Source organism: Leucopleurus acutus (genome assembly GCF_964270905.1).
Source record: "Leucopleurus acutus genome assembly, chromosome: X".
In the NCBI taxonomy this organism is placed as follows: Eukaryota; Metazoa; Chordata; class Mammalia; order Artiodactyla; family Delphinidae; genus Leucopleurus; species Leucopleurus acutus.
This window is the reverse complement of record NC_139148.1, coordinates 4,090,027-4,162,115: the sequence shown is the minus strand read 5'-3', so window position 1 is coordinate 4,162,115 and position 72,089 is coordinate 4,090,027.

Here is a 72,089-nt window from a genome sequence, read left to right as displayed (position 1 = left end):
GCCTTTACCAAACGGGAAGGATATCGTGTTGGTACGACGACCCCAAACGTTGTCTGTTTTCACATGAGTAGGCAAAGCCATGCAGTTCCTCGTGATAGGAGATGTTCCAGCCAGGCAAGAGAGAGTGCAGCGAAGTTAAGGTTTTTGATAAATTTGTGGTCGATAGCGCATTTATACATGTCGATAGGAGCCGAGTTTGGGGCTCCATCTTACCCTTTTAACAGCAAACTTGCTTTCTCACAAAATGTCTCGAAGTGTCTTTTTCTGACCAAAACCGAACTCCAGGATGCCGTTTCCCCCGTGTTGCTCTATTAAGGAGAGCAGCCTACAGTTCTTGGTTTCTACTGGGCAGCTCTTCACTGTCATGCTAAACAGCTCTTCCTTAGTGCTTAGGATTCCTGGAGGTCCTCTGAAGCTTGTTCAGAGACTCACTCGTGTACGTACTGTAAGACAAGACAGTTCCTGCTGCCTGAGGGGATCCTTCATAGGGTCTCAATAACAACAGCTCCTTTTGGGGTACGAATAGGGTTAAGTCTGAGCATTTCCCATAACGCTGTGAGGTGAGCTGCCAGGTACCACAGCTGTTCACTGCATGAGCTCCTGCCTTACTCCTGGTGACAGTGGAGACATAGGGAATGTTTTCTGGGGAAATTCGGTGCTCATTGCTTCATTCCTCAGGAGTAGACTTGGACTGGAGCTTTGCTTGGTGTCTAAGACGTTGTTGATCAGACATAAGCTTACCCTCCCTCTAGAGATTTTTTTCTCAAAGCGTCAGGGATGTTTCTTCCTGTTCACTGCACCGTTGACCCAGGTTTCGGGTATGCAAAACGTAGAGTACAGTTCACCAAAAATATTATTTTCACATCTATTTTGTCCAGTGATACGTGTACTTTACAAAGGAGAAAAACGGTATTTCAGTGTTTTCAGGGAACTAATCAGTGCCACGTGTGTAGGTGTTAAGAAGCAGCAGAGCAGCGGGATGTGGGCAAACTCTTGTGGCCTTAAATTGCATATCATGCTCTCGCACCGTCTCTGCTGTCTGGATTGGATGTGACGTAATAAAGTGATGCTGCTCAGCGCAAGGTGCGGAAGTGGTGTCTGCAAACGCTTTAGTTCTTTAGCAGAGTTGACCCTGGCGATGCCTCGCTCAGAATTGGAGCCACAAGAATCCCTACAAGCCATCTTTTGCTTGTTTCATTGTATATCTCATTTAACTCTATCAAACAAGTACATTGCTTCAAGGGTATGCCAATGGCTGCATATTTCCATAAAAGGTCATCCCCAAACTCTTGACATAAGATTAAAAATGTTTACTCCTTTATTATTGGGTAGAAACATTAGGTAATATTGAAAGTATTTCTGTTTAAAATGTTTTCAGGGTTTTTCTCACAGTTCTTCTTTCCCTCAAAAACTCTCTCCGCTCTAAAATTTGGGATATTTTTGAAACTCTAAACCTTGAGGAACATTTTCGCTTCAAAAGTGAAAGCTTAGCTGATACTTATTTTCAGTGCAATATGATTCCTAAATCCCATTCAGTATAGTACCTCTGTATTTTTCCATCTTCAAAGAGAGTACGTTTATAGGTAAATGCATTCTTCTCTGGGTAAATTTAAATGGGGTCAATAAAATGTATTAGCAGTGTCTAATTTCATAACATAAATAACTTCTAAGGGAAAGTGAAAAATATGAAAACAGTGTAAATTTCTACATATAGTTCAACAAAGAGTCCAATCGATAGTTTACGTTGACCTAGTATAAGAAAATTTTTTATGAGAATAGCATAACTAGAAAATACAAAATTGGTTGTATGGTATTATACATTTTTAGTAGTCAGTCTTGTTAATATTATATGCCTGTGGGAGAAAAATGAGTTTATGTGGATCACATTAAATGGTGACTAGTTAAAAGATGAATTCAACGTGAAATGAAAAAATAAACATAATACGATTTTCTCTTCCATATAAATCAACATTCAAAATCTAGTGTAAGAGGCGGTGTAGTGTTGCCATGGACACATAACTGTTTTTGCCATAAAGATAACACCAACGTCATTGCTTTATAATGATGATTTGAGAATGTTTTGAATATTACTGAACTATCCACTCTTCTCAAACAGTGAATTTATTAACCAGCGATGGTCAATTAAGAAAGAATTACTAAAGTTCAAAAGGAGGCTTCATTTAGATTTACGAAGATGGGGAAAATACCATTTTCTGGAAAGTACACAATATAGGAAGCTTGAGTGAGTTGATCTATAGCATCTCATTGAAGTACATGCAAAGCCTTGCAGTGGTACGCTCAAAGAATGACTGAAATAAAAACAAAGGGAGGGAATTTCACAATTCACCTGGGATCTTTCCTGAATTATTTAGATATGTACACTGGGTAGCGTAAAACTGCAATGACTGTGCCCATAAAAGGTTTTTTTTTTCAGAAATAATCAAAATATCCTTGTCAGTGAACAGCTTAACTTGTTAATCAGAATATCACAGGTTTAAGTCGCAGGGACTCTCTAGGTGAGAGGGATACAGGACCATTTAGAACGCAAATGTCAGATACCAGCTCAATTTTTTAGCTGTATCATTTTGAGATAGCCATTTATCCTCTCTAAAACTCAATGCATTCAACTGTAAAATGAGAGGGAAAAAAAGATAGAAATGCCCACAATATGGATGTTACGAACAAATAGGGTTAAACACGTAAAATATTTAGTGTAGCATCTGGCATGTCTTCATTCATGAGAGGTGTTATCATCAAGGACTAACCACATGAGCTGGCCAGTGAACAGCATTGTTCTGTGAAGTACATGCTGCTTAAAAGAGTTTCCTCCTGCCAGGGGGAAGAACCAGCAAGCCAAGAGGAGCTTTGTGTGGAAATGTTCATGGGAGGTCTGCCCTATAGACAGACAGGAGATTAAACAAAAGGGGATACTCTTGCTGTTTCCCCTAGACTGTGTGTGTGTGTGTGTGTATGTGTGTGTGTGCGCGCGCGCGCGAGCGAGCGAGAGAGAGAGAGAGAGAGAGAGAGAGAGAGAGAGGGAGGAAAAGAGAGATTAGGAAGCGGTATTGTCAATGCAAGTTTCCTGTAATCAGATCAAATTGCAGTGATTGGGGAGCATATAGAACCCAGGTGAGCAAACGGTGTTGATCTCCAAAAATCCATCCTTGCCCACACCGAGTGAGGGCCTTCAGTGCTTGCAGGGAGGACAGGGTGTCTGGTTGTAATCATCTGTGGATAAGCAGTGGAAATGGCATCAGGTTCTGTCTTAGTCCTTTCGAGCTGCTCTAACAAAATACCGTAGGCTGGGTGGGTTATAAAAGACATACAAGTATTTTTCTCAGTTCTGGAGGTTGCAAATCCAAGGTCAAGACTAAGGCAGGTTCAGTGTCTGGTGAGATCCCTTCTCCTGGTTCACAGACAGCTGTCTTCTCACCGTGTCCTCATGTGCTGGAAGGGGTGAGGGAGCTCTCTGGGGTTTCTTTTATGAAGACACTAATCCCATTCATATGGGCTCCACCCTCATGACCTTATCACCCCCGAAGACCCCACCTCCTAATACCATCTCATTGAGGATTAGAGTTCAACATGAGTTTTGGAAAAACACAAACATGCAGTCTGCAGCAGATTTGGAGACAGGGGTGCATGTTTCACTGTACAGAGAGAGCAGACAGGACTCGATGCCCAGATATAGTACAGCTGCCAATCATGTTGGAGAACTGGGTCGTCTGTACAAAGATGGGGGTCTGATGCTGAGCCTTTGCTCTAAGCAAGGCAGGGCTCTTTGCTTATGGTAGCAGATAACAAAGTCCAAGAAAACCAGTTAGCTTGAGGATACTGTCCATCCCTAAAATAAAAGGATAGTATAATACAGGTAGTTATTCATTTCCAAGACTCATCACAGTAATGGGATGGCCATGGAAGGACGCAAGGGCAATTGGGAAAACATAATGCTTCCAGCTTTTTATTGAAAGGCACTTTTCTGTTGTTTTTAATTGTGAGCAGTGGATTTCTTTTTTCTTTCTTCCTTTATAAATTATAGACTTGCTAAATTTTCCCTAGAATCTGACCTACAGTAACAATGGCCCTCCATTGAAAACATGAATGACGTTTAAAGGAAATTATTTGATATTTGAAAAAAAGGAATGTTGCGGTTGATGAATAGGTTGATGGTTTAACTATATCAGGCACTTGGGGTAAATATCTTGAAACATAAAATTGCAAAACAAGGTCTCCTGTCTTTGAGAACCTTCAAAGATCAAGGCTTATAAATACCGTCCACAGTGGAAAATAGCTTAATGTGAAGATGCAAAGCACCTTCTTAGCGTTATTAATAATAAACTCAGAGGCGTAAGTCGTGTTGCAGAGGGTTGTATAAGATCACTGGGAAAGAAACGAGAGAGAACAATGAAGACCTAGGAAAAATGCTCTAGTACAGGGCTGTAGGGAATGAATACCAAAACACACACCAGTGTGTGCGCTTCACAGGAAAAATAAATCAAAAGCGTGAGACTAAACTTAGCACTCCTTACAGAGTTTTAGCCTTCATAAATATCCACCTGGCCTTTGTGTTTGCTGATAAAATTATGAATCGTGATTCTCAGTTCTGCCTGGAACACTAGACGTGTGAGCCCCTCTTTCCGAGGGGTAGTCTGGTTTGATATGGACCACACAGGCACATTCAGTTGATCCCCATGAGTCACGATAAGTTCATGGAGAAATACGACTTGGTTCCAGGATTATGAGAGAGTTGAAAAAACCTGCGTTTTAACAAGGTGACTGGATTCAATTGTAACTCAAAGGTGAAGTTTCCATGTGTGCTGCCTCTGCTTTTCCCAAAGTGTCAGGGGCCACATAGACTTCAGAGGAAAGGACTCTACATATGTTTACAAGGCTTCGTGGTTTCCCATCCAGAAAATTTTACTTTTGGTCTCAAATATGCAGATGATCCATTTTAAAAAACGTTTATGGTTTTAACAAATGTTTTAACTTGCCTCCGATCCTGAAAGTTTTGTGGACATTGTTGTGGTATTTTTTTTTAATGAACTGTGTATTCTTTAGTTACATTATGAATTGGTGATGTAATAATTGTCCAGTTCCAGGGTAGGGTAAAGCCTCTGGTGTGTATCAGTACATACTTACAGAGAATGCAGCAGATAGAGGATGTTATGTAGTAGAAAAAGAATGAAACAAGGTGTTATCTGGTCCTCCTTAGGTTGACGCACAACCTCTTTGAGAAAGGAGAAGACACACTTAGGAAGTTGCATAACCACAGAATGGCAAGGGCTGTGTGCTAAAGAGCAGTGCAGTCCTGGGGTGTGAAGTTTAGGGAAGCAAGCAGAATTTTGAAGGAAGGCTTGGAACAGCATGTGGAATTTGAGCTTGTTCCACTACCTCAAAGTTTCATTCTCCTATTTCTGTTTTTCCTTACAATATTTTTGAAGTATACTTGTACAATATTCTGTAAGTTGCTGGTGTACAATATAGTGATTCACGGTTTTTAAAATTTTTACTTCACTTAAAGTTATTATAAAATATTGGCATATTCTGAGTGCAATACAGTATACCCTTTTAGCTTATTTTATACCTAGTGGTTTGTACCTCTTACTCCCCTCCCCCTATCTTGCCCCTCCCTCCTTCCCTCTCCCCACTGGTAAGCACTAGTTTGTTCCCTGTATCTGTAAGTCTGCTTCTTTTCTGTTACATTTAATAGTTTGTTGCATTTTTTAGATTCCACATATAAGTGATACAGTATTTGTTTCTCTGTCTGACTTATTTCACTTAGCATAATGTCTTCCATGTCCATCCATGTTGCTGCAAGTGGAAATTTTCAGTCTTTTTATGGCTGAGTGATATTCCACTGTGTTATATATATAAATTGTAAATAGTGCTGTTATGAACTTTGGGGTGCATGTATCTTTTAGAATTTGTGCTTTTGTTTTTTTCAGATATATATACCCAGTAGTGGGATTGCTGGGTCGTATGGCAGTTCCATTTTTAGTTTTTTGAGAAACCTCCATACTGTTCTCCATAGTGGTTGCATCAGTTTACATCCCTGGCAAGAGTGTACGAGGGTTCCCTTTTCTCCACACCCTCACCAACATTTGTTATTTGTGTTCTTTTTGATGATAACCATTCTGACAGGTGTGAGATGATATCTGATTGTGGTTTTCACTTGCATTTTCCTGATGATTAGTGATGTTGTGCATCTTTTCATGTGCCTGTTGGCCATCTGCATGTCTTCTTTCAAAAAATGTCTTTTCAGGTCTTCCCCCCATTTTTTTTTTTTTTTTTTTTTTTTGTGGTACGCGGGCCTCTCACCGCTGTGGCCTCTCCCGTTGCGGAGCACAGTCTCCAGATGCGCAGGCTCAGCGGCCATGGCTCACGGGCCCAGCCGCTCCGCGGCATGTGGGATCCTCCCAGCCCGGGGCACGAACCTGCGTCCCCTGCATCGGCAGGCGGACTCCCAACCACTGTGCCACCAGGGAAACCCCCACCCAATTTTTAATTGGGTTGTTTGTTATTTTGATGTTGAGTTGTGTGAGCTGTTTATATATGTTGAATCACTTATCAGTCATATCATTTCCAAACTTTTTCTCACATTGAGTAGGTTGTCTTTTCATTTTATCGATGGTTTCCTTTGCTGTGCAAAAGCTTTTAAGTTTAAGTCCCACTTGCTTATTTTTGCTTTTATTTCCTTTACTTTAGGAGACGGATCCAAAAAAACACTGCTGCAATTTATGTCAAAAAGTGTCCTGCCTATGTTTTCCTCTAGGAGGTTTATAGTATCCGGTCTTACTTTTAGGTCTTTAATCCATTTTGAGTTTATTCTTGTATATGGTGTTAGAGAATGTTCTAAGAATGAAATTAGAATATTCTCCTATTTCTTTTGACCAGAACAGTGGTGGGCTTTCTATTAGAATTTTAGCTGACGTGTTCATTGTGACATGCTCTTAGGCTAAAATTTGCAAGAATGGAAATCTCATCTTGGGGTTTGTTTATTCCAAGTGCCAACTCCTCTCCAGAATCAGCGTGCTTATATTTATCCTTGTCTAACTTCAGGTAGTTCATTGGCATTTATTCTTGTTATCTGGACACTTGTTGGTTCAGTAGGGTCTTAACTGGCTACACTGATGTGAAATTCTTGAGCTGGACTTCTACGAAGTTGAAGACTTGTTAGATACAAGAGAAGCAGAGGGTGATACATTACATGCCAGAGAAGTAAGTCTATCAGAGATTCTGGGGCTGATGGGAGTGCACTCCATGTGTAGGGAAAGAAATAACGGCGGTCTCCTTTGGTTTAAGAGAAGTGGGAAACTAGATGTTAAGGCTGTAAGCAGAGCATGCTCTTAAGAAGCTGGGTGTGAGTGGCTGTGTTGGGCCTGATCGTAAAGGCTGAAAATGAGCGATTCAGGGTAAGACAAGGTGAAGATGAATCTGTACAGCCACCTGTCGTGGTCCTAGAGGACAAACCCCAGAATTGTACCAGAGCAAGGGGGGCATGGGGATTGAGACAGAGAAATATGATGGAACAGATCTTTTTTTGAAATTTATTTTAATGAAGTATAGTTGATTTACAATGTTGTCTTAATTTCTGCTGTAAAGTGATTCAGTTATACACATATATATTCTTTTTCATATTCTTTTCCATGCTGGTTATCACAGGATTGAATATAGTTCCCTGTGCTATACAGTAGGACCTTGTTGTTTATCCATCCTATATATTGGATTGGCCAAAAAGTTCGTTTGGACTTTTCCGAAACATCTTACGGAAAAATGCAAACGAACTTTTTTTCCTGTTTCAGTTTTTCACCACAAGCCTTCAGGCATTGCCTTATCCATGGGGTTTTCTGGAAAACTCCTCAGTTACTTTAGAAAACAGAAGAAAAGGTTTATTTTCCAATTGAAGAAATCTGAGGTACTCAGATGGGGCATCCCTCTGTGTAAAAGAAGCTGCAGCCTCTCTTATGTGAAGGGTCCTTCCGCCTTACAGATGGAACAAAGCAGGAAGCGAAAGTGAAGGAAGAGGAAAAGATGGGTCAGACTTAAATGAGGGGGTGAAAGATAAGTCAAGCCAGCCTTCAGTAATCATTACCCCATAGCAAGTGCAGACATGGAGGACTAAAGATAGAACGTGAGTAACATTGTGTTTTATTTGCAGAGATAGTATATTTTGCAGAATAGCTAATAATTACATTCTTCCCCAGATTCGCACTCAACCTTGCAGTTTTTGAAAGTAACTTGTTACCTCCTGTAAATTTGTAATAGTGCTGGTTATATTGGTCACAAATCCCTACACTTATCCATTCATACCTTTAATCTCAAACGAGTGCATACTACCGGGTTTGTTTTTCTAAAATTATTCCATCATCGTGAAGGATTTTGCCTCTAGTAACATTTGGTTCTAATGACATTTAATCTGTTTCTGACCTACTATTACATCCTTCAGTGGTTATCCACCCTAAAGATTTCTCCCTTTAATTCTGTGTTTAAAAAAATCAGGAGCGGTGGGGGTAGAAGCTTGTCATTATGCAATCACTGAACCTCTGTGTACCAATTAATGGTTAAATATGTAGCTACAGGATTTAGTGACATATTAGCAGCAAGAAGTCAGTTTAAATTATAATATCCATATTCTACCACCGTTACTGTAGGACCACTAACTCTCCCTAACTCAGTTCCTGACTAAAGATAAAAGAGCAGGACGAATAAAAATACTACTTATCAATACTTTACACTGTGGAGGCCAGCAACATAAATGACATTTTTAAAACTACAGTGTTTGAATCTCCTTTTATACACTAGTTCCAGATGTGTATGGCAATGCTTAGGTTGCTTTTTCTGTGTGGTGCTTAAGCTCCAACCAGGACACCATCTGATGGTGATCAAACAGTCCAACTCTTGTTGTTCCAGAAATTGAGAAAATTGGAATTGGTCATGATGACTTTCCCCCGACCATGCTTAGAAACAGACCTCAATAGGCGAGCGCATCTCTGGTAAAGAAGTCAGCCAGTCGGTGAGCTCAGCTTTGGGTTTTTTTTTTTTTTGCGTTACGCGGGCCTCTCACTGTTGTGGCCTCTCCCGTTGCGGAGCACAGGCTCCGGACGCGCAGGCTCAGCAGCCATGGCTCACGGGCCCAGCCGCTCCGCGGCATGTGGGATCTTCCCGGACCGGGGCACGAACCCGTGTCCCCTGCATCGGCAGGCGGACTCTCAACCACTGCGCCACCAGGGAAGCCCGTCAGCTTTGGTTTTGAATGTAGGGTGACTGCTTGGTGGTGGTCAGCCTCATCCATCTCGTCATAACCAGCGGCATCACTGCCAGCATCAGCGTCAGCATCAACATCGGTGCAGCCTTCACTGGGTACCACGTCTTTCCCTGGGTTCCCTTACTGGATGTGAATGTCATGGCTCTAATTTCTGTCTGCAAGACATTGTCAGTAAAATTGATGTAGAAGTTGAGACGGACAAACAAGCAAGAAATGGGAGTGAAGTGATGACTAACTACAATTTATATTTTTTTCCGTGATTTTTTAAATTTTATTTTTGTTTTTTTATATCTTTATTGGAGTATAGTTGCTTTACAATGTTGTGTTAGTTTCTGCTCTATAGCAAAGTGAATCAGCTATATGTGTACATATATCCCCATATCCCCTCCCTCTTGCATCTTCCTCCCACCCTCCCTATCCCACCCCTCTAGGTGGTCACAAAGCATCGAGCTGATCTCCCTGTGCTATGAGGCTGCTTCCCACTAGCTATCTATTTTACATTTGGTAGTGTATCTATGTCCATGCCACTCTCTCACTTCGTCCCAGCTTACCCTCCCCCCCCCACCCCATGTCCTCAAGTCCGTTCTCTATGTCTGCGTCTTTAAAACATAATTCAAAAAGATACGTGTACCGCAATGTTCATTGCGACACTATTTACAATAGCCAGGATGTGGAAACAACCTAAATGTCCATCGACAGATGAATGGATAAACAAGATGTGGCACATATATACAATGGAATATTACTCAGCCATAAAAAGAAACAAAATTGAGTTATTTGTAGTGAGGTGGATGGACCTAGAGTCTGTCATGCAGAGTGAAGTAAGTCAGAAAGAGAAAAACAAATACCGTATGCTAACACATATATATGGAATCTAAAACAACAGTACGGATGAACCTAGTGGCAGGGCAGGAATAACTACAATATATTAAGATTCAGCGTGAGGTAGGTACAGTGCTTTTGCGTTGGAGAAAAATCTTGAAGCGTCGGAAGCAAACTTCTTAGAGAAGGAGAATGCTGAAATGTATTCACTGATTCAGAAAACGTTTGTTGGCCAGTTGTTTTTTCCCAGGTTGTAGGCTCCCCGTAAGGGGACACACAGGTGTGTGAAATAAAAGCTTCATCCTCAGTGTGATGGTTAATTTCATGTGTCAGTTTGTCTATAATTAGCAGATTACTTTCACAAATGCTGCCTTTGATTATGTGTATCCTGTGAACTAAATGCTAAGGTACTATAATTTCTGTTTGCAGATCGATCAAATGGGAGTCAAGTAATATTTTTATTAAAATACTACAAGTAGTAATTAAGTATTTTTCCCCATCTTCGGACTCTTAGTCCAGTTTTCTTTCTGATGCTAAAATATCTATTAGTAGAGTTGATTGGCAGCTGTGTAAACTTCAGAAAAGTGCCCAAGAGAGATGCTGACCAATTCTGGAGAGGTTTTTTTTTTTTGTTTGTTTGTTTTTGTTTTGTTTTTGTAATGGCTTTAATCCCAGATCTCAATACAAGAGAGAGGAATTGTAAGTTAGGATAAGATTTGTCACCTATGAATTTAAAGAGCCCTTTGTAATTAAACTTTATATACAGTGAAATAGAAGTATAAAAATTTCATTGATATTATAGATGCAGGATTATGATAGTCTCATTTAAAACAAACACAAAAATAGTTCAAGGTAATCCTTAGAGAATGTATATCCTAGTTAAATTACATGTTTTTTCTTATTGACCAAACTTGTATTCTACAAGTATTTGACTTCATTTCTCTCTCCCATGCATCATAAGCTTTCAAAGGGGTTCTGTCTTGGGACTTCCTTGGTGGCGCAGGGGTTAAGACTCCACGCTCGCAATGCAGGGGGCCCGGGTTTGATCCCTGGTCGGGGAATTGGATCCCACATGCATGCCGCAACTAAGAGTTCGCATGTCACAACTAAGGAGCCCATGTGCTGCAACTAAGGAGCCCATGTGCTGCAACTAAGGAGCCTGCCTGCCACAACTAAGACCCAGCACAACCAAATAAATAAATAAATATTAAAAAGCAAAAAAAGGGAGGGTTTCTGTCTTGCTCATAGATGCACAATCTTTTCCCCTGTGTTTTTGTATACAGCAGGTACTTATTAAATGTTTACCACAGTTATTTTTATGAAATCCCTAATATTGTCATGCTCTACAATTTGGGGTATGGTTAGGCGTTCATGCCCACTAGGCACACCTGGGTTCATAACCCATTTCCTTGCCTTATGTTTGAATTCCAAGCAGTTATTTGACACCTCTATGGCTCAGTTCCTTATTTGCAAAGCAGAGATAATTGTTGCAGTCCTTTGGCATGGGGGCTGTGAGGATGCAGCACATAAAAATTCCAAGAGTAGGCTGGTCATCATCGTGGTTATTCTGCTAAATTTGTGTCAGTGTTTAGGTGATAGCTTTCTGTATTTGGTGGGTCTAGCTAATAGTCTCTTTAATGCAGTCGTATAAAAAACTAGGATTAGGCTATTTATTCCCCATCTATTTATTTTAGCAACTAGCATGTTGAATACCAGCATTTCAAGAGAAGGGGCTTACGGCTTTTGACACCCTACCGAGAAAGTAGAGTGGAGAATTTCTCTGTTGCTCATTCCATCAGGAAAATGTTCCTTTGGCTGGTACAATCATTTTAAATATTCATGCAGCCTCCATTTAAATATAGTTAAAGAGGCATTTCCTCACCAGCAAATAAAGCATAAATTCCAGAGAAAGCAATTGGAATGTTCGCTGTAGAGATGAAGTATTACCTCCTACCCATGTGTGCCTGTACAAATGGGTCTTCTCATAGTGTTCTGATTTCCTGTCTCTGACATTCAGACAGATATTCCAAGGTGGTATTAATGAAACCCTTGAAAATATTACAGGTGGCTGGCTGTGTGCACTGAGGAACATATACGGCATCAACAATCTACGGAGTAGATTTAGCAGAGTTTAGTTGTCAGTATGAAGATCTGCACCTCTGCAGGCCAGCACGGTATATAGTTGGCTCCTGTTTAATGGCAACAGATGAACTGCCTGGGTCCCATTTAGAGTAACTCATCTCTAATGGAGATGGCCCGCAAATCTTAAACTGAAGAGCAGGTGAAATCCCAGTACCTCCTTGGAGAAGAGCATTTATAGGCATTATGATTTCATTGTGCAAGGCTTGTTGAAACATATTTGGTATTTGGAGGGGAAACTTAATACAACTTACACAAAGGATGAAAAATTGATTTCAACCTTGCAGGTGAACAATGCTAAAACTGACTGAATGAATAACACATCTCCAGGTCTCCTTCCAGGAAAACAGGCATATGCTTTGGATGTGAGCATTCCAGCAGGTCTGAAGGCATATGCTTGGTACCTGATACGCTTGTTCAGATGATTTACGTTGCTTTCCCACCCCCAGAAACTGAATTATTTGGAGAAGCATTACCTGTCACTTTTAGAAAAATAGCTAAACGGGTTAGACTCATTCAGAGACCCATTTGGCGCACAAAACTGGAGACATGTTATGGTCTTTTTCAAAGGGATGCTAGCTCTTAACAAGAAATTATCTAGTCTGTTTCCTGAGCTCATTCGTTTTATTTGATTAGGAACGTAACTGCTTTACCCACTAACGCAGGGTATACCGTTTGTGTGGCTCCTGAGTAAAGCAATGACCGTACGTACGCAGAGGAGCTGCAGGAACCCAGCAGGGACAAAAGCACAGAGTGGGCAGGGAGATGGACAGCATAGCAGGAAGAATTGCTGCAGGGAAAGAGAGAGAGGAAGGCCGCCTGTGAACCACAGGCCTCCCGCGTGGCAGAAACTCCGCAGGAGGCTGCTACATTATTACCACACACATTTCCCCCCATTTTGCCTTTGTCATTAAAGAAAAATACATGAACCAAAATCACATTTGGACTTTTGCTTTGCCTGTTCAGTAAGGGAGATAAGACAGAGCTTTTGTAGCTTATGGATAACAGTGGCATCCCATTTTGGGGAGCATTCACATAATCAAAATATAAATTTCACCTCTTCTCAATATGATACAACGGCATTTGGGAGGGGCTGGATTTTTTTTTTTTTTTTTAAGTAGAAAGCATTTGCTTCCAATTCCTTGTTTTCCCCTCCCGGCCAATTGCAGTAACTACCTGCTGAAGTTGTGTTGTGTTCTAAAAAGTGCCTCTCCTTTGGAAAGACGTTCACCCTGGATGTAAGGATACACAAATTTTGGGCGAAGCAGCATCCCTTCTGTCTCCAAAACATGTCCATTTGGTGTGGTCCATTTAGTTGATCTCTGCCGAGCTGACTTCCGTGACTAAGCCATTGGTAGCCAGTTGCTGTGGTTTACAAATGTCAAATTAAGGTCATTCCTGTTTTCGTCAAAGTCCCAGAAGGAAATGCCTCCCCCTTGATGGTGCCTGCCAGCCCCTTACTACAGAGCCACGTAAGCACTTGCACCCAAAGTCAAGGACACGTGGAGGACTGAGCTGGGCCCCCCGAGGATTTCCTCCAAGAGAGCCAGTGTGGCAAGGTCCCTTTCACACCTGTGCGCTTTATGCTTCTTGGCACATGCATTTCTCATCTAGAAAGAAATCTGGCCACCTGAGCAAAGAGCAGGCAGTGAGGCCCTGGTCCTGAGGCCCTGATTAGCTTTGCACCATAAGTAACTCCCACCGGGGAAGCAAACCATCATTCGTCGTCTTTGGGAGCAGCGTAGAGAATCTAGTCATCCATTATTTGTGGTTCAATATATTTTTTCTGCATTGGACCATGGAGAAGCCCAGTATGTTTCTCTGCAGTCGGGTTGCACGTCTTGGTCCTGCCTTGTGGACAAGCAGATGCTGCAGTGCTTGACATCCAGTTGGATGCCTTTTAACTGCTCACGCCTCCAAGAGGGGAACGTAGGTGTGCCTTTCAGCTTCCTTGAAACATTTTCATTACCATTTGGCATAAGGAACTTACTCATGTTTTTTTTTTAAGTCTCTGGTGTGAGCCTTCCTAACAGACAGATCTATTCTAGAGACAGTTGGACCAGTGACTTGTACTTAGGTGTGCAAGTTGACAGAGAGACATCTGCAGGTGTACTACATCTATTACAGTTTTTTAACTTTGCAGGTCGTGTGGTTTCTGTGTCAGATGCTTGACTCTGCCAGTGTAGCTCAAAAGCAGCCACAGGTGATGTGTACACGAATCACTGTGATTACATCCCAATTAAACTTCATTTACAGACACTGATATTTGAGTTTCATATAGTTTTTCTCTTAATTTTTATTGGCGTACAGTTGCTTTACAGTGTTGTGTTTCTACTGTACAGCAAAGTGAATCAGCTATACGTACACGTATATCCCTCTTTTTTGGATTTCCTTCCCATTTAGGTCACCACAGAGCACTGAGTAGAGTTCCCTGTGCTATACGGTAGGTTCTCATTAGTTATCTATTTTATACATAGTATCGATCATGTATATATGTCAATCCCAATCTCCCAATTCCTCCCATCCCACCCCTTTCCCCCTTGGTATCCATAATTTGTTCTTTACGTCTGTGTCTCTCTTTCTGCTTTGCAGATCAGATCATCTCTACCATTTTTCTAGACTCCACAGATATGCATTAATATATGATATTTGTTTTTCTCTTTCTGACTTACTTCACTCTGTATGACAGTCTGTAAGTCCATATATACAATGGAATATTACTCAGCTATAAAAAAGGAAAGAAATTAGGTCATTTGCAGAGATATGGATGGATCATACAGTTTTTGTTTTGTTTTTATAAGTTTATTTTATTTATTTATTTTTGGCTGTGTTGGGTCTTCATTGCTGTGTGTGGGCTTTCTCTAGTTGTGGTGAGCGGGGGCTACTCTTCTTTGTTGTGGTGTGAGGGCTTCTCATTGCGGTGGCTTCTCTCGTTGCAGAGCACGGGCTCTAGGCATGCAGGCTTCAGTCGTTGAGGCATGTGGGCTCACTGGTTGTGGCTCATGGGCTCTAGAGTGCAGGCTCAGTAGTGGCGGCACACGGGCTCGGTAGTTGTGGCTCACGGGCTTAGTTGCTCCGCGGCATGTGGGATCTTCCCAGGCCGGGGCTCGAACCCATGTCCCCTGTGTTGGCAGGCGGAGTCTTAACCACCGTGCCACCAGGGAAGCCCCGATCATACAGTTTTTAATAGCCACTTTTCAGAGAGTGTTTAGATTCACAGCAGAATTGAATGGAAGGTGTAGAGGTTTTTTGTACACCCCCTGCCGTCACACGTGCACAGCCTCCCCCATTATCAGCATCTCCCATCAGGTGGTACATTTGTTAGAATTAATGAACCTTCATTGACACATCATCACCCAAGGCCCGTAGTTTACATTAGGGTTCATTCTTGGTGTCATTTATTCTGTGGGTTTGGACAAGTGTAGGATCACATGTATCCAACCTTATAACATCGTGCAGAGTAGTTTCACTGCCCTAAAAATCTCCTGTGCCCCACCTGTTCATCCCTCCCCCCCAGCCCCTGACAATCACTGATCTTTCCCTGTCTCCATAGTTTTGCCTTTTCCAGAATGTCATAGAGTTGGAATCATATACATTGTGCAGCCTTTTGAGATTTTCTTTCACTTCCTGATACTACGCATTTAGATTCCTCCATGTCTTTTCATGGCTTGATGGCTCATTTCTTTTTAGTGCTGAGTAATATTCCATTGTCTGGATGTTCCACTTTATCCATTCATCTACTGAAGGACATCTGCATTGCTTTCATGTTTTGGCAATTATGAATAAATTTGCTGTAAACATCCATGTACAGTTTTTTGTGTGTGTGTGTGGACTTAAGTTTTCACCGCCTTTGAGTAAATACCAGATTATGATTGCAGATTGTGTCGTGAGAGTAGAGTTTCATATAATTTTCACATGTCACAAAACTATTTTTCTTTCAGTCTTTTTCAAACTATTAAAAATATTTTAAGTACAAGTCTTTTACCTCCTTAGGTAGGTTTATTCCTAAGTACATTATTCTTTTTGATGTAATGTTTCTCTTTCTGATAGTTCGTTGTTAATCTATAGAAATGCAACAGATTTCTGTGCATTAATTTTGTCTCCTGCAACTTTACTGAATTCACTTATGAGTTCTAGTAGTTTTCTGGTAGCATCTTGAGGATTTTCTATGTACAGTATCATGTCATCTGCAAACAGTGACAGTTTTACTTCTTCCTTTCCAATTTGGATTAATTTTATTTCTTTTTCTTCTCTGATTGCTATGGCTAGAACTTCCAAAACTATGTTGAGTAATAGTGGCAATAGTGGGCATCCTTGTCTTGTACCTCATGTTACAGGAAATGCTTCCAGCTTTTCATCGTTGAGTATGATGCTGGCTGTAGGTTTGTCATACATGTCCTTTATTATGTTGAGTTATATTCCCTCTCCAGAAGGAGAGTTTTTATCGTAAATGGATGCTGAATTTAATCAAAAGCTTCTTCTGCATCTATTGAGATGATTATATGGTTATTCTTCAATTTATTAATGTGGTGTGTCACATTGATTGGTGTGGAGATACAGAAAAATCCTTGCATCCCTGGGATAAATCCCACTTGATCATGGTGTATGATTCTTTTAATGTACTGTTGGATTTGGTTTGCTAATATTTTGTTGAGGATTTTTGCATCTATGTTTATCAGTGATATTGCCTTGTAATTTTCTTTTTTTGTGATATCATTGTCTGGTTTTGGTATCAGGCTGATGCTGGCCTCATAGAATGAGTTCAGTAGAGTTCCCTGCCATGCAATTTTTTTGGAATACTTTGAGATGGATAGGTGTTAATTCTTTAAATGTTTGGTAGAATTCATCTGTGAAGCCATCTGGTCCTGGACTTTTGTTTCTTGCAAGTTTTTAAATTACTGATTCTTGGGACTTCCCGGCGGTCCAGTGGTTTGGACTCTGTGCTTCCACTGCAGGGAGCACAGGTTCAATCCCTGGTTGGTGGGACTAAGATCCTGCAAGCTGTGCAGTGCTGCTAAAAAAATGAAAAATAAATTATTGATTCAATTTCGTTACTGTTAATTGGTCTGTTCATATTTTCTGATTCTTCCTGGTTCAGTTTTGGGAGATTGTACCTTTCTAAGAATTTTTCCATTTCTTCTAGATTGTCCATTTTTTGGTATATAGTTGTTCATAGTAGTCTCTTATGATCCTTTATATTTCTGTGGTGTCGGTTGTAACTTCTCCATTTTCATGTCTGATTTTATTGATTTGGGCCCTTTCCCTTTTTTTCTTGATGAGGCTGGCTAAAAGTTTATCAACATTATCTTCTCAAAGAACCAGGTTTTAGTTTCAAAAATTCTTACCTTACAGGCCATACAAAACAGGTTGCAGGCTGAATGTGGCCTGCAGGCCACAGCCTGCGGATCCCTGGTCTAAACCATACTGTGTAAATATTTCTTAGTGTGTTTCCCATCTCTGTCTTTAAGCCTCTTGAGGATAAGGGTTTCGGTAATATTCGTCTCCATATCATGAGCGTCTGGCGTCGTATAAAGAATAAAACTTTGAATAAAAATCCACATTCTCATCAGTGAGAACTAATCACAATGACCTTGAACATCCACACATTTGTCGTACAACAAAGTCGAAAAGAAATTTCTGCACCACCACACGTCAAGTGTATCCACAGCGTAAAATAAATATCTTCAAGGGGTATTCGGTACTGGATTCTGGATCCCTCCCAGTGACAAATAAATGTTTCAATGAAGCATTAAAGTCCACTGTGTCAAAAGATTTGGTGTACGGATTGCCGAACTGAAGCCATCTAGCAGATTCTAAACAAGGCGGGGCTTGCTGTCCTACTTTGCCTTCTGTTTCACAGACTTGTTTGTGGAAATGCATATGAGTTTAGAAAGAAGCACTTGGAGTTTGGAGGCCTGATGCAAATTAATTAATTAATTCAGCCTACAGCAAAGCGTCTATATCAAAGGGCTGCCGTGGTGCCAGAGCCGTCCATGTTTAAAACATGAGTTTCCATTGCATTTTATTTTTAGAGCGTTGCTTTCAAGAATTTATGCTGTGCCCTTATTTTCCACACTGATTTGCAGGTTGACACCAGGATATTGATATTCAAGGGCCCAAGACAAAGGGCGGGTCATGGTCTTCTGACTCTTTCTCAGAATGTCAGGAAAGCTCCAGAGAAGACTTTCCCAGGGGCTTTTGGTGATAAAAGGAAGACTTGCAAAGCCAGATTTATCCCCAGTCTCTCCAACACTTAGCCCTGCCATGTGGCTGCCCTTGACTTTGCACGTTCAATTGTTCGTTACTTTTCCTTCTCATCACCTTGTTCTTCAGTTTCCACTTTAGGGAGAAAGATTTGAAAGACGTCACCTTCTAACTCAGTCTTGTCATCCTTTGTGACTACCGTTCCTGCTTTGATAACTGGCTTTTGGCCCAAGACAGGGTCCCCACCTGTGCTCCAAGCCCAGCGACCACTACCTTTGCCCGAGCCCTCTCTGCTTTCCTTAGAATCCTGGACCCATCAAGACAGGGGTCCTGCCTTGATGTTTCCATTTTACTCATGACAGCCAAGTTTGGGTCTTGGACATGGACCATTGCCTGTGGCCCTGCTAACGCCCAGCACGCACTGTGTCCACTGGCTGCCCTCCTGTGCTCTTTGGTGATACTGATGAATGATCCTCTTCTCCACACCTCCCATTTCCTCCCAGCCAGGCAGGCAGCTGGGTCTGCACCTACCTGGCCCTCCAGTATGAGAAGGTCTAACTCCACATCTTAGCTCTCGCCTATCTTCTTCACTTAACTGCCAAGGACTAGACCTTCCAGTCCCAGCTGTGATAATGTTCACTTGGTGATAAAGTGGGGCTTGATGTTACAGATTTAGGGTTCATGTTTATACCATTTGTTCGTGTTTTCTAGAAACATGATCTCAGCTGGTGATTACCAGGTGCACTGGTTGAATTGTGTCCCCCCACCCCGGCCCCCCAACCAAAATGTTCAAGTCCTAACCTCTGGTACCTGCAAATATATCCTTTTGGGGAAGTAGGGTCTTTGCAGATGTAATTAAGGTGAAATCATACTGGGTAGGGTCGGTCCTTAGTCCAATGAGTAGTATCTTCATAAGAGAAATTAGAGGGAGATTTTTGGATACAGAGGCAGAGAGGAGAAGGCCACGTGGAGCTGGAGACAGAGGTTGCATTGATGCACCTACGAGCCAAGGAACATCAGAGATGGACAGCAGCCACCAGAAGCTGGGGGAGAAACGTGGCACAGATTCTCCCCCAGAGCCGCCAAGAGGAACCAACCCTGCCCACACCTTGATTTTGCGGTAATTTGTGACAGGAGCCTTAGGAAACCCATATACTAGGGAGAAGGACCATGGTTCACACACATTAAATGAGGTAGCCGTGGAGAGAGAGCATTCCATTCCCGGACAAGACCTTCCGCTGGAAAAGGCTTGATTCTCTGTGCCCCAGCTTTATGGTGTAAGCCTCATGTTTCTCCTTTTTCCCATAGAGTCACTCTTCCATTTTTTTCTTTCTTTTTTTTTTTTAATGAACGGAGAAACTATTTACCCCTTTACCAGAGGAGTTATCACCCAGGCTAATGGCCTTACATAGCACCTCTCTGGGCTGACAACCAAATTTAGATCTCTGGTCCTTGCTTCTCACCAAGCTGCAGACACATGCATCCAACCACCTTCTAGTAGCTAATATTTATAAGCACCGACCATGGGCAGTGATTTTTATGAGCGTTTAGAAAATCAACTTGTTCACGTCTAGCCCTACGAGGTACATACTGTTACTTCATTGTCACTTTTACGGTAAAGAAATAGAGACACCGGATAGTAAAGTTCCTGTCCAAGATCACATGGCCGTGAGTGAAGGACCAGGAAGTACGTTTGATGAGAGGTTACGACGCTCCTGTGCCCGATGTCTGTCCCCACGCCGGGCAGTTTAGTCCGAGCCAGGGTTGACTAACCCGCAGCGTTGTGCAAGGGCTTCAGCGCTTGGGCTCTTGACATGACCACTCAGCACGTCCACGGACCACCTCTGCCCCGCTCTCATTTCGTGAACTTGTAAAATGGAGATGCTCTTACATCTCCTTCGTCGTGTTGGGAAGATTACACGTCTGGCAAGTATCAAGAGCTTAGTCAGCATTGTCCCGGTCATTATTGTCATCGTGTCGAGGATGTTACCAAGTCACCATCATCGTACGTATCCTGGAAGGATTCTTTTCGTGTGGTGTGTACAAGGAATGCGTGTGATCTGTGGACCAAAGACATTCCAGGATTTAGTTTTTTTTTTTTTTTTGCGGTACGCGGGCCTCTCACTGCTGTGGCCTCTCCCGTTGCGGAGCACAGGCTCCGGACGCGCAGGCTCAGCGGCCGTGGCTCCCGGGCCCAGCCGCTCCGCGGCATGTGGGATCCTCCCAGACCGGGACACGAACCCGCGTCCCCTGCATCGGCAGGCGGACTCCCAACCACTGCACCACCAGGGAAGCTCTAGTCTTGATTCCAGATGATCACCACAGAACTTCGCTTTGGACCCCCCAGAAGGCAAACACAGCTGTAGCTATTTGTGGACGGGATGTCTGTAGCTGCATCCACACTGCAATAGCAGAGCGGAGTACACGACAGCAGAAATTGAATGGCCCGCAAAGCCTACAATGTTTACTTTCTGGCGTTTGACAGAGAATGTCCTTTGACCCCTGCCGTGGGTTATAGTATGTTCTGAGCAGGCATCCTTGGTGCTTTATTCTCATTGTCTAGTACTTCCAAGGACCCTGCGTGATAGGTGTTTGTACCTGTAGTTTTTATCAGATGCTCAGAGTAGTTAGATGGTTTACTGGACACCACGCAACAGAGAGACAGTGGCGTTAGGGTCTGCGGTCCTGGGGTTCTAATTGTGGGGCTTTGTTCTCCAGCTCTGGAAACAGAGGGGTACCTCACCTGGGCTTGCGTTTGTAGCGTCAAGGATCTCCTGGTGCTGAGAGAATCTGGAGTTGGGTAAGATGCTTCAGTGCTGTATTTGTCTAGTAAGCGAGGCTGGCAGAATCACGATGGACCAGGACTTCCCATTCAGACGGAGCAGAAGATCCCTCTCCCCCAGGTTTGTGCATGCAGGGTGAGTGCATCCAGAGAGCTAGGTACACGCCTGTACGTTTGGACGGTACCCATACTTTATAAATACCAGCAGTGAGTTCACCAAACATCCAGGCACACAGACGTTTATCAGACCATAAGCTGCCAACATTGCATAGATCAATACAAACAGCCTGTCCTCCGAGCGCCACTGCTGTGTCTGTGTTTATGCTCAAGTAATTCAAATGTCTGGATGTCCAAGGCAAATCCACACATTACCACCAGGGCTTGTGCAAAAACGTCCTTTGTTTTAAAGAGGTGTCCAACTTTAAAAATTGTTCTAAAGCCTCTGTTGGGTATGTGAATTCAAACAAACAAACAAAATGTATTTAAGCACGTAGAGGTGTCTGTACATGAATTGAAGGGCTTCCATGGTGGTCCGCAGCTCTTGGCCACCAAGTAAATAGTAAAAGCCCGAGGCTGTGCTAACGTGCTCTGAAGGGGAGGTTTTCTCTTTATTGAAAGCCCTGCCTGCGTCTGCATCGGGAGGTGATTTTCACAGTTTGCCAGCTCTTACTTGAACTTTGTTTTCAAGGAAGAGCACGTCTGAAAGCAGTCACCTGGAAACCAAGAGCTTGGGAGTCTGCGTGGCATAATCCATTATCAGTGATGAAACCCGGCCTGACGTTTCTGGAGATCTGTCAGGACGTGGAACCAGATGCAGGAGACAGACACATCTATCTTCGGCAATTACCTTTCCTTATTGGCTGGCGTCCTCAACATAAATGGCAGCCTTCGTCTCTTTAGTCTGTATTTAGTAGATAATTATTCCTTTGTGTAAATTAGTCATTATAAATATTGCCCTAATATATCAACATATGGATTGTAATACCCTTAATCACGTTACATAACCTTGAGGGAATCACATCATGAAAAAATCATGATATTACTGTCTAGACGAGGGCCGTCCAACAGGACTGACTGTGGTGCTGGAAATGTTCTATATCTGTTGCCCAGGGTTAAAGCCACCGGGCACACGTGCTCTGGAGCTCTTGAAAGGTGCCTGGGTACCTCTGAGGAACTGAATTTCAGCCTTTAATGGTAGCGAATCCCCATTTTAGCTTAAATTGTCCCAGCTAGCTAGAGCTGCTGTATCGGACACAGGGATCTCTTTACCAGATGGTATCAACCTGAATAATAACGTGAAACTTAGATTATTTAAAACTAAACATAATGACACAAAGGGGTTTTTATGTATATCAAGATATCCAAGGTCATAGTTGACCGGTTCCATTATGAGCCAGTGCCGAACTGGCAAGTTAGCCCACGTAAATGTCGGGGCACCCTTCCGTTAGGAGGTCCAGAACCACAGGGTCGTCTTGTGTATCATGAAGCTGTCCGTGAAAACTTGTACTGTTATTTTCAGAACCATGTCAGGAATTCTTAGGTCTTACCTCTCACTATATACCTAATTGTTTGCTGGTTGTCAAGCGTTCAGCTCTGTGGGAGGCTGGATATTACCCCACCACCGCCAGTGTCCACGTCTTAATCCATGGGACCTCTGGGTATGTTATGTTCCATGGGCTATTGTCATCTCAACTGTGTCCCCACAGCCCATCAAATTCACAGGTTGAAATTCTCACCCCCAGGACCTCAGAATGTGACTGTGTTTGGAGATGGGGTCTTTCGAGAGGGAACTAAGGTACGATGAGGTCACTAGGGTGGGTCCTGATCCCACAGGACTAGTGTCCTTATACCAAGAGGAAATTAGGACACAGACACACAGAGGGATGACCGTGTGAGGACACAGGGAGGAGAGGGCCGTCTACACGCCAAGGAGTGAGGCCTTGGACTTGGACTTCCAGCCTCTAGGACTGTGAGACAACACATTTCTATTGTTTAAGCCACTCCATTTGTCATACTCTGGCAAATGAATTCTATGGCAAAGAGGTCTTTGTAGGTGAAAGAAAGACCATGGACCTTGAGATGGACTGATTATCCTAGATTGTCTGAGTAGCTCAGTCTAGTGAGAACCGCTCCTGGCTGTGTTCAGAGAAATGCAGCAGAAGAAAAGAAGAAAAGGCAGGGAGATTTGAAGCATGAAGCACACTGGGTAGGTCAGCAGCGGCTGGCTTTGGAGATGGAGGACACGGGTTATGAGCCAAGGAATGGGGGTGGGTGGTGGTGGGATGGGTCCAGAGCTGGAGAACAACTCTAGGCTGACAGCCAGTGAGGAAAGGGCGACCTCAGTTCCACACAAGGACATGCATTTAGCCAACGACCTGCCTGAGCTTCAAAACGAATTTTCCCCCAGAACCTCCAGATAAGAAGCCGATCTGGCTACCACCTTGATTTCAGCCTCCAGTGATCCCAGAGCAGGGAACCCAGTTGAACCAGCTGTCCTTCGTGGTTACAGAACTGTGAGATAAGAAATGGGGCTTGCAAGACATGGAAACAACCTAAGTCTCCACTGACAGATGAATGGATAAAGAAAATGCGATATATACGCGCGCGCGCGCGCGCACACACACACACACACACACACACACACACACACACACTGGAATACTACTCAGCCGTAAAAAAGAACAAAATAATGCCATTTGGACAGAGAGATTATCGTACTAAGTCAAGTAAGCCACACAGAGAAAGACAAATACCATATGATATCACAGGTAGAATCAAAAATATGACACCAGTGAACATATCTATGAAACAGAAACAGACTCACAGAACAGACTTGTGATTGTCAAGGCGGGGGAGGGATGGTCTGGGAGTTTGGGATTAGCAGATGCAAGCTATTATATATAGGATGGATAAACGACAAGGTGGTACTGTACAGCACAAGGAACTACATTCAATATCCTGTGATAAACCGTAATGGGAAAGAAGATGAACAAGAATGTATATATGTATAACTGAGTCACTTTGCTGTATAGCAGTAACTAACACAACATTGGAAGTCAACTATACTTCAATAAAATAAATTTTCAAAAAAGCTGTGGGGCTTGCTATAAGCTACTGAGTTTGCTGTAATTTCTTATAGCATCGGCAGAAAATAAACATGCACCTATATAATCTTTATCCTTCAACAGTAATCGTACCTGGTACCCACAGTTGGTGGAGCCCTGAAACTAACTAATGAGTAGGCAAGCTCTTGAGTGCTCTAGTGCTGAAATCATGGATGTTTCCTCCTCATACTTTAAGCAGGTACAAAGGGGACCAAAAGGCCAATACATAAAGCGGATGTGAAGGTACTTAAAATGCTTTTGTGCAGTGGTGAGCACCTCTTCTGGGTAAAATACTCGTTGTGTCAAAGACCTGATCCAAAACGACCTGAGTTGACTACAGGGAGAGTTTCTAAAATCTGATTTCCCCGCACAGCCTCCGTGGTCGAGTGTATTGTAATCTCCTCAGCTCTTAAAGGTCTAAGACTCCAGTGGCAGTATCCTTTGTTCCTGGAGTTGTCACCAAGCGATTGTATTTGTTCCAGCAAATTAGCTGCAACTCTGCGGAGCACAAGCTGGATTTTGTTTCCCCCTGGAGCCAACTTGTGGCTTTCTCCAGCATTGCTCTTCTGCCTACTTAGACTTAGCACGTTAATATACCATAAATATTTAAATTAAATTGTATTTTTCTGCTATTGTTACCCACGAAATCGTTTATCCCTAAAGAAGTGGGTTAAACGTTTGGTTTATTATGAGACCACCAAAGGTCCAGCATAATAATGACACGTGCTCTTCCCCACTGTGGTTCAGCAGCACGATTTATCACCAGCCTGCCCCCTCATGGATAATAATAACACGTCATTCTACAAATACTGATTTAGTGACTCCCGTATCTCAAAAACCAATGAAAATCTATGCGGAAATAAAGAGAAGGGAGCTACAGTCGCATAGGGGAGAGAGGCAGGCACAAAGGTCCAGCGCACATGTTACATGTAAAAGAAGTGGGGATCTCCTGGCAGGGTGACACTGCAGATGATGTGGCACACTCTGCCCAGAGAGGACCAGCAAAGGGGTCTTGGAAAAGGGAGGACCACCTTGGTTTGGAAGAGTGAGTTGGGGATCGCCACGAACATCTCAAGAGAAAGGACAGCCCAGGTGGAGAGAAAAGCAAAGGAAAACACTGGAAGATAAGAGAACATATCACATGGCGTGAAGTTTGATATGCCTCAAGAAGAGTTGAACAGCTGGGGATACAGGTGCAACCACTGTCTCAAACTGCTTTCTGTATTTCCCCCTCCAGCTTGGAGGATTCGGCCATCGATGTGCATTTCTTCTCAGTCTGAGGTCGCATGGCCCAACTCTTCTGATCAGTGTGCCCCATCTTGGTTGTGGCTTCTGTTCGCATGCCATCCATGGTTTAATTTTGGCTTTCTCGAGTCTCTGGAGATGGTTTAGCTGTATCCATCTTTGCATAACTTAAAAAGACGTGTGTTCAAGGGTCATGTTTCCTCTTGATTCACTTAAATACTAACCTAGACACTGCTGAGAAGGGACCTTGCCGATGGAGATAAGATTTAATCAGCTGACCTCCAAATACAATATCTTGTATTATGCGGTCCGTTCTCAGCTCACCTAGAAGCTGAGAACCCTGCCGGGAAACAGCCTCATTCGTACAACTATGTTCCTCCCATCGCCCGAATGAGTCTGGAAATGCGTCCCCAGCAAGAGCTTCCACAGAGAACAGAGCCCTGCCTGCACTTTGTATTCTTGTGAAACTCAAAGGAGAGGACCAGCTGAGCCACGTTAGTCCAGGAAATCTCACCCACAGACATCGCAAGCTAATACATGGCTGTCCTTTCAGGGTGCTAAGTTTGTGTTAATTTGCTATGGAGGGGACTTCCCTGGTGGCACAGTGGTGAAGAATCCGCCTGCCAATGCAGGGGACACGGGTTTGAGCCGTGGTGTGGGAAGATCCCACATGCCGAAGAGCAACTAAGCCCGTGCGCCACAACTACTGAGCCTGCGCTCTACAGCCCGGGGGCCACAACTACTGAAGCCCACGTGCCACAGCTACTGAAGCCCGCACACCTAGAGCCCATGCTCCGCAAGAGAAGCCACTGCAACGAGAAGCCCGCGCACCACAATGAAGAGTAGCCCCCACTCGCCGCAACTAGAGCAAGCCTGCACGCAGCAACGAAGACCCAACGCAGCCAAAAGTAAACAAATAAATAAATAACTTTTTTTTTTTCAAAAAAGAAAATTTGCTGCAGAGTCACAGAAAAGGAATACTCCCCAGAGATCCCTGGCAGCACTGAATGAAAATACTTTCACATATCAGTGCAACACGGAGAAAAAAATGTCCTATGAGGCCACTGTTTTGGTACTTGACCCCCCTTTTGTCACATAAGGAATTGCAGAGGAATTAGGCCTCCCTGAATGTGATGTTAGTCTTGTGCCCAAACGTGCTTTCTTCTTTCATTGCAAGGCCGCCAAAGTTATGTGAACGTTTCCTCTTACTCAGCTCTGGGATAGCTCTGTTTACACCGTCACATTGACAGGTGTGGGTGCAGCACATACTCTGTGCATGAATAAAAGGAGTGCAAATAATATATGAAAAGCATCACTGGTCGGGGATCTTTCACATAGGACAGGATGGAAATTCACCTTTCCAAAGGTCAATTGGAAAGACACCTAACTGTAAAACACCACGTAGCAGATATCTAATGGGCACGGTGGCCATGCAGGATGGAGTTTTCTGTAGAGGGAGACAGTGGGATGATGGGAAAATCTTCCTGAAACAGCTGAAAGTCAAGCTTTGCATTTAGGTGGGATTTGTTCTTTTTTGTTTGTTTTGTTTTGTTTTTTCACTCCCGATCAGGAATGGAAACCCCACCACTCCCAGGGAAAACGTCTCGGAGCAGGGGAAAAAGCTCAAGAAAAATGAAAACAGTGTGAGCAGGACAGTGGTGCTCAGAGGGCTGGGATTGCATAATTGGAGTAGAACTGGCCAGTTGCAGGGGTGGGTGTTGGTCCCCGGATATAAAGAACGGGAAAGTGAGCAAGGTGTCTCAGCTAATACGTGACCCGGTGAAGTGCGTGTCTCAGAAGAGCTTCTTTGCTTGACCCTGGAAGGTAGGGTGGGCTCCATCAGGCAGGACTGAAAACGAGACCATTTAGAAATACAATTGATTTTCTTTCTTTTTTGGCTGTGGCACGTGGCACGCGGCATCTTAGTTCCACGACCAGGGATCAAACCCCCGGGCCCCCTGCAGTGGCAGCGCGGAGTCTTAACCACTGGACCGCCAGGGAAGTCCCCAAAACAAGACCATTTAGGAGTCTCCTGTATAACCTTAGAAAACAAAGGAGACAGCTAGAGGGAGGGGAGTGACAGTAGGAGGGAGAAGGAAACTGAGACCCGAGAGATGCTTTCTGCAAGTTATGTGCACAGAGAGGGCAAAATTCAGAGATTCTGAAAAATTTTGACCAATAAACAAAGTTACACATGAACGTGTGTGTGTGTGTGTGTGTGTGTGTGTGTGTGTGTAGAGGGGGTGTATAATTCATGGTAGTCAAATTAAGCACGATTGATGGGTTCATTTTGATTCTGTGTGAATCCAATTTTCGATACAAAATTTTACAGCTAAAATGAAGAGTATGGTTACTGATAGCAAAAAATCGTGTTTTATAAAATTTTCTGTTCTATGCTTTATGGTCAAATGGTCCATTCCTGAGAGATGAAATAAGAAAATATATACACACACGTATAATATATAAGCACATATGTATATATATATTTTATTTCATCTCAGGAATGGACCCTTCGACTATATAATATACACATACATATATATATATATATATAGAGAGAGAGAGAGAGAGTGTTGGAGTTTAAAAATGAGGTCAGCACACCAGAAGCAGACTCATTTTTAAAGAAAAGGAAACTGAAATGGAGGTACTCAAAAGTAAATGGCAAATGCGCCAATTAGAACAGCGTTCTTCCAACTTGTTCCCAAGGACTCTTGTTTCAGGAGGGTATTCCCGCTGTCCTGGGAGCATTTAATTCAAATTTGTGAAAACTAACGTTGCCATAAGATTGCGCCTGTCACCGCTACTCGATCTGCTAATGTCTACATTTGTCCCACCAAAATCCCTTTTCATTGACTAATTTTATTAAGCAAACTGTTATAAATTGAGACTGAAAAATAAATGCATTGACAAAAAACTGCATTTCCTGTTTTACATATTCAGCATGTGAAATGGATTCATTTTGTAGCATGGGAAAAGTCAAGGAAGACGCACAACATCCGTGTTAGACAGCTTTCCCGGGGCAGCAGTGCCCCTGCTTCTCGTGTACAGTTGTCCGAGACAATAAACGGGATTGTTCAGCTCTGCTCGGGGTAGCAGTTAGAGCGTGGACGACCCAGAGTCCCCGCAGAGCGGTGGACATTTATGTCTCACCATAAACATCTTTTATAAGCCTTGCAGGTGTGTATCCTGCAGGTGTTAGCACACCAAGTCATTGGCTTCAGAAATAAAAAATCAGAGACTGAGCAACATCACCCATTTCTCCTTTCAGTGTTCTGCTTACATGGCCTCAAAGGCTGCTTTCTGTGTATTTTTTATGGTAACAACTTTATTGAGATACAATTCACTAGTCATACAATTCACCCATTCAAAGTATAGAGTCTGATGGCTTCTGGAATATATACAGAGTTGTGCCACCGCCATTGCCATCAATCTTAGAACATTTTCGTGACCTGCCAAGAAGACAGTGTGCCTCCTTCAGTTCCGGGGCTAGTTTCCCCATGCACCTCAGCCCTAGGCAACTACTGGTCTACTCTCTGTGTCTGTACGGATTTGCGCGGTCGAGACATTTCATGTAAATGGCATCATACTATTCTGGCCTTTTATGATTGACTTCTTTCACTCAGAATAATGTTTTCAAAGTCCATCCCTGTGGTAGTATGTATTAGTACTTCATTGCTTTTTATGGCCAAATAATATTCCGTTGCACGGATACACCGTATTGTTCACCCATTCGTCAGTTGATGGGCATCCATCTTTGACAGTGTCTTGATTGGGTAGAAATTTCTCCCTGCTGACCTGAATCTGCTTTGCCTGGTTTTCCTGCCGTGGTTCCCCGTCAGTCTCAGGAAAACCCAGAGTAGGTGGGTGACTTGAAAGCCCCGGAGATGTTCAGGTCAGCTGCCTATTTATGAGTTCTTCACACGGGTCCATGGGATCTCACTCAGGGAAAGTAACATCCCAGCCATGGCGGGAAGGGGGTTCTCTGGACATGGGTGGTTAAAATAGAATCAGATACCAAGCATGGAATTTGGAGAGCATTGCATACAGAAGTCAGATTGGGTGAAATAAAATAGGGAAGAAGGAGAAATTAATAAAATATACTGTTTCTGCTTCATAGATATTTATGGGTGTGGAAAAATGATTTTGAAAATAACAAAGTCAACTACGTATTGGGAAGAGTGTGGCTATATTTTGTACTTCTGTTCTTTTTTTTTAATTGAAGTATAGTTGATTTACAATGTTGTGTTAATTTCTGCTGTACAGCAAAGTGACTCAGATACACACACACACACACACACACACACACACACACACACATACACACACATTCTTTTTTTTCCTATTCTTTTCCATTATGGTCTAGTCTATTGTAGGATATTGAGTATAGTTCTGTATGTTATACAGTAGGTCCTTGTTGTTTAATAGCTTATGTCTGCTAACCCCGTCTTCTAATCTGATTTCAAAAAACTAAAAGCTAAGTCTTAAGGTTCAAGGGTATTTGAACCAAGAGGGATTATTGATGATTATGGAAGAACTACCCTTAGAAAAGCAACTAATTAATGACTATGAAAGTGGTATTATCGCCCTAAAGGGGATTTTTCTGCAGAGTTCTTACTTGGATAGCCTGCCGATTCCCCAAACAGTTTCCATATACTTACTTTCTCTGTAAAATCTCATCATCTGCCCAAATGTATCCACTGTTCTACCCCTAATGAATCACTATTTACTCTTATTCAGTTTCACTCCACTTCACTTCATGAATATCCCACTGCTTGGCAACTTCTAGGAAATTGCCTGAAGCTTTTTTTTTAATTAATTTATTTTAACACCTTTATTGGAGTATAATTGCTTTACAATGGTGTGTTAGTTTCTGCTCTATAACAAAGTGAATCAGCTATACACATACACGCGTTCCCATATCTCTTCCCTCTTGCGTCTCCCTCCGCCCACCCTCCCTGTCCCACCCCTCTAGGTGGTCACAAACCACCCAGCTGATCTTCCTGTGCTATGCGGCTGCTTCCCACTAGCTATTTATTTTACGTTTGGTAGTGTATGTATGTCCATGCCACTCTCTCACTTTGTCACAGCTTACCCTTCCCCCTCCCCATATCCTCAAGTCCTTTCTCTAGTAGGTCTGTGTCTTTATTCCTGTCTTACCCCTAGGGTCTTCATGACCTTTTTTTTTTTTCTTCTTAGATTCCATATATATGTGTGTTAGCATTTGTTTTTCTCTTTCTGACTTACTTCACTCTGTATGACAGACTCTAGGTCTATCCACCTCACTACAGATATCTCGATTTCATTTCTTTTTATGGCTGAGTAATATTCCATTGTATATATGTGCCACATCTTCTTTATCCATTCATCCGATGATGGACACTTAGGTTGCTTCCATGTCCTGGCTATTGTAAATAGAGCTGTAGTGAACATTTTGGTACATGACTCTTTCTGAATTATGGTTTTCTCAGGGTATATGCCCAGTAGTGGGATTGCTGGGTCGTTTGGTAGTTCTATTTGTAGTTTTTTAAGGACCCTCCATACTGTTCTCCGTAGTGGCTGTATCAATTTACACTCCCACCAGCAGTGCAAGAGTGTTCCCTTTTCTCCACACCCTCTCCAGCATTTATTGTTTCTAGATTTTTTTGATGATGGCCATTCTGACCTGTGTGAGATGATATCTCATTGTAGTTTTGATTTGCATTTCTCTAATGATTAATGATGTTGAGCATTCTTTCATGTGTTTGTTGGCAGTCAGTATATCTTCTTTGGAGAAATGTCTATTTAGGTCTTCTGCCCATTTTTGGATTGGGTTGTTTTTTTTTTTTGTTATTGAGCTGTATGAGCTGCTTGTAAATCTTGGAAATTAATCCTTTGTCAGTTGCTTCATTTGCAAATATTTTCTCCCATTCTGAGGGTTGTCTTTTCGTTTTGTTTATGGTTTCCTTTGCTGTGCAAAAGCTTTTAAGTTTCTTTAGGTCCCATTTGTTTATTTTTGTTTTCATTTCCATTTCTCTAGGAGGTGGGTCAAAAAGGATCTTGCTGTGATTTATGTCCTAGAGTGTTCTGCCTATGTTTTCCTCTAAGAGTTTGATAGTTTCTGGCCTTACATTTAGGTCTTTAATCCATTTTGAGTTTATTTTTGTGTATGGCGTTAGGGTGTGTTCTAGTTTCATACTTTTACATGTACCTGTCCAATTTTCCCAGCACCACTTATTGAAGAGGCTGTCTTTTCTCCACTGTATATTCTTGCCCCTTTATCAAAGATAAGGTGACCATATGTGCGTGGGTTTATCTCTGGGCTTTCTATCCTGTTCCAAACCTACCTAAGGAGACAGAAGACCTGTATGTAGAAAATTATAAGACACTGATGAAAGAAATTAAAGATGATACAAATAGATGGAGAGTTATACCATGTTCTTGGATTGAAAGAATCAACATTGCGAAAATGACTCTACTACCCAAAGCAATCTACCGATTCAATGCAATCCCTATCAAACTACCACTGGCATTTTTCACAGAACTAGAACAAAAAATTTCAGAGTTTGTATGGAAACACAAAAGACCCCGAATAGCCAAAGCAATCTTGAGAACGAAAAATGGAGCTGGAAGAATCAGGCTCCCTGACATCAGACTATACTACAAAGCTACAGTAATCAAGACAATATGGCACTGGCACTAAAACAGAAGTATAGATCAATGGAACAGGATAGAAAGCCCAGAGGTAAACCCACACACATATGCTTGAAGCTTTTATCACTGTGAACCTAAGTGCATATGTTCATACAAATGTAATTCTACATAAATGCATGATGAATCACTTAATGGAACTCTTTTAAAATAATGGGCCCAAGCCGTGAATCCAAGTGTAATTTGTCAGTGTTGTCATTACCCCACTATTTTCAAAATTCCTTTGGTATAAATTGTTTTTAAAAGACAACACATGGCATACCCAAAACAATCAGTTTAATTGCTTCAGAGGTACAAACTTCCACTTAAAAGGTAAATAAGTACTAGGAATGTAATGTACAGTGTGGTAAATATAATGAACGCTGCTGTGTGTTATATATGAAAGTTGTGAAGAGAGCAAATCCTAAGAGTTTTCATTACAAGGAAAAAATATCTATTTCTTTAATTTTGTATTTATATGTGATGAGGGATGTTCACTAAACTTATGATGATAATCATTTCATGATGCGTGTAAGTCAAACCATTATGCCATACACCTGAAACTTACACGGTGCCGTATGTCAATTATATCTCAATAAAACTGGAAGAAGAGAAAAGTCTAGACGCTAACAAAGACAGTATTTCCCAGTTTGCTAATGTTTGTTTTACCCATCATCTCTATGACACTTAGGAGCCCCATTACTTATCTCGAACTTAACCATTGTAACACACTTGTACATGCACTGTGTCAACTCACTACCAGGCATATAAGGAAACTGAAGCACAGGGATCCAATTACTTGTTCAATATCCCATGACCATGAGTCTCTGAATTATAGCAGAACTCACAGACTTGGTTTAATTTTCCAACTCTCTTTCCCTTCTCTCCCTACCAAGTTCTGCTGCCATTTTGATTACCCGCCATATTCACAGGCGTTGCCTCAGAATAAATGTTTCCCAGATCAGAAGCCACATCAGAGCTAAAAAAAAAAAATCACCATTGAAGACAGAAGAGTAATGCGTTGCTACCTCTGAAAACAATTGCAGTTATATTAAAATATGTGGACCATATGGTGTAACCAAAGTACAAAGTGTAGAGAACAGCTGCTATGAAAAGCACTTATTAACTTTTACTTAGGCTTTTCTCTGTGTCAGATCTTCATTTCATTACCCCCACCACGTTTTTATTTTGAAAAACTTCAAAACTATGGATAAGTTGCAGTGATAAAACAATGAACACGTGCATATACTTCCTTGAGTCGCTACTAATATTTACCATTTTCCCACATTTACTTTCTCCCTTCTATTTCTGCTTATGCATCCTCTCATACGTATATCTATATGTAAAATATACATAAAATACATATATTATGCACATATATGAGTTATATACGTATATATATGTGTATGTATATTCAGAGCCTTCTGAATCATTTGCACGTACTGACATTTTACTGATAAATACTTTGGTGTGCATCTCCTAAGAACAAAGGCATTCTCCGATGTAATCATAATACCATGATCACATCCAAGAGATTTAAAATGGATACAATAATATCTAAAATTTTAAATTTCCATTTATCAAAAAATCTCATACATATGATACAGAGCACATATACGTAAATAACTTGGATATACTTACATATAAACCCAAGCTTCAGTTAATAATTATGCTTGGCACTTGGCTGTCATGTCTTTTTACCCTCTATAAATGCAGATTGCCCCTCTGCGATTTTTGGTGTGTTTCTAAAAACTTGACCGGCTTGCAGAGTCCATGTTCGTGGCTGTTCTCTAGACTGCTTCTCAACCTGGATTTGTCTCGTTGCTTCCTTCTCATGATGAGACTCAGGTTAAGCTTTTTGGCAAGAGTCCTACATAGGGAATTTTGAGAAAATCATGCCAGGAGTCAGATAATGTTTGTTTCCACATTCGTTCTACGAGATTCTCTTTGAAGATGTGTGTACACTCAAGTGGGGACAGAGATGCTGGGAAGTTAGGCTTGTACGCGGTGACTTGTTCTATCATTCTGTTTCTCAAGAAATGTAAAGAAAGGAAAAGACATACAAGATATTTTAATTAAATCGCACATTGGCCTCTAACTGACTCTGGAACCAGAGACAACATTTTCTCATTGAAACGTAAAAACTTTAGGGCATCAGTTTAGCCATGAGTGAAGATCAACTCAACGTGTAGCTCAGTATTAGACATCTCAGGTCTTCAGGCGGCTTCTCTTGCCCCAAATTGCTACAGTTTTCTGTAAGACCTACACGACACTTGACCACACCTTTCAGAAGTTTTCAAAACACATAGTATGAGGCAAAATGGGACTTCTCTTATAGACCAACCTGAAGTCAGACAAGTTTCTTGGAAGGTTGCTGACTTGTTTCACCTTACAGGGTGGCTGTAAGGATTTAATAATAATGACCATCTAATGCCCAGCCCACTCCATGGATGAAATCTTGGACTTGGTACAGGCTCATCCCTTTTTACAAGGTCAAGCATTTATGCTGGGACATTTTAGCATCTGTAGCATTCACAGAGAGTATGCATGTTATGTTGAAAGGAGTTGTGGTGAAAGAGAAAAGAGCATGCTTGGCTTTCAGAATCAAGCACTTAAGTTCAGACCCTAGTATCCTCATGTGAATGATGATATAGTCATACATACCTTTAATAATGTGCCCGTACGGCTGTCAAAACCTTGAACGATGGGCAAGCAAAATCTGGGGATCCATTCACAATATTCACAAAACAAAGAAAGAAAACATCAGTGCCATATGATCCAGCAGTCCCACTCCTGGGCATATATCTGGACAAAACTGTTGATATAATTTAAAAAGATACATGCACCCCTATGTTCTTAGCAGCACCGTTTACAACAGCCAAGACATGGAAACAACCCAAATGCCCTTTGACAGATGAATGGGTATGGAATATTACTCAGCCATAAAAAAAGAGTGAAATAATACCATTTGTAGCAACATGGATGGACCTAGAGATGATCAAACTAAGTGCAGCAAGTCAGACAGAGAAAGACAAATATCATATAATATCACTTATATGTGAAATCTAAAATATGACACAATGAGCTTATCTAAGAAAGAGAAACAGACTCACAGACATAGAGAACAGACTTGTGGTTGCCAAGGGGGAGGGGAGTGGGGTAGGGAAGGAGTGGGAGTTTGGGGTTAGCAGATGCAAACTACTATATATAGGATGGATAGACAACAAGGTCCTATTGTATAGCACAGGGAACTATATTCAATATCCTGTGATAAACCAGAATGAAAAAGAATATATATATGCATAACTGCATCCCTTTGCTGTACGGCAGAAACTAACACAACATTGTAAATCAACTATACTTCAATAAAATAAATTTTTCAATAAGACAACATCAGAAAACTAGTAAGCAGTTAAAGTCTTTTCACCAACAATCTATATTGTAGCTTTATTACTGAGGCACATAGGTTAAATTCAGATAATTGCCAGTATAACATCTGTAGCTTTCTGTTTCCATCCTTGAAAAAAACAGAAATGTTTCCCAGTTGTGTCTAGACTTGCCTGTAAATACATACTAAACATGCAGAAGTTCCTACAAGTTTCAAGTTATAAAAATTTGTGTGATGTGTTACCTTCTTCCTAAATGCTTCTCATCCTGCCTTTATTTGCACAACCAATTTTTGACTCAGATTATCGAGCACTTATTTAAGTCACACATTAAAACATCCTCTGGACTGGAGATAGCGTTGGCTGAATTATTAAAGAGATTGCGAAAGAGAAAATACATTCTTTCTAAAGGTCATTTCTAGTGTCACAGCCTTCAGCATGTCATAATTTTAAGTCTTCCTTTCGTTGAAGATTTCTTCTCGGTAAAAATGTCGAATGGGTGGATACAGTGGGCTCGGCAGTCCTTGTTCAGTCATATCTGTTATTCAGGTGGTAGTGCCTGGGATTCTTTTTCTTCTGTATTGTTTTATTTTCTGATGGCACTCGGGCAGTGGAGTTTTGCATTCCTAATTGAAGGTCACCTTCACTCGAGAATCAGATAGCCAAGACGGGTTTCAGCATCTTCATATTTTTCAAGAAGAACTCTATTTTTCAAGTCACGAGATCGGAATTAGCTTTTGATCTCTAAGCCGTAGGTCTTCATCCTACATCAGTTATAGCAAGTTGATGACAGAGGATGGAATGACCTTTCCAGGATGGAATCTTTTCCTAAGGCAGAAGCCCATTGTTTTGCTCTTGGAATCAATTCTCCCACTTTCTGTAAGCCTTGTGACCCCCACAGTTAGTTTCCATGTTGGAATTGTTTCCATATATTTAGACTGGAATTTTTCTTCATGTGGGTCTAGCTAAGACTTTTTCATCAAATAGTACAAAGCCCCCTCCACTCTCTAAAATACGACTTTTTCTTTCGTAGGTTCTAAAATTTAGCCGTTACAGAATGGATCTTTCTCTGCTAATGCCTTCATGAAGGGATAATTTTGCACAAAAGTAAAATCTTCGGTGGGCTGAAATATACTCTGATGAGATCTTAAGGAGACTTTCAAGGATGTGAGTTTGATAATTCCTCCCAATACTAGGTTTATGTAAAGCCCAGTGTCCTTTATGCTGAAGATTCAAATCCCTGTCCCCTTGTAGACTCAAACCTCTGTATCTCAAGACAGATCTTGGCTCCAGCCAAACTGGTCAGATCAAAGCTTCCATGTTCTTTGAGTTTCCCGACCCCGTGCGTTAGTACCATCAAATACTAATATTCCGCTTCTCATAACTTAGGTGACTGGCTTCTGTATTGATTCCTCTGCATCCGCTCTGAGAGCCAGCTCAGATGGGAATACTGCCACAGCCAGTGCAGCTGCCCATCTCTTGTGCTTGGTGGTCATGCATTTGTGTGCATGTGTGTGTGTGTGCGCACTTTCTGCATACATTCCCACAAGCACACACATGCATTTTCCTCTCCACCACGAAGCCATGTGACATCATGCAGAGCACACAGGTTCTTGAGTCAGGCAAGCCGGATTCTGAATCATAACTCAACCGTGTGGCGATGCGGCTTCTTCTCCAGTTTCTCACCTCTAAGAAGTGGATCACGACACCAGCCTTCTGAGATTGCTGTGGATGTAAATGAAACAATACACATTAAAAAAAACAAAAACTCTGCGTACAAAACATCGTTCCCATCCCTCCTCCTTAGAAGAATAAGGAGCACCTACCTTTATATTTTGCACAACAGTATGAGGGAAGGAGCTCGATAATTATGTTTTCTTGCATCCATTGATTTTTTCAAATTGATTAAACATCAACCCAGTAAATTATGCCTCATCAATTTTCAAATTGTGTAAAGTGAAATGTCAATCTGTCATCTCCTTTATCAATTCCAAGACCCAGATTCTTAAAGTAGAACACATTAGAGCGTTTACAATGTCTTTTGGCAACTTCCTTTAAAAAGTTCTTAAATCATTGAAAGCCAAGAAATGCATCTTTTCTCTTCTTCCACACCCAGATGGCAAATTGTTCAGTAATTCCGACGATATCTGAGACAGTGCTGGTTTTCACCTCTTCCTTGGATAAATCATCCCCCCCCCCCGCATTTGCCCTCAAGCTACATTGTTTCTTTAAGTTAAAAACTAGTCAAGGAAAAAAAAAAAAAAAAAAAAAACTAGTCAAGGGAGGAGAGAGAATCTAGTTGCAGTTCAAGGAAGCCCTGGGTGGGTAGAGAGACAGATTCCTCCGAGTGTGGAAACAAATTAATTCACTTCACTATTGTAGAAATGGTCTGGGAAGCTTGCTTCTTCACCAGCTGGGGAGAGGTAGTTAATTTCAGCTCATTGAACTGAGTGTTGGATCTTGCTAAGTGGTGAAACACAGCTCATCGTATCAGCTTTCCTGAGCACATAATTCTCCAACAGAAACGCCAGGTAATTGAGTTGGCGTGGATGGGATGTCAAATCAGTGCTGCCGGAGTTCAGGTATCTACTTAATTTTCCCCAAAGTGGAAACCGAATGAGTGATGAATTTCCTACATATCCGTCCTGGCATTTGGTGTCCCACTGTCCGTATTAAGGATACTTGTAAGTGGAATGACATCTGTTTCCATCTCTTCTTTTATTATTAAATATTATGAAGTAAGGGAAGAGATCTTAAATTGTTTTTCTCATGAAATGCTTAATATGCGTCACAGAATTAGCCTTATGAGTATTTTTATAGGAGGCACAGAAACTTTCTGTCTGTGGATCTTACTCCAGATTTGAATTGTCACCCTTAATAACAATGGATTTTTAAATTAGTCGCTCTCTTTAAGTCTTAGTTTCCAATGTGTAAAACGAGCATAGTGTTACTCATTGTTATGACTGACGGATATCATTGTAAAATGTATGTGTTTAACATAAAGAATCAACATTATAAAGCAACAAAACGAATTAAAGAATGACCTATTAGACATTTAATCTTGAAGGGCAGCCTTGGAAGTCCATGGAAAATATCTTCTTTTAACACTAGTGATTTTATTAAAAGTCAACATGGACAACCTTACTTTCCTTTTTATTTTTTATTAGAGTAAGACTAGCTCATGGATAGTTGCACACAGATACACCTGCATATGTATAGGCACTTAATTAATAACATCTAGATGAGTGGTCATCAAACTGTAGCCTGCAGCCTGTTTTTGTACATAAAGTTTTATTGGAACACAGCCATGCTCATTTCTTTATATATCATCTATGGCCGCTTTCACACCATAATGGCCCAGTTGAGTAATTCTAACACAGACTGTATGTCCTGAAAAGCCAAAAATATTTACTATCCAGCCCTTTCCAGAGAAAGTTAGAATACACACAAGTTTTTCTTGTCAAGATGTTTTTCAGCTGATGGAAATAACGTGGAACATGTTGAGTCATGCCGATAAGGAAAACAGCATGAAACCAAGCTAAATTATTATGATTGTTACTTAAAATAGATCTCCTCCAGCTGGAAAAATTATAGAGCCCTAAACGCAACAGTCTAGATGCAGCCTAGAACCTAAGTCACTTGACCAGATGGCAGATAAAACCAACCAGGGTGCTCTATATCCGGTTCAACTTTGTATATCTTTTCCTGTATCAGGATGAATGACATTTGACAGTGACCTGAGGCCAAAGACAAGAGCAGGGAAAGCAAGTGGTAAACATTTTAGATGGTAAACTTACCTCCGATTGAAGATGGTCCTTAAGACGTGTGCTGGATGTTTGTTTTCCTAGGTCCTGGATTCAGATAAAATATATTGATAGGTACTTTTTGTTTTCTTGTTTGGTTTTTGGGTTTTTTAATTGAAGTATAGTTGATATACAGTATTAATAATATATGTTACAAGTGTACAGTGTAGTAATTCACAACTTTTAAAGGTTATATTCCGTTTATAGTTATTACACAATATTGGCTGTATTCCCAGTGTTGGACAGTATATCCTTGTAGCTTATTTTATACCTAACAGTTTGTACCTTTTATTCCCCTTCCCCTATCTCGCCCTCTTCCCTCCCGTCTCCCCACTGGTAACCACTAGTTTGTTCTCTATATCTGTGAGTCTGCTGCTTTTTGTTGTTGTCGTTTATATTCACTAGTTTGTTGTATGTTTTAGATTCCAAGTATAAGTGATATCGTACACTGTCTCTCTCTGACTTACTTCACTTAGTCTGATACCCTCCAAGTCCATCCATGTTGCTGCAAAAGGCAAAGTTTCATTCTTTTTGATAGCTGAGTAATCATTCTGTATATATATAAATATGTGTGTACTGTATATATGTATTTATATATAATCACATCTTCTTTATCCATTCATCTGTTGATGGACATTTAGGTTGTTTCCATGTCTTGGCTGTTGTAAATAGTGCTGCAATGAGCCCTGGAATTCATGTATCTTTTCTAATTAGTGTTTTCATTTGTTTCCAGATATATACCCAGGAGAGGAATTGCTGGGCCACATGGCAGCTCTGTTTTTAGTTTTTTGAGGAACCTCCTTACTGTTTTCCATAGCGGCTGTACCAATTTACATTCCCACCAACAGTGTAGGGGGCGGGGGGGGGTCCCTCTTCTCCACACCCTCTCCGGCATTTGTCATTTGTGTTCTTTTTGGTGAGGGCCATTCTGACAGGTGTGGGGTGATGTCTCACTGTGGTTTTGATTTGCACTTCTCTGATGATTAGTGATGTTGAGCATCTTTTCATGTGCCTTTTGCCCATCTGTATCTCTTCTTTGCAAAAACGTTATAGGTACTTCTGATTTCCTTACAATATATGAAGTATTTCTGCACTGATGTCGTAAAGGACACAAAGCTCTCCACAATCTAGAATCCTGGAAGCCTTTTTCGCATTTTGTCCAGCTCCGCTGACTGAATCTCCGTCGTGCTGTATTTGTCCGTCACTGTGCATCTCTGTGTGCCTCGGGGTTCTTTGCCCCAGCTCCCCTCCTCTGCATTCCCCTGCTCTGTTGCACATCACAGGGAGGTTGAACCCTGCAGGCAGTGTTTCCCAGGATCCATGGCACCGGGCTTCCTCCTACATGACACCAACGGGAGGTTGGCTGAGGGGAGCAGGGGGGAATCCAGTGTATTTCTCACCGTTCTGGTGTATCTCCCCATGACTCAATATCCTGCCCCTTCCATGGTTGTAGCCTCCACTGGGATCCCCACCATCGCTCCTCACCTTTGACCCTCCAGCTTCAGGGTGGTAGCAGCTTTCTCTTATTACTAGTCTCTCAGTTTCCTCACCATCCCTGAAGATCACCTATGTTACAAATCTCCTCTATTCAATTCCCTCTGTGATACACACTCTTCCTGGATGGTTCCTCATTGACTCACCACCGGACTTTAAGGATAGTCATTTGGAAGCTTTTTCTGGGTTTCCTTATAACCCTGGTTCTCTCCGCTCCCCCCGCCCACCAACCTCATAAGCATCTTAAGACATAGTCAGTGTCTGGCCATCTTCGAATACCCCGTAGTGTCTAACTCATAGCTTGGCACGTAATAGATATGCCATACTTATTTGCTGAGTTGAATTCAGTTGAGATGCCTGTGCTGTGGCAGGTCCATACCATCTTTCACCATTAACCTGGCACCGCAGCTCCATCACTCACCCAGTGGATGTCTGAGACATGGAAGAGTCCAAGATATTCTCAGTGTGTGGACAGTAGGCTGCTGTAAACCGTTCACCCAGCTCACTGATATGGCTTGTGGTCTTAAGTTTTCTCCCCACCTCTAACTTCAGGGGCAGGAGGGTAAAACAATGTCCAGTATGGTACTCACATCTGGTTGGCTGATGCAAAAGCCCAGCCTCTCCCCCTATACCAAGGAGAGAAGTTCTTCAGTTATTTATTGGTTACTTTTCTAATTTTGAAGTCTTTTAATGTAGACAATTTGTAATATCAAGCAGAAGAGAGTGAACGGGGTATTCCGCTTCTCTTTCTAGTAAAGGACCTGGTAAGATAAGAAATACCCAGTCATGGTCATATAACTCATTGAAGGTATCACCTATTCCCAGTACTGTAGGTATTTGCTGAAAACATTTGTATCTTCTACAAAAATATTATGCACATTTAATACAGGGACTGTCTCACTGACAGAGTTCTTAGGGGGTGCCTTGCATCTAGGAGTCATGGTTTACAGATGGGCACCCTGTTTCCAAATGTGACCTGCCGTCCATGTCTGAATGCATCATAACTCTGGTCTGCCCTTCTTCTGGTACATCCTAAGCCATTATAACTTACCATTCCTGAGATGCTCAGTTATTTGAGAAGATAACAGCTTGTTGGAGGAACAGAAGTGGGAACAACATTGAGAGGCACCTTTTCATATAGTTTTAGAACCACCTGCATTTCATACTTAAGGTTCCCCAGATGAAATTTTTATGTGAAAAGTAAAGACATAGGAAATATACTTCATTCAGCCACATTGATTTTTTTGTTTTCATGCCTACATGTATGGGATCAGTGATTATAGTAGGAACAGCTGAATAAAATGTCTGTTACAGATGCCCTTTACTCTCCAGGACAGCATTATCTAATAGAATCCCCAAGCATGATACTGTACCTTCTTTTTTTTTTTTTCTTTTAACATCTTTATTGGGGTATGATTGCTTTACAATGGTGTGTTAGTTTCTGCTGTATAACAAAGTGAATCAGGTATACATATACATATGTTCCCATATCTCTTCCCTCTTGCATCTTCCTCCCTCCCACCCTCCCTATCCCATCCCTCCAGGCGGTCACAAAGCACGGAGCTGATATCCCTGTGCTATGCTGCTGCTTCCCACTAGCTACCTACCTTACGTTTGGTAGTGTATATATGTCCATGCCTCTCTCTCGCTTTGTCACAGCTCACCCTTCCCCCCTGCCCTTTAGGAACGCAAGTAGTGAATTCTGGTGTGCTTTACATTCTTTCTTCTAGCAAAAGATTCCTACATAAATATGCTCACAAAAAGTTGTATCTGTTTACAATATACAGAAGAAACACATTCATACATTGTTAGCACAATCACTTGGTAGGATTTACCTTAAAAACCACATTGTCCACAAATGATGAAACAATCCTTGAGCAGATCAGTCCTATATGAAAGATAAAATGATATCAAGATTTAATGAACCTATATAAGCAACTTTGTATGTTTCCAGAGGGAACCTTGGGTACACATGCAAATAAATAATCCACTTAGTACATGGGGGTCATGAACCGATTGAAAAGGTGCTGTATGAGAGTCAGATGTGTGTCTGCTTCCACAAGCCTCTGGAGATGAACGGGGATGTAGGTGATTCACTGTTGTTCTCTGGGGGTCATTTTATTCTTTGTAATAAGAGGGCGCTAGGACTAGCTGTGCTTCTGTTAGAAAATAGTGGCAGAGATAGATGTGACCGCCACACAGGGAAAGTAGGGTTAGCTCATTTTTTAAATTGAAGTGTAGTTTGGATTTTTTTTTGAATTTTATTTATTTATTTTTAAATTTTTTTATGCATCAGGTTTAAATTGAAGTATAGTTGATTTACAGTGTTTCAGATATCCAGCAAAGTGATTCAGTTACACACACATATATATAAATATATGTGTGTGTGTATATATTTATTTGTGTATATATATGTGTGTGTGTATATATATATATATATATATATATACACACACACACACACTTTTTTCCGATTCTCTTCCACTATAGGATATTACAAGATGTTGAATATAGTTCCCTGTGCTATGCTATAGGATCTTGTTGTTTATTTGATATATGGTGGTGTGTATATGTTAAACCCAAACTCCTAATTTATCCCCCCCCACCCCATTTCCCCTTTGGTAACCATAAGGTTGTTTCTGTGTCATTAAATCTATTTCTGTTTTGTAAATAAGTTCATTTGTGTCAAATTTTAGATTCCACGTATAATTGATATCATATGGTGTTTGTCTTTCTCTGTCTGGCTTACTTCACTTAGTGTGATCATCTGTAGGTCCTTCCATGTTGCTGCAGATGGCAATATTTCTTTCTTTTTTATGGCTGAGTAATATTCCATTGTGTGTGTGTGTGTGCATGTGTGTGTGTGTATAAATAAATATATATTATATTTATTATATATATATGTGTATATGTACCACATCTTCTTTATCCCTTCATCTGTTGATGGATATTTACGTTGTCTCCATGTCTTGGCTATTGTGAATAGTGCTGCTGTGCACATAGGGATGCGTGTATCTTTTCAAATTAGAGTTTTCATCTTTTCTGGATACATGCCCAGGAGTGGGATTGCAAGATCATATAGTAGCTCTGTTTTTAGATTTTTGAGGAACCTCCATATTGTTCTCCATAGTGGCTGCACCAATTTACATTCCCACTCACAGTGTAGGAGGTTCCCTTTTCTCCACACCCTCTGCAGCATTTGTTATTTGTAGACTTTCTGATGATGGCCATTGTGACCGGTGTGAGGTGGTACCTTGTTGTAGCTTTGATTTGAATTTCTCTAATAATTAGTGATGTTGAGCATCTTTTCACGTGCCTCTTGGCCATCTGTAGAGTTAGCTCTTGACTTACATTTTCTCTTTGAAACCATTCAGGAATTCTGTGAGATAAGGATTGTTATCCCATTTTACAGATGAGGAATCGTGATCTAAAGCAGGAGTTGGCAAGGCCTCATGGCCTTCATTTGTGGCCGCTCAGCTCTGCAGCCACATGAAAGCAGCCATGGATGGTACCGATGAATGGGCCTGTCTGTGTCCCAGTAAAGCTTTATTTGTAACAGCAGGCAGTGGGCAGGATTTGGTCCATGGGTCATGGTTTGCCAACCCCTTTTCTAAAGGTTGGTAAGTCAGACCTTAGTTGTGTTGTTGTGCAAGGTTTTGAACACATCTTGAGTGTGTGTTCTTATTCACTATACAAGATCCGCTGTGAAAACATTGGAAACACAGAAAATTATAGACAATGACAGTCATGTGCCTTCCAGAGACAGTCACTAATAACACTTTGGTGTATTTCTGTCTCCTCTGGGTTCACCATATTTTTGTGCCTGGGTAAGATTGTATACTATTGTATACTCTTCCTTCGTATACATCATAACCAGTTTTCTTTGCTATGAAAATCCTTTGCAAACATCATCTCATTGTGGAGGTTTTGCTCAGCCCACCAACGTCTGCTGCCTGCAGCCAATGACAGGTTGAACCTGGGGAACAGAAGCTTGTACCTTTGCCTCAAGGTGGATGCTATAGACTGAATGCTTGTGTCCCCCCAAATTCATATGCTAAAACTTAATTGACAGTGGGATGGTATTAGGAGGTGGAGTCTTTGGGAGGTGATTTGGTCATGAGGGTGGGTCCTTCATGAATGTCATTAGTGTCTTTATAAATGGGACCCCAGAGAGCTCCCTCACCCCTCCCACCATGTGAGGACACAGGGAGAAGATGCTGTCTGTGAACCAGGAAGCAAACTTTCACCAGACACTGAATCTACCAATGACTTGATCTTGGACTTTCAGCCTCCAGAACTGTGAGAAATAAACATCTTGGTTTATAAGCCCCCCAGGCTATGGCTGTGGTATTCTGTGATAGCAGCACAACAGACTAAGATCATGGTCCTAACTGTGAGATGCAGGTCATGCCCCAGACCTCCCTGTGGGATCCGGTTGAAGTACATGTCCACCTGGGACCATCACTTCCACATTGGACCATGTCTACCTTGGCTTCCCTCACCTCCTGCCTCTTCTGCTGTCCTGCCCTCACCCTGAGAGTTCTCCCTCAAAAATTCACATGCACAAGAATCCTTCTTCTAGAAAACCTGACTTAAGACACTGGTTATATACCCTTTATAACACCTATTTGTATCTTGGTCTTAAAAACCTCATTTCGGGGCTTCCCTGGTGGCGCAGTGGTTGAGAGGCCGCCTGCCGATGCAGGGGACACGGGTCCGTGCCCCGGTCGGGGAAGATCCCACGTGCCGCGGAGCGGCTGGGCCCGTGAGCCATGGCCGCTGAGCCTGCGCGTCTGGAGCCTGTGCTCCGCAACGGGAGAGGCCACAACAGTGACAGGCCTGCGTAACGCAAAAAACAAACAAACAAAGAAAACCTCATTTCAAGACATCCTAGGTCTAAAATTCTACTTTTTAATTCCCATCATTTCATATTATTTGAAAATGAACAAGGAAAAAAAATTCACCGTGATTTCCTAAGAAAAGTCTAACAAGTTGCTATAAAAGCTTACAGACCTAATCGCTTATCTTAGGCAGGAGAAGATCCACATGCCGAGTAAGATGATGGCTCTGGCTTCCAAGCATTCAGCAGCACCTGACAGTATGCTGGTAAGCTGTAGCCTTTATGGTTAGGAAGACTAAACTCAGAGGATTACAATACGTAGAATAGCCAGAGACCAACTTCATTTACAAGTACGCCGTGGGAGGGACATGAAAGCAAAGTGTTTAGTTCTTGATCTTCAGTACAGAATACAAAGAATGGTGTGTGCTTGGGAGGGAAAGAAAACATTTCTAACGTTGCAAAGAAACAAGTGTATGTCTAGGAACTGCACTGAAGTGCCGGGGCACTCAACCGCCAGAGTTCTCCGTCTCCACTGCACAGGGTAACTTCGTAAAACCACCATTCTCCCTGCCCTTAACTCACCCAGGCTGCTTTCTGTCACTGATGTGTGTTTGTTGTAATGTCCCCACATAGAAATATATTTAGCCAAATAACCACTATCTCTAAAACCAACAGAATGAAAGAATAATCCAACTCCTTGACATCTTTCTTAAGGTTTTTAAAAGTCACCTGAAAATACCTTTGAAGTAATAGAAGCATGACTTTCTGCCTTTTCAAAAACACATATAAATGCTTATCTGGAAGCCAGATTTTTCCCTAAAGGATAAAAGGTCTAAGTGTTTCACGCCTGTTTGTTGTTCATGGATGCCCTGGTCTGTTGAGTGAGACCCGAGTCGGATTGACTCTGATGCATGAATTATCTGTCTTTTGCCTGGAGCATGGCTCTAATTTTAGTAGACTGCTATAAGGCTGTCAGTATTTCCACATTCCTCTCCTCTTCACGTGTCTGATGACAGGCGCCAGCTCCTTCTTGGCATGAGAAAAGCTGTAAATCTCATGCGCATCAGTGCTGGTGGGTGTATACTACCAGATTTGAAACCCAGCAGCATGATTCTCTGCTGTGTGCATTGCATTTTGTGTGTGTCCAAGCTGTATACTGAGATACCCAGTGTAGAACCTCACAGTTACAGGTTTATTGCCGTTGTACTATAGGTGATGGAGTCTCCTCAGATTTCCATGTGTTTAGAGGTAGCCTTCCTAAGAAGTCCTATGTGGTTTGATTTCAATCAGTGATACCTGGCATTGCTTTACTATGGGTGGTCCCCACGAAACAACTGGGTCCATCTCTTCCCATCTCCCCACTCAGCCACATCGCAGTAGTAGCTTGAAATCAGCCACAGTGGGAGTAGTGACACCACAGAAACTGGCAAACACTGCAAGTCAGTGTTCTCCCCTGCCCCCTTTGAAGAGTCCTTATTAAACAACTGCTAGCCTTCTACTTGTTTAAATCTCTGTATGATTAACATATAGACACTACTATATATAAAACAGATAACTAACAAGGACCTACTGTATAGCACAGGGAACTCTAATCAATATTCTGTAATAACCTATAGGGGAAAAGAATCTACAAAAGATATGTATATATATATCTGATTCACTTTGCTGTACACCTGAAACAAACACAACATTGTAAAGCAACTATACTCCAATTAAAAAAAAGATATTTAATACCACAGAGATCAACTTCCCAATAAATAATGGTCATTAACATTAAAAAAAAAAAATCTCTGACACAGCAAGAATGATTAAGAATAAGGCCGGAAGCAAAAATAGCCTTGCATGGGAGTACAGAGGTCGGGGATTCTGACCAAGACACAAACAGCTGAAGACCTCACTGCTGATGAATGAAATGACTAGATGTAAAAGGATCAGATTCCCCCGAGTTACCCCAAAGGGCACATCACTCCAGAGGAGAGAAACAGATATTCAGGAGGTGCAGCCTAAGGAAGCCCTCATGGTAAAAAGGTACCTCTCAGCAGATCTGGTGCTAAGGTCTTTTCCAATACTCCTGCTTTTCCTGGAGGTTCACATCGTAACTTCACAGCAAGCACTCACGCCAGCAGTGCTGTCTCTCTGTGCGTGGACAGTTATTTTGAATTACACTGATACTGCGCTATGTGGTTTCTACGTGTTATGCTTATATTTAGTGGATATAGAACTGATTATCATTGACACTTAAAGACCTGCCAGCATCCAGTACTAATTCCTCTGTCTGAATTTCTTTAAACACTACCTTCCTTCTATTTGCTTTTTCCATGCTGTCCATCTAGACTGTCAGTCTTCCTAAAACCAGTTTCTCCTTTATTTCTTAATTCTACTTTATATTCTGTTCTTCCCACATGTACCCATAACGAGCACTCCATTCCTAGCTGAGGCCTTTGCTTTAGAAGATTTTGCATACACCTGTTACTATTGGTGTATCTCATGTGCTGGCATTCCTGCACTCATGGACCTGAATCATTCCAACCATGACATCTTCTCCGACCCCTATGCATCCCTTTTATAAAGATCCACTTGCATATTCCAGGAAAATCTCCCTATCCTGAGATTTTTAACTTAATCCCATCTCCAAAGTCCCGTTTGCTATGTAAGGTGACATATTTTCAGACTCTGGGGAAAAGGACATGGACATATTTGTTGCGGGGGTGGGGAGCATTATTCAGACTTCCAAAGAGTGAATTAAAAAAAAACTAAGACATGCTCTGTCTTCACTCACTTTTCCTGGTTTTATGGACTGAATGTTTGTGTCTCCCTCCCCAAGATTCATATATTGAAGTCCTAATCCCCAGTAAATGGTATTTGGAGGTGCGACCTTTGGGATTTAATTAGCTTTAAGTCATGAGGGTGGGGTCCCCGTGATGGGATTAGTGTCCTTATAAGAAGAGAAGAGACCAGAGTGCTTTCTCTCCCTACTACGTGAGGACACAGCAAGAATGCAGCTGTACAAACCAGGAAGAGTGCCTCACTGGGAACTAAACCTGCCCACACGATGATCTTGGACTTCCAGTCTCCAGAATTGTGAAAAACAAATATCTGTTGTTTAAGCCCGCAGTCTGTGGTACTTTGTTATGACAGCCTGAGCTGATGAAGACATCTGACAAGGAGGAGATGTGTTGTGATTGATGATTTTAACTGTGATTTACAGAGTTTTAGAATGTCTGCTCTGATACCGTTGGCAGGTAACTGCTTTCTCAGAGCTCTGCCATGTGTGCCCCCTAATTATGTTTTAAAGATGGGTGTTTAGACACCAAAGTCTCACAATAATTTTCTACTTCAGACAGGTCCCTTCTGGATGGAACATTTAAATTAAGATCTACATTTCAACAGGAGATTAAAACACTCCCGTTGGTCGTGTCTGGCCAAGCAGAGGTTCACAAGGGTGGATAGAGATGTTGAGATGTCAAAAACTGTCATTTCCCACCATTTGTAGGTTTACCAGATGTAAAAAATTGTATTCTAAAGTCTCCTTAAAATAAAATAGTCCATGACAATTCTGCCAACATGTTACAATAACTGCTGTGTTTCAGATAAAATTTTATTTATGGAAAGAAGATCTGGTTGGAGTGAGGCCAACATTGATAAAAGTATAAAGCTGGCAACATGTCACGGAGTAGTGACCAAATCTCTCTCTCCCAGGAAAAAACTTTTTTTTTTTTTTTTTTTGAGAAATGCTTAAAATATATTCTGGGAATTTTACGAATTCTGATGTCTTACCAACATTCAATTTACTTACAAAGTTGTGCCCCCGACTCATTTGGAAAGGCCTTGTAGCTGTTTGAAGAGTTGGCCAGTGTCAGGAAGACTGCCAGAGCTTGGCCCTGGATATCCCAGCAGGAGTCACAGCTCTGTCCTCACCACTCTTATAAAGTAGACGCACACCTGAGGTAGATTAGGAGTAGAATGGACTTGAGAAGAAGGTTCTAGAAACCCAGGTTTTAATCCCAGTCCTGCACCCAACATCTTTCAGGTGTTCCATCCACTCCCACGAAAAAGGTTTTAGAAGGAAGTTTTTCTGGGGGGATCAGTTTGTCTTGAGAGAGATCAAGTCTTCTGAACTGAGAAAAGGGAGGAGGGATGTTAGAACACCTCCTTTCTCACTCCAAGATGGGACAGTTCTGTAATGGGTGAAAGCATGTTGGACACAGAGTAGGGAGCAGAAGGGAGATATATGGAAAGGGGGTAAAGCACATGGTTCAGGAAAGGTATAAATCTAATGACTTCAGGAGAACACTTCTGTTATGAAGGGAACAAAGTCAGGGCTTTAGAGAGACACGGGCTGCACAGGAAGCGCACTGGAGAGGGAGTGCTCAGGGGATACAGTTAGGGAGGCGTCCATGAACACCCAAGGGGACCCGCACCATCTTCCTGCCCCAAATGAGACATGGAGTTGCCTGCTGGGGCAAAGCCAGGAGTAACTGAGCTGAAGAGAGAAGTGAATTAACCAATGTGGGTCACGTTGAATGGTGCTGTCCAATGGAAATGTAATGCAGGTCATATGTGTAATCTTAAATTTTCTAGTAGCCATACTAAAAAACAAAAATGTAAATAAAATGGCATTGATTTTATTTTTTTAACTTTTTATTTTATATTGGACTACAGGTGATTAACAATGTTGTGTTAGTTTCAGGTGTACAGCAAAGTGACTCACTTTTATGTATACATGCATATATTCTTTTTTTGTGTGGTACGCGGGCCTCTCACTGCTGTGGCCTCTCCTGCTGCGGAGCACAGGCTCCGGAAGCACAGGCTCAGCGGCCATGGCTCACGGGCCCAGCCGCTCCGCGGCATGTGGGATCCTCCCGGACCGGGGCACGAACCCGTGTGCCCTGCATCGGCAGGCGGACCCCCAACCACTGCGCCACCAGGGAAGCCCGCATCTATTCTTTTTCAAATTCTTTTCCCATTTAGATTGTTACATAATATGGAACAGAGTTCCCTGTGCTGTATAGTAGGTCCTTGTTGGTTATCCTTTTTAAATATAGCAGTGTGGACATGTCAATCCCAAACTCCCAATCTATCCCTCCCCCCCACCCTTCCCCCCTGCTAACTGTAAGTTCATTCTCTACGTCTGTGAGTCTGTTTCTGTTTTGTAAATAAGTTCAGTTGTATCCTTTTTTTTTTTGATTCTGCATATAAGCAATATCATACGATATCTGTCCAGTGGAAATGTAATACAAGTCACATGTGTCATTTTAAATTTTCTAGTAGCCATACTAAAAAAATGTAGGTAAGATAGGTGACAATGTTTTTAACAGCATACTTTACTTAACCCAGTGTATCCAAAGTATTATCGTCTCCCCACAGGTAATCAATATTAAAAGTGTATTGAGCAGATATTTCACAGACTTTGAAATCAGTACGCATTTGGTCCTTACAACCCACCTCAGTTCAGACTCACCGCATTTCACATGCTTCATTGCCTCTTGGGATGACTGGCCGCCATATTGGAGAGTGCAGGTCTGGTGAACTTGTTACTGTGGCTTGGGTCTCTGCATTTTAAATGTGGCTTCTCTGTCAAATCAAAGCCACAGTCAACGTCCATGAGATCTTGGGGGTATCATGATCATGCTCCCCCACCAGTTTATCTTACCTGTTTATTATTATTGTTGTTGTTATTACTATTTGTTTACACTCTGGATGGGCAAAAGCAGGGTCCTCTTTTGCCAATCATCCCGCCCCTCTCTCCCAAGTACTCAGCTCCTCTACCTGATGGCGACACAATTTCAAATGGTCTCCTTTCTTCCAGCCTGGTCTCTCCTCTTTATTGCCACACTTAGCCGCTCCTGTGAGCTCCATGCACTGGCAGAAATGAGACAAGAAAACATTTGCTGTTGCTTTGAAGGTGATACATGGCTAAGAGACATCCAGATTTTCCACATACAGCAGGCTTGGTTCTCTTTTCTCCATCAAAGAGAGAGAAACGGCATCAAGGGATAGGATTATGGGATGTGTCCCAGCAAAAGTGGTCTCAAGGTGGTGTTCCTTCCCCATAAACTGCCTTCTGAAGGCACTGAGGTGTCCACAGCTGAGAAGCCAGCCTCCAAGCACTTGTAATTGCACACAGAATGTTCTTCTTGAGATGTATGTGTAGCTGTTTATCACATATGTTGCACAGGGAAGTTGGGTGCAGGTAAAATAAGAAAGACAGCCATCCTGCTGGAGGAACTGATGGACCCTTGATGTACTCTTGTTTCCTTCACCCACCTCTGACGGATTGAAAACAGTACCTTACAGTACTTATACTTGCTTATTTAATAATTTTATTATTTTAACAAGCATCCCTTCTCTTCTTCAAAATCCACCTTCTTCCCTTATTTCTTCTGTGAACTGTCAGTTCATATCCTTTGCCATCTACTGGTTGTCAGTCTTGTAATTATCACTTCCTAGGTTGGGGACTAAGTTCAGCCCTTTGCTTGTGATATGAATGGCAGTGTTGTCTTCCTAGCCTGCCGTTTGGCAATTCACTGTGGGATACAAACTAATGTATAAAAATAAATGACTTTCACATAGAGAAGCAACAACCAATTAGGAGAACATATGGAAAAACTAACAAAGAAGAATAACTAGAAAACTTTTGAAAAATAGGAACTGTGAGGATGATTAAAAGCCTTTAAAGTAGTATTGTAGTATATCATAAAGTCTCAATGATAAAACATGATGTTGTCAAAAAGACACAGAGGCAGACCAGTGGAACAGATTTGACAGTTCAGATATAGGCCAAAATGCATTTGGGAATTTTGGACGCCAATAGCTAGCACATCAATCAATGGAAACAGATAAATTTGAATAATGTGTTGGGATGTTTGGCTAGCCACATGGGAAAATTAGAAATGATCTTATGTCCCAGAGCATACACAAGGATAAATTCCAAATAGATCAATGATTTAAATACAAACAATTAAACCATAAAGTGTACTAGAAGGATGGATGGGAGAATTTATAATCTTGGAGTGAGATGATCTTTCTAACTATGGCAATATAAATATGTCACCAAAGAAACATGGATTCATCAAAATTTCTGTGTGGTAACAAACACCATTAATGAATCGTATTAAAGTGAGATTTGGTTTTTCCTTTACTAGTGTTTTCTGGTAAGTGTTCCTATGAGATAATTAAATGCACATAGACTAGTCACTGGAAGAGAAAATAAACATTTCATTTCTGTATTAAAAATACCAAGTGTAAACACCTAGCCACGTCCTGGCCATTATGGTAACCACTAGCTGCCTGTGGCCATTTAAATTTTCTTTGATTAAAAAACTGTTCCTCACTTACATCTGCTGCATTTAAAGGGCTCAATAGCCACATATGACTAGTGGCTACCATATTTTGTTTGTTTGTTTGTTTTTTGTTTTTTGCGGTACGCGGGCCTCTCACCGTTGTGGCCTCTCCAGTTGCGGAGCACAGGCTCCGGACGCGCAGGCTCAGCGGCCATGGCTCACGGGCCCAGCCGCTCCGCGGCACGTGGGATCTTCCCGGACCGGGGCACGGAACCGTGTCCCCTGCATCAGCAGGCAGACTCTCAACCACTGCGCCACCTAGGAAGCCCCATATTGGCTTTTTTATGATTCGAATTTTTTGTTTTTATTTTTTTACTGAAGTATAGTTGATGTACAATATTTTTATAAGTTACAGTTGTACAATATAGTGATTAACAATTTTTAAAGGTTATACTCCGTTTATACTTACTGTAGGGTATTGGCTATATTCCCTGCAGTGTACAGTACATCCTTATAGCTTGTTTTATACCTAATAGTTTGTACCTCTTAATTCCTTATCCCTTTATTACCCCTCCCCATTCCCTCTCTCCACTGGTAACCACTATTTTGTTCTGTGAGTCTGCTTCTTTTTTGTTATATTCTCTGGTTGGTTTTATTTTTTAGATTCCACATATAAGTGATATCATACAGTATTTGTCTTTCTCTGACTTATTTCACTTAGCATAATGCTCTCCAAGTCCAGCTGTATTGCTACAAATGGCAATATTTCATTCTTTTTTATGGTTGAGTAGTATTCCACTGTGTGTGTGTGTGTATGTGCAGGCATGTATACTTTCATCTGTTGGTGGACACTTAAGTTGCTTCCATATCTTGTCTATTGTGAATAATGCTGCTATGAATGTTGGGGTGCATGTATCTTTTCAAATTAGTGTTTTGGGGGCTTCCCTGGTGGTGCAGTGGTTGAGAGTCTGCCTGCCGATGCAGGGGACACGGGTTCGTGCCCCGGTCTGGGAAGATCCCACATGCCGCGGAGCGGCTGGACCCGTGAGCCATGGCTGCTGAGCCTGCGCGTCCAGAGCCTGTGCTCCGCAACGGGAGAGGCCACAACAGTGAGAGGCCCACGTACTGCAAAAAACAAAAAAAATTAATGTTTTTTTTTCTTTCATATTTACATCCAGGAGTGAAATTGCTGGGTCATATGCTATGTCTGTTTTTAGATTTTTGAGAAACCGCCATACTGTTCTCCATGGTGGCTGCACCATTTTACATTCCCACTTACAGTGTACGAGGGTTCCCTTTTCTCCACACCTTCGCCAACATTTGTTATTTTGTGTTCCTTTTGATCATAGCCATTTTGACAGGTATAAGGTGGTATCTCATTGTAATTTTGATTTGCATTTCCCTGATGATCAGCATCTTTTCATGTGCCTGTTGGCCATCTGCAGTTCCTCTTTGGAAAAATGTCTATTCAGGTTTTCTGCCCATTTTAAAATCCGGTTGTTTATTTATTTATTTTTTTGATGATGAGTTGTATGGGGTGTTTATATATGTTGGATATTAACCCCTTATCAGTCATATCATTTGCAAATCTTTTCTCCCATTCAGTAGGTTGTCTTTTCATTTTGTCAGTGGTTTCCTTTGCTGTGCAAAAACTTTTAAGTTTAATTAGGTCCCATTTGTTTATTTTTGCTTTTATTTCCATTATTGTAGGAGACAGATCCAAAAAAATATTCCTGTGACCGATTTCAAAGTGTGTTCTACCTATGTTTTCCTCCAGGAGCTTTATAGTATCTGGTCGACATTTGGGTTAAATCTATTTTGAGTTTATTTTTGTATATAGTGTTCTAGAGTATGTTCTAATTTCATTCTTTACATGGAGCTGTCCAGTTTTCCCAGCACCACTTATTGAAGAGACTGTCTTTACTCTATTGTGTAGTCTTACCTCCTTTGTCATATATTAATTGGCCATAAGTGTGTGGATTTATTCTGGGCTTTCTATGCTGTTCATTGATCTGTTTCTGTTTTTGTGCCAGTACCATACTGTTTTGATGCCTGTAGCTTTGCAGTATAGTCTGAGGTCAGAGAGCTTGATTCCTCCAGCTCTGTTTTTCTTTCTCAAGATTGCTTTGCTGGCTATTTGGGGTCTTTTGTGTTTCCACGTAAATTTTAAAATTATTTGTTCTAGTTCTGTGAAAATTGTAGTGGCTACCATTTTGGGTAACACTGATGTGGAACATTTCCCTAACTGCAGAAAGTATTATTGGATAGCTCCAGTTATTTGTCCATTCAGTACGTTTTTCTTGAACTATATTCCAAGCTCTGCTCTAGTTGCTGTGGATACAGCAGAAAATAAACCAGAGAGATGCTTGCCCTGGAGAAGCTTAAATATCACATAGTAAGTGCAGGAGCCATATTTAGCATCTATTTTCTCCATTTTACATCATCTCTGGAGAATCTTGGACCTAATATCAGCCCACTACCTTGGCTGTCAGGTGATTGAGTCACCACGAAGATCAGCCCTGCCAACAGTACACACGTTCATAGCCCAACAGGCACATTTTCAGGAACTCAAGAAAGTCTCCAGTCTCTGTCTTCAGACACAAGCCCTTTCCACAAAAGATACGCATCAAGAAAGAATGATACATATTTTTTAATTTTATGGGAGTGTAGTTGATTTACAGTGTTGCATTCATTTCAGATGTACAGCAGAGTGAATCACTTATACATATACGTGTATCCATTCTTTTTCAGGTTCTTTTCCCTGGTGGTTATTATAGAGTACTGAGTCGAGTTCCCTGTGCTTATTCTGGTGAAGGCAGGATTAGGCACGATTTAGGTTGGTGCAGGCAGAAGTCTCCCGTTGAAGTGTGTGTGTGTGTGTGTGTGTGTGTGTCTGTCTGTCTGTCTGTCTGTCTGTTGGGGGGAGGGACGTGGCATGAGACTAACAGGATTGTAGACCAAGAACATTGTCCTGAGGAACTGGGTTCGGAGCTGGCCAGTCTGTCAGAAGCATGCACATTTGCTTGGTGTATTCGTTCTTCATGGCTGCTCAGATACCTTGACACTCGCATGATGGCTTAAAATAGCCACAAATTCATTATCTCACTGTTCTGTAGGTTAGAGGTCCAGCATGGTCTCAGTAGGCTCGTAGGAAGGTGTGGGCAAGGCTTCCTTCTTTCCAGAGGCTGTAGGGGAGAATGTGTGTTTTGCCCTTTCCAGTACCTAGAGGCTGCCTGCATTCCTTGACTTGTGGTCCCGTCCTTCATCTTCCAAGCCAGCAACCACAGTTGGAGTCCTCACACTGCACCACTCTGACCTCTTCTGCTTCCCTCTTCCACTCCCCACCCCACCTGCTACCCCGGGCCACCACACAGCCTGTGGGACCTTAGCTACCCGACCAGGGATTGAAGCCAGGCCCGGGCAGTGACAGCGCTGAGTCCTAACCACTGGACCACCAGGGAAGTTCCACTTCTAAAGACCTCTAGGCTTCTCTTCAGTCCACTTGCATAATCCGGAAGAATCTCCCTATTTTAAGGTCAGCTGATGAGCAATTTGAATTCCATCTGTAACCTAAATTCCCCTCTGTCATGTGAGGGAACATGGTCACGGGTACTGGCATTAATACGTGAGCATCTTTGGAGCCAGGCATTATCCTGCCTACCACACGGGAAAACCACAGACTTTGTCTCCATCCATCACCAGAGGAAAATTATTCCTAATATCTTTTATGTTCAATAAGGAACTTCTGTTACAGATTTCAAAATTATATTTGGAATATATCCCTTATGGATACTTCTAGATTTCTGATACGGGCCTTAAAATGCTACCTTTCCACATGAGGTGGCAAGTAAAGTTAATTTTCATACATAAATATATTACTGCTGCTTATAAAGAGGCATTTTAAGGCAAGTTATCGAAAAACAATAGAACACCGTGCAGTCAGTGCAGTTTCTACCATGAATTTTATCTCTTCAATTTCATTTGCAAATAAAAGTGTCCAAACCATAGGCTTAAAAAAATCTCAGGATAAGAGTCACTGATAGAGAGGTTTAATGCAATTTCCTTATTTTAAAGATGAGAAATGTGAAAGTGAAAGATTTCAGGTGACCTGCTAGAAGTTATAAATATAGTTAGTGACACAGGTAGGACCTCATTCTTCTAAATCCAAGTCTAGTTTTATTGCCAGAAATAAAAGCCTGGCCCTCATCTCTGATAATAATCTTCAGTGGCTTTTCGTTTAGAGCTATTACAGTTTTTCAAAGTAGAATTATTAGAATTTACAATAACAGGTCTCTACATTGTTTAGCCATAAGAAGCCATCATTTGATGGGCTGTGTTCTAAGTTCAGATTTCAGCTAGCGCTTCATCGATTGTATTCAGCATCTAGCAAGATCGAAGGTGAGGGTACGTCTGGATAGCACTGCATAACCAACACATGCCACTTTCCCAGGAAGATCCTAAAAGACACATTTGGAATTGTGGTAAGAGAGACCCAAATAAACCTGCTGCGCTCCACAGATAACGCTCTCTGTGCTCTTTGACCTGCATTGTGGTTAATTGTACGGAAACATGGGAAGAAAAGAAAGATTTCAGTCTCCATGGAAACCACGCTGTGCGCTATTGTGACCAACTTGAATGTCAAACTTGGAGAAACTGAGGAAAGGGTAAGCAATTTTAAATGTGTGTTGTTACTGAAACAGAGAAGACATTGTTACTGCAAGAGATTCTGAAACAAGGTGACGGCACGACACGTTGTGGTATATATGGTATTGAGATAACCACACACAGTCTGTCTCTCATACACGCCAACGAAGAAGAATGGCCAACACTGTTTGTCCCAGCAGATTCTCATGTCTGACAAGGTATTCATTCAAACCACGCTGAGATCGAGGCACAGAATCATCACAGCTTCCAGTGCCCTTTTTGTACTTTCTTATTCCAGCTCACCCCACACCCCAGCCCAGTTCTCGTTTTACAGCTGAGAAAACTGAGGAGAGTGGAAAGGATCCAAGGCTTATATCCAAGTTCACGCGACTACTCCGCGCCTCAGCAGGGTTCTCACATAGTCAATGACTCGAGGTCTTTTTCACCTTCTGGCAGAGTTGCATTTGCTCCTGTTTTTCTTACTTTCCCGGAGCGTGTTTCACCCAGTACGGAGCACCCGCAGAAGCATCTGGTCCTCTCGACGCACAGAATGCTGTCTTACCCTTTGACTGTAGAAGATTTCTGGGAAGGTCTCTCTGTGGTGCAGGGGCTCCCCCCATTTCACCATCACCCGGCATCACTGACCTTCTAAAGGTACATGAAAGCCATCTTTACTCTGAAGCCAAATGACGTTAAGACAACAGTCTAAAGGCAACCACATAGAGCCTGCAATAGCAGTCCTGTATTGGACAGCATGTGGTTTTGATTGATACACTCAGTTGGGATGTGTCCTCTAGTTTGTTTTGCTTTTAACTACTTAATTCCCAGTGCTCAAAACGTCAGCACTGGGCTTCCGTGGTGGCGCAGTGGTTGAGAGTCCGCCTGCCGATGCAGGGGACGCGGGTTCGTGCCCCGGTCCCTGAAGATCCCACAGGCCGCGGAGCGGCTGGGCCCGTGAGCCATGGCCGCCGAGCCTGCGCGACCGGAGCCTGTGCTCCGCAACGGGAGAGGCCACAGCAGTGACAGGCCCGCGTGCCGCAAAAAAAAAAAAAAAAAAAACCCAAAAAACAAAAAACGTCAGCACTGTTCTTGAACGATTGGGTTTATCCGGTATGTAAAATTCCCTATCCCAAAGATAGTGCTTAAATGCTACATAAATGGATGGATGAATGGCTCGACAACTGGATGGATATATGAATAAATGAATGAGAATAAAAATAACAAAGGATGTGCATCTGAGAGAGAGCACGCTTCGAAGATGAAGAGCAAACCTACTGCCTAGAAAAGGAAAAGGTCGAATTCTCCTAACTTTTGATGTCATGTCACAAAGAAGAAGAGTAGATTGGAGAATAAAAAATGGAGAAGACATTTCCAATGTTACAGATTTGAGCAATGTAAATATTATCGCTAACATCGCGTGTTACTTTTCAAGATGGTACGTTTTAAGTAACTCAGAGCAAGTTTCGTCAGTGGAAATGTGCTCAAGTCACATTCCGCTTTAAAATTTGTCACAAATACAGATTAATTAAAAAGAAACATAAATAAATAAAACGTACCTTTGATTCAGTGAATACTGGATGCATTTGGTGTGTGGCCAGTTTTATAACACTTAAGGCAGCCTGTAGTTTTCGTATATTCTGCACTGCTTCAGATCACTTACATGCAAGAAAATAGTCTTTCAAGTATGCACAAGGAACTATTTGTCTTAACTGTATTTTCCGACATACAAAATCCTACATATCAATTCAGATAGGCTAAACAAATGACAGACCTCTACAGTGGGTTCAAACAAATGGTAGAGGCTTATTGAGTGATTCGAGAATTTTTACATTCAGCAATTTCAGAGCTTCCCTGGTGGTGCAGTGGTTGGGAGTCCCCCTACTGATGCAGGGGACACGGGTTCATGCCCCGGTCTGGGAGGATCCCACATGCGTGGAGCGGCTGGGCCCGTGAGCCATGGTCGCTGGGCCTGCGCATCTGGAGCCTGTGCTCCGCAACAGGAGAGGCCATAGCAGTGAGAGGCCCGCGTACCGCAAAAACAAAAACAAAAACAAAAACAATTTCAGAAATACAATGCAATCTTAATTACATTCTCCAGAAAACGGAACGCTAAATTCCCGGCGTTTTCCATGATACATGATCATTTTGTCTAAAATGTGTTTGCTTTCCTGATATTGGACGCATCTGAGGCTGGACCCCCAGCTTAAACTTATAGCGAAAGCATGACTAAATAGTGGAGTTCAGGTTCTTGCATCAGTGTGTCAGTAAAAAGCATTACGAAATAAAAGAAAAGCACTCTGGATTCTCCACTTAACTGGTGATAGAGTAAGCCTGTTCTTTGGGAAACAAAGAGAGAACGGTTTGAAAATCCAGGTTCTCCTGGAAAGGATAATGTCTTTGGTCCATTAAGAAGGCAAGAGATTCAGCTGTTCCGTGCAGTTTTAAAGACCTCACTTGAAAGTGGCATCCTGCACACTCTCCTGCTGGAGGTTGCCCAAGGTGAGCAGGTGCAAAGCACTTCTTCTCCATCCCTTGCTGGACCACATGGAATAATTTCAACTTTCTCTTTTGCTCTTACAAACGCAGAGACAAGTTGACATTCCTTAACTTGCTTTCATAACCCTTGCAAATACAAAAGGGTTCGTCTTGTCAAGAGCTTCCTACGGTTTACTGAAAGGGTTCTAATCTCCCTCCACCTTATGTGCTACTCACTGGCACACACACCACAAAAGCCCACCAGTAGGTAGCCTGGCGAAGTGATACGGACAGCTGTTGTCATCATTAATTTCTGAATGACGGCGTGTTATTTCCCACAGAAAGGCTTTGTGGAGAATCAGTCTTGTGGACTTCGAAAATGAGACGTTTCCATTCAGTAATTTCAAGCTTGGCCAGCTCTCGACATGATTCTGTCAGGTAAATGTGAGCTCCAGGAGAGAAGGCACGTGAACTCATTATAGGCGAAGGGAAGTTAAGAGGATTTTCCCTGTCTGAGTTTATCCAGCTGGCTTTATAGTTGATCCAATAATTGCTTTAATAGGGGTGCATGATTCAGAGCACATCTCCAAGCATCTCTCTCCCTCCGATAGTCCCAGGGAACTCGGGACTTAACGATCTTTCGAGTTATAATCCCAAGGGCTGACCAAACGGGCCAAGGAGTATGCTGGAGACGTTTTGTGATCCTGAGTTAACAGGCAAAGTGCCGGCATTGCTGTGAATATTTGGATGGTAGATTCTTATTTTACATGAAACGGAAGCTCTGTTTGAAGGGTCTGTTTGTTAGAGAATAAATTTTTAACAACAGGTACGCCAACTCGATAAGGGAACGCTATGGGAACCCCTAAGTGTTCTTATTAATGTTCTTGGCAGTTACGTCCAAGAGGAACTGGTGGCTTTGGATGGTGGAGCAAACACTGTGCTTAATGCAAATCCCTGCAGACCATTTTCAGAGCCACTTCAAGGAAGTCTTGACTGCCTTCAACACCTGCATGCGCAGCGTGTCCTCAGGATTACTGTTCTGAAGAGTGTTAGTGGGTATTTGCTACGGATGCGCTGCATCGTGCCCACCCCCGCAAATACGTGTCGAAGTCCTCATCAGGACCTCAGAATATGACTGTGTTTGGAGTCAGGGTCTTTCAAGAGGTCATTAAGGTAAAATGAGGTCATTAGGGTGGGTCCTAATCCCATAGGACTGGTGTCCTTATAAGAAGAGGAGGTCAGGACACAGACACGCACAGAGGGACCACCATGTGAGGACACAGGGAGGAGACGGCCGTCTACACTTCCAGGAGAGAGGCCTCCGGAGGAACCAGCCCTGCTGACACCTGGATCTCATACTTCCTGCCTCCAGGACTGGGAGACATAAATGTCTGTTGTTGAAGCCGCCCAGTCTGTGGTCCTTTGTTATAGCAGCCTTAACAAATTAATATTCCATAAAAAAATAATCCCCCTTGCCAGGAAAGTTTGGGAAGACTGAGTAAACTGCACTTAAACACGTATGTTTTTCGCGTTACATTCGGCACAGTAGTGTGTGCCCTACAGCCAGGAGCTCTGATAAACAGAAATACCCTCTGTGTGCATATCACATTTTCCCAGCCTCTCATTTTACTTTTCTGGGTGGAATTATTAATTATCCACCAGGAAGTGTGTTCTGAAAAGAGATCCAGCCCTGGTTCTTTCACCAGACACATTTTCCAACATAAACGAAAAAATTGCCTGTTCGTTTAAAATGATAAACGTAACGCCTCATATTGTTATAGTGATTTGAAGTTTACCACATCTTCTTAAATATCCCTGGATCCCACACACTTGGCGCAAGGAGGTAAAAGGTTTTTGTTTTTGTTTTAACAGAGAAGGAGATGAAGAAATAACTGCAACAGTTCTTTAGGCAGCTTTTTGGAGCATTTGACAGCATAACTTTGGAGTCAGTTCCAGCTACACAGAAGAGTCTCTCTAGGAAAGCCAGTTAACCCATCTGAATCACAATTTCTTCATCTTCTCCCTGAGAGAAAATATAGGACACAGCTTTCCCTCTCAGGATTGAAGAAAGAATTAGATGAGCCGATAAAAGTAATTAACAGAGAGCCTGGTGCAGTACGTGCCCAGTGAGCATTAGGTGTTATTTCTCTTCCCCAAGTTTACCTTAACCCGTGAAGCAGTGTTACTGCCGGTTCCCAAACGACGTCTTCCGATAGTCAGTCTCCTGTGCTTTTTACTGTATATAGTCACATTAAACATGAAGTGTAGTTGATGTACAGTGTTGTGTTAGTTTCTGCTGTATAGCAAAGTAATTCAGTTATACATATATATGTAATGTGTGTGTGTCTATATATGTACATAGGCACACACACATCTTTCATATTTTCCATTATGGTTTATCATAGGATATTGAATAGAGTTCCCTGTGCTCTACAGTAGGACCTTGTTTTTTATCCATTCTGTATGTAATAGTTTGCATCTGCTAATCCCAAACTCCCAATCTGTCTCTCCCTAACCACGCCACTGCCGACAACCACAAGTCTGTTCTCTAGGTCTGTGAGTCTGTTTCTGTTTTGTAGATTAGCTCATCTGTGTCATTTTTTTTAGCTTCCACCTATAAGTGACATCATATGGTGTTTGTCTTTCTCTTTCTGACTTACTTCCCTTAGTATGATCATCACGATGATAATCTCTAGGTCCGTCCATGTCCCTGCAAATGGCATTATTTCATTCTTTTTTATGGCTGAGTAGTATTCCATTGTATATATGTACCACATCTTCTTTATCCATTCATCTATCGATGGATGTTTTGGGTGCTTCCATGTCTTGGCTCTTGTAAATAGTGCTGCAGTGAACATTGGGGTACATGCATCTTTTTTTTTTTTAACATCTTTATTGGAGTATAATTGCTTTACAATGGTGTGTTAGTTTCTGCTTTATAACAAAGTGAATCAGTTATACATATACATATGTTCCCATATCTGTGCCCTATTGCATCTCCCTCCCTCCCACGCTCCCTATCCCACCCCTCTAGGTGGTCACAAAGCACCGAGCTAACCTCCCTGTGCTATGTGGCTGCTTCCCACTAGCTATCTATTTTATGTTTGGTAGTGTATATGTGTCCATGCCACTCTCTCACTTCATCCCAGCTTACCCTTCCCTCTCCCCATATCCTCAAGTCCATTCTCTAGTAGGTCTGAGTCTTTATTCCCATCTTACACCTAGGTTCTTCATGACCTATTTTTTTTCTTAGATTCCATATATATATGTATTAGCATACGGTATTTGTTTTTCTCTTTCTGACTTACTTCACTCTGTATGACAGACTCTAGGTCCATCCACCTCATTACAAATAGCTCAGTTTCGTTTCTTTTTATGGCTGAGTAATATTCCATTGTATATATGTGCCACATCTTCTTTATCCATTCATCCGATGATGGACACTTAGGTTGTTTCCATCTCCAGGCTATTGTAAATAGAGCTGCAATGAACATTTTGGTACATGACTCTTTTTGAATTATGGTTTTCTCAGGGTATGTGCCCAGTAGTGGGACTGCTGGGTCATATGGTAGTTCTATTTTTAGTTCTTTCAGGAACATCCATACTGTTCTCCACAGTGGCTGTATCAATTTACATTCCCACCAACACATGCATCTTTTTGAATTATGGTTTTCTCTGGATATATACCCAGGAGTGGGATTACAGGATCATATGGCAGCTATATTTAGTTTTTTGAGGAACCTACATGTATGTTTTCCATAGTGGCTATACCAATGTGCATACCCACCAGCAGTGTAGGAGGGTGCCCTTTTCTCCACACCCTCTCCAGCATTTGCTATTTGTAGAGTGTTTTAATGATGGCCATTTTCACTGGTGTTATCACATTTTAGATTTTGGCTAATAGGAACTGATGGCCCGGACCTTAATCATAACTAAGTGAACTGATAAAACTGCTATTCTCATGTACAAATGAAGGTATATACACCTTCAGGATCCAAATCAGCAGTTTTGTCAGTTGCTACATTTGCAAATGAAGGTATATACACACTTCAGGATCCAAATCAGCAGAACTCTGGAATCCTCCACACATTTACGAGCAAACTTAGAAAGTCAAAAATGTATCTCAAAAAATAGCGATGCCAGAAGCTCCTCAGAGAGACCAGCCAAATTTATTAAATGTGAAAATTACATAAACACCGCAGGAAACAAAGTTTAGACTTGGCATGGGAAAGTGGATTCCCAAATTCTGCTTTATGATGCACAAAGTCTATAATTCAAATATAATTTTAATTTGTTTTACAGTTAGCTTTGGACAAGCTTTTTTTTTTTTTTTTTTTTTTTTTTTTGCGGTACACGGGCCTCTCACTGTTGTGGCCTCTCCCGTTGCGGAGCACAGGCTCCGGACGCGCAGGCTCAGCGGCCATGGCTCACGGGCCCAGCCGCTGCGCGGCATGTGGGATCTTCCCGGACCGGGGCACGAACCCGTGTCCCCTGCATCGGCAGGCGGACTCTCAACCACTGTGCCACCAGGGAAGCCCCTGTTGGAAGATTTTTAATCATAGTTTCAACTTCAGTGCTTGTGATTGTTCTGTTCATATTTTCTATTTCTTCCAGATTCAGTCTTGGCAGGTTGTGCATTTCTAAAAATTTCTCCATTTCTTCCCGGTTGTCCATTTTATTGGCCTAGAGTTGCTTGTAGTAATCTCTCATGATCTTTTGTATTTCTGCAGTGTCAGTTGTTACTTCTCCTTTTTCATTTCTAATTCTATTGATTTGAGTCTTCTCCCTTTTTTTCTTGATGAGTCTGGCTAGTGGTTTATCTATTTTGTTTACCTTCTCAAAGAACCATCTTTTAGTTTTATTGATCTTTGCTATTGTTTCCTTCATTTCTTTTTCATTTATTTCTGATATGATTTTTATGATCTATTTCCTTCTGCTAACTTTGGGGGTTTTTTGTTCTTCTTTCTCTAATTGCTTTAGGTGCAAGGTTAGGTTGTTTATTTGAGATGTTTCCTGTTTCTTAAGGTGGGCTTGTATTGCTATAAACTTCCCTCTTAGAACAGCTTTTGCTGCATCCCATAGGTTTTGGGTTGTCGTGTCTCCATTGTCATTTGTTTCTAGGTATTTTTTTATTTCCTCTTTGATTTCTTCAGTGATCACTTCGTTATTAAGTAGTGTATTGTTTAGCCTCCATGTGTTTGTATTTTTTACAGATCGTTTCCTGTAATTCATATCTGGTCTCATGGCGTTGTGGTCGGAAAAGATACTTGATACAATTTCAATTTTCTTAAATTTACCAAGGCTTGATTTGTGACCCAAGATATGATCTATCCTGGAGAATGTTCCATGAGCACTTGAAAAAAATGTGTATTCTGTTGTTTTTGGATGGAGTGTCCTATAAATATCAATTAAGTCCATCTTGTTTAATGTATCATTTAAAGCTTGTGTTTCCTTATTTATTTTCATTTTGGATGATCTGTCCATTGGTGAAAGTGGGGTGTTAAAGTCCCCTACTATGAATGTGTTACTGTCGATTTCCCCTTTTATGGCTGTTAGTATTTGCCTTATGTATTGAGGTGCTCCTATGTTGGGTGCATAAATATTTACAATTGTTATATCTTCTTCTTGGATCGATCCCTTGATCATTATGTAGTGTCCTTCTTTGTCTCTTCTAATAGTCTTTATTTTAAAGTCTATTTTGTCTGATATGAGAATTGCTACTCCAGCTTTCTTTGGTTTCCATTTGCATGGAATATCTTTTTCCATCCCCTTACTTTCAATCTGTATGTGTCCCTAGGTCTGAAGTGGGTGTCTTGTAGACAGCATATATATGGGTCTTGTTTTTGTATCCATTCAGCCAATCTGTGTCTTTTGGTGGGAGCATTTAGTCCATTTACATTTAAGGTAATTATCCATATGTGTGTTCCTATTCCCATTTTCTAAATTGTTTTGGGTTTGTTATTGTAGGTCTTTTCCTCCTCTTGTGTTTCTTGCCTAGAGAAGTTCCTTTAGCATTTGTTGTAAAGCTGGTTTGGTGGTGTTGAACTCTCTCAGCTTTTGCTTGTCTGTGAAGGTTTTAATTTCTGCATCAAATGTGAATGAGATCCTTGCTGGGTAGAGTAATCTTGGTTGCAGGTTTTTCTCCTTCATCGCTTTAAATATGTCCTGCCACTCCCTTCTGGCTTGCAGAGCTTCTGCTGAGAGATCAGCTGTTAACCTTATGGGGATTCCCTTGTGTGTTATTTTTCCCTTGCTGCTTTTAATATGTTTTCTTTATTTAATTTTTGACAGTTTGATTAATATGTGTCTTGGCGTATTTTGTTGTTTTTCTTAACGTAAGCTTGTCTTCTTTTTTTTTTTTTTGAAATAATCATAAGTTCACATGGAGCTGCAAGAAAAAGTAGAGAGATACTGTGTACCCTTCACCCATTTTTCCGTGATGACAACTGCTATCTGTATAAATGTAATTTATTAGCATTTAAAATTGGTTAAATTTTGATTTTATAATTTGATTTTATGCTTCTCTTAAAAATTGGAAGACCTGGCAACGCAGGGCCTCTATTTTCACATGGCCTACAGAGTCTGGTGCTAGGTGATCCCACATCAAATAGGGAGATTTGTAGGATTTTTAACAAGAAGTAATTTTGTTTCTTTGTAATCGCTAATCTCAGGCGGGTAGCTTCATATAAGAATCACGCGTTCCGTTGGCCAGTCGTGTCCAAATTACCTTTCAGTGTAAGACCAGACCCGTGTTAGTGTGGGGTAAGCTCCGTTGCCACTTAAGAACACCTGGGCGTTTATCAAGGCTCTGATTGGTCTGTGTTCTGTTGGTGTTCTCTTGATGTCCAAGACTTGAGGGCTCTTCATAGCTGCCCAGTAACAAAAAGTGTGTCCCAGCAGCCAGTGTGATGCCACACACATTGAGAATGACTCTACAGAAATTCCCTAAAGGGATCAGTAAGGAGGACCACTCACCTGCCTTAGCAGAAAGCAGGTGTCGATGACACTGTCATGGTTTTGTCATGGGCTAAGGTAGGGCAGTTGTCATCAAGTAGGAGGTTAGTGCCCGGTTTTAATGCTCGGGGACTGGAACATACGCTTTTCTGACGGAGGTAACCACGGGAATGGCAAGCTTAAATTCCCCCCGGTCCCCGGGGTCTTAGGAATCACAGATGTCAGAACAATCAACTTTATAGAGCCCTCCTGAGCGTAGCTTATCTGAAATGGCTCAGGGTTGCTTTTTTAGTTCCTGATGTTGGAGGGACCCAACCATGTCAGTCCTCTGGAATCAGCAGAATTCAAGGGCATCACCGATATACTCTGGGCACTTGCCCATTTTGTTTTCTTCTTCCTTTTATACTAGCAGCCAACTTTATGGCAGCATCCGTCTTACCTGTGTTCACCCTTCTGTGCTGTCCAGCAGGGAGGCATCTGTGGGCATGAAATTTTCTTCCTGTAGTGCACACATGCTGCTTTCTTCTCACGCAGCCCTTGCTGTCCTTAATAAGTCTTGTTACATGGGTGCTGGTGTTGAAGGATGTTTGCTGTCCTACCTACTTGTTAGACCAAACACGTTAATCCGCATCTTACCATGTTCAGCCTCTCTGACGTTTAGCTCAGTGTTGATAATGGCTTCGAGCATGTTCCTTTTGGTACTAAGTTTGGCAAAACGTCGGGGCTTTTGGAACCTGTACTTTAAAGATACCATGGGAATTCCCTGCTGGTCCAGTGGTTAGAACTCTGTGCTAACAGTGCAGGGGGCACAGGTTTGATCCCTGGTTGGGGAACTAAGATCCCACATGCCATGCGGTGCAGCCAAAAAGCAAACAAGCAAAAACACCATGTCTTATTTCCACTGACACATCATCTTAGAATGTGTAAGATTTAATTCCGTTGGGCATGTTTAAAAAATAAAAGCATTAATATTCTCAAGATAGAAATAGACTTCTAGGGGCTTCCCCCGTGGCGCAGTGGTTAAGAATCCGCCTGCCAGTGCAGGGGACACAGGTTTGAGCCCTGGTCTGAGAAGATCCCACAGGCCGCAGAGCAACTAAGCCCGTGTGCCACAACTACTGAGCCTGCGCTCTAGAGCTCGCAAGCCACAACTACTGAGACCACGTGCCACAACTGCTGAAGCCCGCGCACCTAGAGCCCGTGATCCGCAAGAAGAGAAGCCACTGCAATGAGAAACCCATGCACCACAACCAAGAGTAACCCTCGCTCACCACAACCAGAGAAAGCCCGCGTGCAGCAGCAAAGACCCAATGCAGCCAAAAATAAAAATAAATTAATTTATTAAAAAAGAAAGAAATAGACTTATAATCAACCCTAAATAAAGAAGAAAAACATAAACTATAAAGTTTTTTCCTGACACAGACGTTTATATTTATAATTGAAAAATTAATCTGTTCTTAGATTACCCACAGGAATTACAGGGAGCTTAGCTACTTTAAATAATTTTTTAAAAAGTGCTCCAGGGTAATTATAAATAGACAGTACTGGTATTCATCTTTCTAAACTTTTGTCATTTGGATTCTGGATCTTTAATTAATTGACTGATATTATTCAATGATAATCCTATTTCATTTGCTCTTCAGAGAATGAAGATATGAAAGAGATGTAGCCCCAAATCCGTAATTATTTCCACTTATTTTGTTTTTCTGCTTTAACTTCAGGACTCACATATTCTATTATGTAGGAGGCCTCATGCTTTTTAATTTTGAGCCATTCAATTTTTTTTAACATCTTTATTGGAGTATAATTGCTTTACAATGGTGTGTTAGTTTCTGCTTTATAACAGAGTGATTCAGCTATACATACACATATATCCCCATATCTCCTCCCTCTTGCATCTCCGTCCCGTCCTCCCTATCCCACCCCTCTAGGGGTCACAAAGCACCGAGCTGATCTCCCTGTGCTATGCAGCTGCTTCCCACTAGCTATCTATTTTACATGTGGGTAGTGTATTGATATCCATGCCACTCTCTCACTTCGTCCCAGCTTACCCTTCCCCCTCCCCATGTCCTCAAGTCAATTCTCTATGTCTGTGTCTTTATTCCTGCCCTGCCCCTAGGTTCTTCAGAACCATTTTTTTTCTAGATTCCATATATATGTGTTAGCATATGGTATCTATTTTTCTCTTTCTGACTTACTTCACTCTCTGTGACAGACTCTAGGTCCATCCAACTCTCTACAAAAAAACTCAGTTTCGTTTCTTTTTATGGCTGAGTACTATTCCATTGTATATATGTGCCACATCTTCTTTATCCATTCATCTGTCGATGGACACTTAGGTTGCTTCCATGTCCTGGCTATTGTAAATAGAGCTGCAGTGAACATTGTGTTATGTGACTCTTTCTGAATTATGGTTTTCTCAGGGTATATGCCCAGTGGTGGGATTGCTGGGTCGTATGGTAGTTCTGTTTTTAGTATTTTAAGGAACCTCCATACTGTTCTCCATAGTGGCTGTATCAATTTACATTCCCACCAGCAGTGCAAGAGGGTTCCCTTTTCTCCACACCCTCTCCAGCATTTATTGTTTGTAGACTTTCTGATGAGGGCCGTTCGGACAGGTATGAGGTGATATCTCATTGTAGTTTTGATTTGCATTTCCCTAATGATTAATGATGTTGAGCATCCTTTCGTGTGTTTGCTGGCAATCTGTATATCTTCTTTGGAGAAATGTCTGTTTAGGTCTTCTGCCCGTTTTTGGATTGGGTTGTTTGGTTTTTTGATATTGAGCTGCATGAGCTGCTTGTAAATTTTGGAGATTAATCCTTTGTCAGTTGCTACATTTGCAAATGTTTTCTCCCATTCTGAGGGTTGTCTTTTCGTCTTGTTTATGGTTTCCTTTGCTGTGCAAAAGCTTTCAAGTTACATTAGGTCTCATTTGTTTATTTTTGTTTCTATTTCCATTTCACTAGGAGGTGGGTCAAAAAGGATCTTGCTGTGATTTATGTCCTAGAGTGATCTGCCTATGTTTTCCTCTAAGAGTTTTATATAGTGCCTGGCCTTACATTTAGGTCTTTAATCCATTTTGAGTTTATTTTTGTGTATGGTGTTAGGGAGTGTTCTAATTTCGTTCTTTTACATGTAGCTGTCCAGTTTTCCCAGCACCATTTAATGAAGAGGCTGTCTTTTCTCCATTATATATTCTTGCCTCCTTTATCAAAGGTAAGGTGACCATATATGTGCATGGGTTTATCTCTGGGCTTTCTATCCTGTTCCATTGATCTATATTCCTGTTTTTATGCCAGTACCATACTGTCTTGATTACTGTAGCTTTGTAGTATAGTCTGAAGTCTGGGAGCCTGATTCCTCCAGCTCCGTTTTTCTTTCTCAAGGTTGCTTTGGCTATTCAGGGTCTTCTGTGTTTCCATACAAATTGTGAAATTTTTCGTTCTGGTTCTGTGAAAAATGCCACTGGTTGTTTTATAGGGATTGCATTGAATCTGTAGATTGCTTTGGGTAGTATAGTCATTTTCACAATGTTGATTCTTCCAACCCAAGAACATGGTATATCTCTCCATCTTTTTGTATCATCTTTAATTTCTTTCATCAGTGTCTTACAATTTTCTGCATACAGGTCTTTTGTCTCCTTAGGTAGGTTTATTCCTAGTTATTTTATTCTTTTTGTTGCAGTGGTAAATGGGAGTGTTTCCTTAATTTCTCTTTCATATTTTTCATCATTAATGTATAGGCATGCAAGAGATTTCTGTGCATTAATTTTGTATCCTGCTACTTTACCAAATTCATTGATTAGCTCTAGTAGTTTTCTGGTAGCATCTTTAGGATTCTCTGTGTATAGTATCATGTCATCTGCAAACAGTGACAGCTTTACTTCTTCTTTTCCGATTTGGATTCCTTTTATTTCCTTTTCTTCTCTGATTGCTGTGGCTAAAACTTCCAAAACTATGTTGAATAATAGTATTGAGAGTGGACAACCTTGTCTTATTCCTGATCTTAGGGGAAATGCTTTCAGTTTTTCACCATTGAGAATGATGTTTGCTGTGGTTTTGTTGTATGTGGCCTTTATTATGTTGAGGTAGGTTCCCTCTGTGCCCACTTTCTGGAGAGTTTTTATCATAAATGGGTGTTGAATTTTGTCAAAAGCTTTTTCTGCATCTATTGAGATGATCATATGGTTTTTATTCTTCAGTTTGTTAATATGGTGTATCATATTGACTGATTTGCATACATTGAAGAATCCTCCTGCTTTCTGGAGGGTTTTTGTCATAAATTCGTGTTGAATGTTGTTGAAAGATTTTTCTGCATCTATTGAGATGACCATATGGTTTTTCTCCTTCAATTTGTTAATATGGTGTATCACACTGATTGTTTTGCGTATATTGAAGAATCCTTGCATTCCTGGGATAAACCCCACTTGATTATGGCGTATGATCCTTTTAATGTGCTGTTGGATTCTGTTTGCTAGTATTTTGTTGAGGATTTTTGCATCTGTGTTCATCAGTGATATTGGCCTGCAGTTTTCTTTCTTTGTGAATGAGCCATTCACTTTTTGTTGGAAGTAGAAAACTGGATTTTAACCTTTTAACTTGCCCCCTTTTATATTTAGATTGGGGAAACTTACTCTGTTTTAGCAATTATTTATTTCTAGAAAGAACATATATGACTTTCCTAGGTTATTTTTCTTAACACTAATTAGATATTAAATAATAATAATAGCAAATGTAGTAATTGTAGGTAAATCTCGTTACTGGAATTTGATCAATTTGTGAATTTTGAGGAAAATATATGATCATATTTTCCAAAATAACCAACTTTAATGTATCTGTTTATTAATATTTGAGTCAATACAGATTTATTAACCTGTTATTATGTTCCTCTTATAAATTATCTTTTTTAAAAATTGAAGTTGTAGTTGATTTATAATATTGTGTTAGCTTCAGGGGTACAGCAAACTGATTCAGTTATACA